Genomic DNA, 65,538 nt, shown 5'->3' on the forward strand with positions numbered 1-65,538 from the left:
TTGAAAATGTCTATACAACTGAATTTATTGTTGCGCAACGTTGGCCACAACCAATTAAATAAAGTGCATAAAATAAATATAAGAGAAGAATACAAGGAAATTTGTTAATGAGGTTCGGCTAATTATGCCCACATACCCGGAAGCATTGAACGACTACTAAGATATTATTAGAAAATAAGGAATAAAAACTCTAACACACTCACGAGCTCAAGTGTCCATAGAGTGTTTCTATTTGGTGTGGTGCATTATAACAAGAGACTTGAGTCCAATATATAACATTGATTACTCTAATTCATTCCAATACTAGGCAATGTAACACTATATAATAACATATTTCAAGCATCCTCAATAATCTTTACATTGATTGAAATAGAGGAATATATCACTCCTTAAGAAATCTGCACAAGAATATCCACCTTTACCGAACTCAATGTCTAATTATCTTAAACAGCTCCTCCATATAAGAGCATACTCCCTTCAGCATCAGCCTTTTTGAATATCTTTGACGATGTTACCAAGAATCTAGTTATCCAAACTTGTAGTGCATCTCTTCGTATCGCCATCCAATGGAGCACGCCTCCTAGCCATCTATTACTAGGAAGTATTTTGACATTATGGAACATCTACGCCAAAGTTCACCAACAACCATCCTCTTCAATACCAGTCAAACTAAGCCTTGGAGCTTTCTTGCAAAGTCTCAATTGTTACCACCATTGTCTACTCGACAATCATAGTTTAATAGAACTATCATACCCCACCATATCCATAGCACACACTTTGCGTCAATGTCAACTGATGCCTGTGTCGAACCTTTGCATCCAAGCCAATGCTCATGTAACACCTTGCATCATTACATGTGCTTTTATTACACCTTGCATCCAAGTCAGTACCCGTATTATATCTTGCATCGAAGTCAATCAACGCCTTCATGTTTTTGTGAATTTGCTAATAATTAATATCATTCACTATGAAGTTGTAGACACACCATAAGGATACTTTACTTCTCATCTTAAATGAGATCACCCTCTCTAATATCTAGAGAGATATTGTTAGCATCTATCTCATAGTTTTACTCAACACCTGAGTTCCTGTCTTCGCCTATGGACTTTTGTCGTTCTGGATCCAGCACAATTATGGTCCCATCATGATCCTGCTATGTTTCTTTCTCCTTCAACTCATCTTGTTTATTCTCGCATAGAGCCTTTGACATATCTTGTCCAACGAACATGTTCTTTACCCTCCTTTGCCATATAATTTGACTTTTGAGCTAAGAGTCATCTGCCAACCTAGCTTTGATACGAATTGTTCGTGCAGTGGAAGCGACTGTTGCGTAGTGTTGATCATAAGCAATCAAATAAAGTGCATGTAATAAATAGAAGAGAAGAATAAAAGAAAATTTGTTAACATGGTTCGACCAATTATGCTTACATCCCCGAGATCATTGAGCGACTACAAGATATTATATAGAATAAGAAATACAAGTTTTAGTACACTCATAAGCCCAAGTGTCTAAGGGTGTTTCTATTTGGTGTGATGCATGCATTATAAGAAGGGATTTAAGGGATACGATAAAAAAAATATAAAATGTTAAAGAAGATGGTCAAGAGTGTCCAATACAGATATTTGTCTCCTACGGACAAGATAACTATTATGAAGTGTTTGTGTTTTCTCCATAAAGATTTACTGGTGTTATTTTATGTTGAAAAGGGATAGTCGGGAATAAAGGAGTAATTGTTGGTAGAAGACACCCAATAGAATGTAAGTGATCAGGTAACTTAGTCGGATTATTGTCCTGACCCACTGGGGAAGGTACCTCAAAAGATTCTCCAACGATCAAGTCAGTGGAATATTCTAGAGAGATAAAGAGAGTAAATAAGAGAGAAGTAATAGTGAGTAGCAATAAGTGCAACAATAAATGCGGGAATGAGAATTACTTGTACTCCTTGTATGATCTCATATTTATAGAGCTTAGAGAATGTTGAGATGACATGTGGTCATTGGTCAGCATCTTATGTGCATAAAGGACGTACTCTGGTCATCCTTCCTTGTCTTGTGAATCCGCTCTTGTTGAATTGTTGGGGACATGCGGAATGTGCAGGTGGTGTGGCAGGCGGTCTACTATCTAACATTGAAGGTGAGTCAACTGCGCATTAAATAGTGGGCCAGAGGTACATTAAATGATGAGCTAGAGGTGCATTAAATAGTGGGTCAGAGGTGTATTAAATGGTGGGCTAGAGGTGTTAATATTTTGTTAGGAGCATTTATAGTTTCTGTTATAAGTGGGTCCATCTGAGGCGGGTATTAGGGGGTATGCAGGGCACTATATGTGATGCTCGGAATGGATGGACGATTGCTCGGTTAGAACTGGGGTTGAACAGTTGCCCCTAGTCTACTAGGTTGGTCAGGGATGATCGAGTTGGTGGACTCAGGATTGGAGATATCCCATTTAGGATCGGGGTAAAACAGTTGCCCCTAGTCTACTAGGTTTGTCAGACATGACCGGGTTGGTGGACTCTGGATTGGAGATATCCTGGTTAGGACCGGGGTAGAACATTTTCCCATAGTCTACTATGTTGGTCAGGGATGACCGGGCTGGTGGATCGGGGATGGCCTAGGTACATGCGGCTGATGTGGTGTGGTCGGGTAGGTGTAGATATAGGGTTAGGTTATGATGGTTATTTGGTTCTAACCTAACATGTGGAGGATTGGGAGCATCCCTTCTAGTGACTTCGGGTATTCAACTGACACGTCTGTTCGTTTCAGTTCTATCATCTGAATTTTTGTGCTACCGTTAGATTGTCCTCGAGTGATTTTGAATGGGTGGATTCGCGTTTCAAGTTGGGCTCTTGGGGAGATTTGGGCTTGTTTCTTTCCTATACATAGGATTCCCTTATCCCCACATTCTCCATTATGTCTTCTTGACAAATTTTCGATTATCCTTGAATCTGGACAAATTTTCTCCATCCAGAAGTCTTCATTTTTTCCAGCTTTTTTCAAACGGTAATTCCTCCTCCCTTTTTGTTTTTTTCTTTTTCTTTTCATCATGACTGACGGGGAATCTAGTTCTGATGATTTTGAGGTCTTGCCTGGTCCCTGCCGATCTTTGCGTCCTCTCGTCTCTGTCATCAAAGGCATTGGTCTACACGGGGCGACCTTGACGGTTATCTCTATCTGCACTATTGTGCGACGTAAGGGTGAGAGATAACAGGGTCAAGGCTAACGTCCTGGACCGCGCAACCTTTTACAATAAGTGGATTTCAGTCTTGGATGGTATACCCAGTTCGGAGTCTGATATTTCTTCTGATGACGGGTTACTTATGGGGAGGAATTATGCTGACCGCGCTGATCATTACACACTTCCGTCGGAGATGATATGCCTAGAATCTCCTTATTGGTGGGTTAATCGGAAAGGTCATCGGTTGCCCTTCTTTCTATTCAGTGGACAAACAACCACGAGTAGATTTGTTAGCCTATCCAACTGAGGGTATATCGTGGCGCAGTTTGGCTAAAAAGAGCGTGTTTGCCAGGATATCTTCTTGGAGAGTAACGATCACCATAGCTTCTACATGTACGAGTATTTCTTCCACCGGATTGGGGTGAGGGTTCCATTTAATGATTGGTCCGCCCAGGTGTTGTAGCATCTTCAAGTGGCTCTTTCCCAACTTCATCCCAACTCATGGGGTTTCATCCGGGCCTTCAAGATTTTCCTATGAGGTCATGGAACGCCCATGTACGCTCCGTCTTTTTTCTGGATGTTTCGGGTGGGGCACAGCTCCAACCAAAGATGAAAGCGATGTAGATCGGCGTGGGTGGACCTTGCTTCAATCTACAAATGGGTGTGCCTTCTTCCAACCCTTCGAGGGATGAATTACGGGATGGAAAACCGGGTTTTTCAGGATAATGGTTGTAGGTGAGTTGCACTCGTGGGCGTATGGGCAGACTCGGTTTCCCTTTTCTTGGAATATGGGAATCCATCAAAAGTCGGCCAAGTCCTACAGTTTCTCGTACGACCAACTGATCCGTCGAAAAGGGAGGTGGCGGATGAGATGTTGTCTTGGGTTAAGGAGAGTTGGGTTGTAGTTTTCTACAAGTTGGTCTAGGGGGGTCATGTTTTTTAGGTTGAAGTTGGAGAGCGTCTGGGTTTATAAATGTAGTATTCCTTTTTTTGTCATATTTTTTGTCTGGTTTTGACATCTTTTTCTCTTTTTTCCAACAGCTGCTATGGGTGATTAGTCTGGCCGATCATGTTTTCTGAGAAGGGCTGCTCTAAAAAGGAAGAGTGTGGAGGTTACTAAGAAGGCAAGGTTTGACTCCCCGGCCTGTAGAGAGCCTTTACGCATGGAATCTTCTATACTGGTCATCGTTATGCATCCTTCTCTTGAGCCAGATACCTTGAGGGTGAGGGAGTCTTTGCTACAAGGGTCGGGGAGGATGCTTTGGCCAAACTCGAAGAGCGGCACTCGGCTGAACTCCATAAGTTAGAAAGGAAGTATGTTGAGGAGCTCAAGGTTCAAGAGGAGCATAACCTGACCGCTAGAGAGCAGCTATTAGAGTTGACACACTAACTTCAAGAAGCTCGGGATGTTCCGTTGCAAGCTCAGGCTGATATGGCATTCGCGCAGCGGGTAACTAGGGCCCTTTGTGACCGCCTGGACCGAGTTGAGGGAGAGAAATGTCACCTGGAGAGAAAGGTGTGTTTGGCCGACGAACGGTATAGAGAAACAAGGGTGACATTGTTCGGTTGACCGAGGAGTTGGCGCAGCTCAAGGCGTCTTACCACGATCTAGAGGAGGATGTCGTTACGGCAGCTAGTGCGGGGTGGGACAATGCATTCGCACAAGTCTGGTTGGTTTATCCAGACGATGACTGGTCTTGGACCTGGATAGACTCCACGGTTGCCCCCAAATAGGACCTAGTCGCCGATGATGGGGAATGTCTAGTGAAACTTCCGGTTCCGGGTAGAGATGGTGGGTTGTAGGTTCTGATGTAACCGGGATATAATTGTAATGAAAGTACTTCTTGTCCTTATTTAACCTGTGTTTATTACTCATATGTTTTTTTCCTACTTTCGCGTCTTCATTATCCGAATATCAACTTAATGACCTCGAACGAATTTATAATCACCAAGTCTTGATTTGTCGGACAATAACTGGATGAGTCAAAATTAATAATCACCAACCCTTGATAGATCAAACAACAACCGGATGACTTGGAATTAATAATCACCAACTCTTGACTGAGCGGATAAGAACTGGTTGAATCAGAACTAATAATCATCAACCCTTGATTGGTCAGATGAGAACTGGAGAATCGAAATTAATAATCCCCAAGTATTGATAGATCAGACAATGACCGTATGAATTGGAACTAATAATCATTGAGTCTTGATAGATCGGATAATAACCGGATCAATTGGAACTAATAATCACCAACCCTTGATTGGTCGAATGAGAACTAGACGAATCGGAATTAATAATCCTTAAGTCTTGATAGATCGGTTAATGATCAGATGAATTGGAACTAATAATCATCAAGTCTTCATAGATTGGATAATAACCAGATGAGTTGAAATTAATAATCACCAACCCTTGATTGGTCAGATGAAAAATGTAAGAATCAGAATTAAAAATCCCCAAGTCTTGATAAATCAGATAATAACCGGATGAATTGTAACTAATAATCCCATGAACAAATATGTTGGACAATCTGCTAGCATCTAATGGCAGTCAAATGGGACTTGGTCATTCCTTAGGTTTGTTAATTGATCCACCGTCAAAGGGGGACTGGCCCATGCCTTTGAGGGGTGTTTTTGATATCGACCGACGAGGCTTGGCCCTGTCTTGGGTTTGTGAACACCATCAGAGGGGGACTGACCCACGCCTTTGAGGGGTGTTTTTTGATGGCGACCGAGGGGGTTTAGCCTTGCCTTGGGTTTATGAATTGAATAGCCGTCAAAGGGGGACTGGCCCATGCCTTTGAGGGGTATTTTTTTATAGTGACCGAGGGGGCTTGGCCCTACCTTTGGTTTGTGAATTGAATCGACGTCAAAGGGTGACTGGCCCACTCCTTTTAGGGGTGTTTTTTTATGGTGACCGAGGGGGTTTGGCCCTCTCTTGGGTTTGTGAATTGAACCATCATCAAAAGAGTACTGGCCCATGCCATTGAGGGATTTTTTTTATGGCGACTGAGGGGTTTGGTCATGCCTTGGGTTTGTGAGTTGAATTGTCGTCAAAGAGGGACTGGCTCCCGCCTTTGAGGGGTGTGTTTTTATGGCGATCGAGGAGGTTTGGCCCATAAAAACATTTGAATAATAACTCGTTAATATATAGTTAATGGTTTGATTATATCATTTTTTCAGCCGTTTATGGGTCTAATGTACAAGATTCATATTTATCTAAGCAAAAAACTGGTGTAGGTTTGTCGTATTCCAGGTGCGAGGAATCTCCTTTCTTGCCATGTCTTCAAGTTTATAGGCTCCTTTGTCAGTTTTGCTGGTTATTCCGTACGGTTCTTCCCAATTCGGTGCTAGCTTTCTCTTGGTTTTGCCGACATCGACTCTCCTGAGCACTAGACTGCTTGTTTCGAAACCTCTTGGTAATACAGTCTTGTAATACTTCTCGATAATCCTCCTTTTGTTGGCGGCTTCTCTAATTCTGGCCATGTCTCTCTTCTTTTCTATCCAATCCAAGTTGTGTCTTAGGATAATGGAGTTGGTGGCTTCATCAAAGTGCACTGTCCACTAGGTGGTCTCAGCAATTTCCACCGGGATCATGGCTTCGGTCCCATAGGTGAGATTGAATGGTGATTCCCCGTTGGTGGAGTGAGGAGTTGTTTAGTAAGCCTAGAGGACATGATGTAGCTGCTCCGACCAAGTGCCCTAAGCTTCTTGCAGACTTCTGCTTGACCGTTTGTCTAAGGTTGTTCAACTGAAGTGAAATGATGCTTGATGTGAAGGCCAGAAAACAGCTCCCTAAACTTTTGGTCGGAAAATTGAGTCTCGTTGTCAGTGACAATTGCGGCGGATATCCCAAACCGTGTGATAATATTCCTCCATGTAAATTTCCATATATTGGTCATCGCGATACTAGATAATGGTTCAACATCGACCAATTTAGCGAAGTAATTGACTATCACTATCAGGAATTTAAGTTGCTCGGTTGCAGGTGGAAATGGTCATAGAATGTGCATACCATATCTACAAAGTGGCCACGTGGTCATTGTGGTTGTTAACTCTTCAGACGGGACTTTGAAGAGGTCGGCAAACAACTAGCAGGGTGTGCATCTTTTGATGCAATTGGAGGCGTCTCTTTCCATGGTCGGCCGATATAATAATATCCGACTCGGGGTACCTTCTTTGTCAGTGACGCTTCACCGAGATGATGACCACAACTTCCTTCATGGATTTCTTGGAGGACATAATGAGCCCTATTGGGACCGAGGTATTTAAGCGTTAGAGTAGAAAAGCCCCAACGATACAATCAGTCTTGCATTATTGTGAACCACGAACTGTGCCTAAGGAACCTTTGCATATCCTTCTGATCTGTCAGTAAGTCGTTGTTGGTTAAGTATATGATGATTGGGTTGGTCCAATCGTCCGGGATCTGTATTTACTCGATGGCCATGACACTGGGTTATAGGATTGTCCCTTGAACCACTGATTTGTTGTTACTCGGGCTCTTTGTGCTTGCTAATTTGGACAAAATGTCTACCCGGATATTATGGTCCCTTGGGACGTGTTGGATGGAAGTCGTTTCTAACTTGGCCATCATTTCTTTAACCTTGGCTAGGTATTTACCGAGTAACACATCTTTTGTCTGGTAGGTACCCGTAATCTGAGAGACTGCGAGTTAGGAGTCACTACATATGGAGACCTCTTCTGCCCCAATTTCTCTGGTCATCTGCAGACCGGCAATGCATGCTTCATACTCTGCTTGATTGTTTGTTGTAGGGAAGGTGAAGGTGAATGAGTGCTCAATTATCATTCCTTGGTCGTTATCTAATAAGACCCCTGCTCCACTACCCTGGGGGTTTGATGAACTGTCAACGTACATAGTCCATATTTGCTCATAATTACCAAGATGTGTGGTTAGCTCGGTGACGAAGTGAAATAATACTTGGCTTTTGATGGCCGTTTTGGGCTCATACCGGATATCAAATTGCGAGAGTTCGATAGACCAAGAGAACATTCGCCCGACTAGTTCCGGTTTGTGCAAAATCTGACGGATTGGTTGATTGGTTCTGACCACCACGGGATGGGATTGAAAGTATTGTTCTAGCCGTCTAGTTGACATTAAGAGGGCATATGTAACCTTTTCCAACTTCTAATACCTAAGTTTCAGGCCTTGTAACACTTTGCTGGTGAAGTATACTGGGTGCTAACTATCTTCACTCTCTCTTATTAGAGCGGTTGTTATGGCCTCGTCTGTTACCGCTAAGTAGAAATACAGTGTCTCGTTAGGTGTAGGCTTAGAAATCACAGGAGGAATAGCCAGGTATTGCTTGAAAGTTTGGAAAGTTGCTTAACAAACTTTCGACCAAGTGAAAGTGTTACTATTTTTCAGGAGCTGGAAAAGTAGGAGGGAGTGTTTGGCGGATGTAGGGAGAAACCTGGCTAAGGCTGCCAGCCGCCCATTAAGTTGCTGGACTTCTTTAACTGATCTCGGGCTACGCATGTCTATAACTGCTTGGCACTTTGTTGGGTTGGCCTCAATACCCCGACTTGTTAACATAAATCTTAAGAACTTGTCGGCTTCGACTCCGAATGTACACTTATCTGGGCTAAGGCGCATATTAAACTTGCACAACCAACCAAAAATGGCATTCAGGATAGTCACATGATCTTCCGTTGGCAGACTCTTGGCGGTCATATCGTCCATATAGACCTTCATGTCCTTCCTAATCTGATCTCCAAAAACGATGTTCATCATTCTCTAGTATGTGGCCCTACATTCAGATATAATGGCATGATTGTGTAACAGTAAGCCGCCTTGGGTGTAATGAAGGCGATCTTCTCTTGATCCAGGGGGTACATGGGGATCTGATTATATCCAGAATAAGCATCCATAAATGACAGAAATTGGTACCCAGAGGAATTGTCCAAAAGATGATCAATGTTTGGAAGGGGGTATGGATCTTTTGGGCATACTTTGTTCAAGTCTGTATAATCTACACACATCCACCACTTCCCATATGGTTTTCTGACCAACACGATGTTTGATATCCAGGTGGTATACGCTATTTCTCGGATAAACCCGGCCTCTAACAGTTCTGAGACTTTCTGAGTAACCTCAGTTGTTCTCTCAGTGCCCATCTTTATTTTCTTTTGGGCCACTGGTTTCGCCCTCGGATTTGTCGTGAGTAGATGGCAGGTAACTGAGGGATTGATTTCGGGCATGTCCGCAGCGAACCATGCAAAAAGATATTTGTTGGTTTTCAGGCACTTGATCAGTTTGGATCTTTGAGCATCGTCGAGAGAGCGGCTGATATATACCAAATTTTCCTTTACGGGTCTGAGCTGAAGGGAGGTTTTTTCTCCTTTTGGTTGAGCGTGTAGTTCTTCTGCATCGGCTTTAGCATCTGGTTCCACTAGGTGCATGCCCCGCTATTTTTTCTTAGGGGTGGTACTTGTACTAAAGCGTGGTTCGGTCGAGGACTCATCTGATAGCAACTCCTTGCACTCTGTTGGTCTCCCCTAACCGTGCATACCCGAAGGCCGGATGAAAGAAATTTCATGCAGAGATGCGGAGTGGAGACTACTACTTCGAGATGGTTTAGTGTAGGTCATCCGAGTATGGCGTTGTAGGCCAAGACACAGTGAATAACCAGGAACTTTGCTTGAATCGTCCAGGTTAGAGGATGTTCTCTGACTGTAAGCCATATATCAACATAGCCTTGGGGGTGAATCCTTGTCCAGTGAAACCGACAAGTTGTCCATCATAAGGCAACAAATCCTTGTCTTTGAGTTCCAACTTTGTGAACAGATCTTCAAACATGATATTCGTCGAACTGCCTTGGTCAACAAACAAATGTCCCACCTTTTTAGTGTTAATTTTGGCGGTGATGACGAGGGGATTCTCATGATCATAGACGACACCTTCATAATCAGGGTCGTCGAAAGAGATCGGGGATGCTGCCCGATGGCCTTAATATTGGCACGGTTTCCGAACAATTGATTGCATAACTTCCTGGACATACCTTTTATGGGTTGCCCTTGATGTACCGCTAGAGGCGAATCCGCCGGAGATGGTGTTGATGTCCACCAAACTCCGTTGTCACCTATTGTTGGAGTGGTATCGGTCTCCCCGACCTCTGTTCGGAGGACGTTCTTGTTGAGTTTTTTGGGGGGAACGTCACTGGGGAGGACTGGATCGATGTAGAAGTGGTGATCGCTCTTGGCAGGTCCAAGCAATAAATTGTCGGAGGTATCCAGCTTGAATCAGGTCTTCAATAGTGTCTCTCAATCAAGTATACTCTTATGTTACATGTCCAAAGAAGGTGTGGAAATTACAATATTTGGAGCAATCTTGGGTCCCTAATTTTCTGCCTGGATTAGGTTTAGGGAGCTAGACTAAATGGGTGGCCATAACTTCTTGCAAGATTCTAGTGCGACTAGTATTGAGGGAGGGTGTAGGAGGTGTACTTAGATTTTTTGGGTTGTCGGGGTAGATCATCTCCAAGATGTTCATGTGTTTTTGGGCGTTTGGCTTCCCGTGATGGGAGTTGGTATTATCTATGCTCGGTGAGTGGGCGGTTAGGATGGGTTTCTTCCATATTGATGAATTGTTGAGCCTTAGATTGAAGTTGTTCCATTATGAAGTCTGAATATTTAGCCAACTCCTGTCTGAAGAGGCCATCCTATAAGCCTGTCACTAAGATATGCACCACCACTTCCGAGCTCAGGGTGCGAACCTTCATGGCCTTCGAGTTGAATCTGTCTAGGTAAGCTAGGATGGGTTCATGTGACTCCTGCCATATACCGAATAGGGTGTAGGAAGAGTGAGGTTTCTCTTTATTGGATGTGAAGCGGATGTTGAATCTATTGGCGAGAGTGGCCCATTGATCAATATTGTTTAGTGCGAGCCGAGTAAACCACTACAAGGCAGCACGTTTCAGAGTGGGGGAAATGCTTGGCACATGATGGGGTCGGTGGCCCCATGGAAAATCATTGAGGCTTCAAAGGCATCTAAATGATCATGTAGGTCACTTGTTCCATTTTATTGGTCGATGTTGTTGGATCGGGTAAGATGTTTAGGGAGTGGTGAAGGCATGATAGTTTCTGTGAAAGGATGTCTTGCTTATGAGGAGTCGTGGTTGGGGGGGTTGAGTTATCTGAGTGGTTTTTGTGTTTGGAGGGGGGCTATTAGCCTAGACGTTTTGGCATACTCAACGGAGTGCTCATCGGCAAATGGCCGTGAGGGTCCGTTATTGGGTTCAGGTCTATGCTGGCGAAGTTCGACTAGTAGTTAGGCCTATTGTTGGATAATTTGGCCTTGAGTTTGGATCATATGGAGGAGTTGTTGGATAGTGGGTGCTTTTGGGATGGGGTTGGGGGATGACTTTGGCTAGCCTGTTGAGATAGTTGTACTAGTGATGGGGGGTCAATGGAAAGGGTATCATGATTTGGGGGAATGTCTGTGTTGAGTGAATCTGCTTGGCTAGGTGGTTGAGCTTGGTTACGGGTGGTCATCATGTTGTAGGTAAGTCATAGACGACGTCAATGTTCTTTTATGCTGAAAGGGGATAGTCAGGAATAGAGGAGTAATGGTCGGTAGAAGACGCCCAATAGAATGTAAGTGACCAAGTAACTTGGTCGGATTGTTGTCTGGACCCGCTGGGGAGGTACGTGTAAAGGTTATCCGACGATCAAGTCAGTGGAATATTCTAGAGAGATAAAGAGAGTAAATAAGAGAGAGAGGTAATAGTGAGTAGCAATAAGTGCAGCAATAAATGAGGGAATGAGAGCTTAGAGAATGTTGAGATGACATCTGGTCATCGGTCAACATCTAACGGGCATAAAGGACGTATTTTGGTCGCCCTTCCTTGTCCTGTGAATCTGCTCTTCTCGAATTGTCGGGGACAGGCGAAATGTGTAGGCAGCGTGGCAGGCAATCTGCTATCTGACATTGAAGGCAAGTCAGCGTCGCATTAAATGGTGGGTCATAAGTGCATTAAATGGTGGGCCATAAGTGTTAATATTGTGTCAGGAGCATTTATAGTTTCTGTTATAAGTGGGTACATCCGATGTGGGTATTTCTGGTATGCAGGGCACTATATGTGATGCTTGGAACGGATGGACGATTGTCCGGTTATGACCGAGGTAGAGCAATTGCCCCTAGTCTACTAGGTTGGTCAGGGATGACCGGGCTGGTGGACTCTGGATTAGAGATATCCCAGTTAGGACTGGAGTAGAACAGTTGCCCCTAGTCTATTAGGTTGGTCAAGGATGATCAAGCTGGTAGACTCTGGATTGGAAATATCCCGATTAGGACCAGGGTAGAACAACTCACAACGAGTTTATAATCAATAGATTTTAATTTAATCATGCTATTGAGAATGACGAAGGAAAGAAAAGAGAATTATGAGAAAATTGGAACATTAATATTATGTTTGAGCATCACATGGTATTATGTTTGCTACTTGAGATGAAGATAATAGAAGGCACCTCATGCCCACAAAAATTATACCATTAGAGAACTACAGCATCTTAGGTCAAGTAGTGTTAACAAACATAGATAAAAGTAGGGATGACAATGGACGCGGACGGGTGCGGGTAGGGTTTTCTCATGTCCAAACCCGTAATGTTTACGGGTACCTATGCGAGTAGTAGGTATTTGCAGGTACCCAACGGGTTTTTAATTTTAATTATATATTTATATAATTTGTAATAATCAATATGTAAAAATATTTTATACATGAATAATATGATAAATTTATGATTATAGTCAAATATGTGTAATTTTATGAAATAATAATAAAGTATATGATATATAATCTTAAAATAATAATAAATATATATAAAAATTTAACTAAAAACTAAATATATAAATTTGTGGGTACCCGCGGGGCGGGTATCATAAAACTCACTCTCGCCTATAAGTTATTATTGCGGGTACCCATTGTGGGTATTTCCATGGGTACACATGCGTCGGGTGTTTTACCATCCCTAGATAAAACAATAACAAGAAAGGTATAGAGATACAACAGGCGCATAGCCGTTATAAAAATATGATAAACTTAATATTTTTGCAATTAGTTATATGAACTATTTTAATTTGTAATTACCTCTTACACTATAATTGTTCATGAAATTTGTATTTACATAGTGATAAATTAAACTAATAGTTGAAAATTCTAATTCGTGTATTTTTTAACATTGATTGTTAGATCATTATTATTTTATTTATATATACTAATGTTATTATATTAACAACTTTTACTCTTAAATTGATTTATCCTCTACTTCTCAATCAATTTTGTATTTTGATAGCAGATTCCTCTAAATATCAATTATGATTAATCTGATCTATTGCATTGTTACTATTATGAATCTGCTTTCTTATTGACATGTTAGTAATTTAATATATATTTATATAACAACCAATTTCAACAAACTGGTAAAATTTAAGAGTTAATCAAAAACAAAGATAGTTTGTGATGATTATTAGCACAAAACATAAAGTTTAAAGGGAATTCATTTAAATAAACTTATTAAGTTCTAGCCTGTAAAAAGAAGTTGAAGTTATCGCCCTTCCAAGTTGAGAATAACAAGCTTCACATCATCATCCATATAAAGTTCATTCCTCACCTTTAACAAGGAAAATTCACGGAACATAGATTAGGAGCTAAATCATCCTAAAATATATAATAGCACCAGATGTTTGTGAGGTAGTACCTACCAAAGGTACATCAATAACATTACACCATAACCAAGTAGTTAAGTGAGTGAAGCTCTTCTAGATTTTAAATTCAAACATAAAATGTCAAATTAACAATAGCTACTTTAAAACTTGAACTTTTACACTAATATTTATATATGATTTCATAATAAAACTTTATTATTTATAAAATTTTCTCTCCACCACCAGACAATAATGAAAGAGAAAATAAAAGTTGTTTCTAAAGAAGAAAAAATATAAATAAATACATTTTTTATTTCCTAGGAGTATTACACTCTGACCATTAAAACCACTTGCAACTTGCAAAATTAGCACTTGATACATATCAAACATTTATTAAGTATAAATTTATTAGAGGTTGTATTTTTTAGGATGGTTGTGAGTTGGGATTTGGAAGAAAAAGTGTTGAAAGAAGAAGACTTCAAAGACATTTCGCAGGTGTATTACTCAAGTCTTTCTCTTCCATCTGTTATCTTTTGGAAACCAACTCGAAAATAGACCTTATTCAAAATAATCATTATCACTTGCATTTTGGAAGTGGAGACCCACACAAACACTTATTATGAAAGTAAGAATAATACCCATCAAAGCTCTGAAGATTGCCACCCTTTGGAATCTCACCACACAACCTATTGTAGCTCACGTTCAACAAACTCAAATTTTCTACTCCCAAAGGGAGGTTCCCATATATATCATTGTGACTCACATCCAAAGTTGTTAGGTTCTTAGGCAACTCCACTTTTCCAAGGTCAAAAGCCAACAAGTTCCTTGAAAGGTATATTAAACCTGTACTTTTGTTGGATCCAAAAAGCATGGATGCATCACCTTGAAACCTGTTCTTAGACAAGTTTATATAATACAAGTCCAACCTTGCCAATGACACTGGTATTCTCCCTGAGAGCTGGTTTCGCGAGACCGTAAAAGTCCTCAAGTTCTTGAAGTACCCATATGAATCTGGAATTGGACCTGTGAGCTTATTATTGTCAAAGTCAAACCTTACAAGTTCATTCAACTGTGAGAGAGATGGAGGGAGTGTCCCAGAGAGTTTGTTGAATGAGAGATCCAAGTCAGCAAGGTTTTTCAGTTTGCTCAAAAAGTTAGGTATAGGACCTGATATGCTGGTTGAACTAATGGTGAGGAACATGAGATTTGTGAGCTTGGAAATGGATTCAGGGATTGGTCCAGTGAGGTGTGGGAATTCATAGAGAAAAACGGATTCTAGATAAGGTAGGTTACCAATGGAAGGTGGAATTTGAAAGGCATGGTCACTGACTAAGAGAGTAATAGATTGAATTCGATTAGTTTTGTATTGGCAACTTATACCTGCCCAAGTCATGTTGCAGCAATCAATGTTTGGGTTCCAAGAAGAGAGAAAGGTTGGGTTGTTGAGCTCTTTCTTGATTTGAAGAAGAGTTTTTTTGTCTTGTGGATTGCACTTCTCTGAGAGAGAAATTAAAGCATGGGAGAACAATATGAATAGGAGAAACAACTTGGTTGTCATTGCCTTTGTTTTTTTTGGTGGGTTTGCTTGCAATTTGGGATGAGAAAATTGCATGGGCAAAAGGTTGGTTTATATAACTAGAGTTTGGAGGTTAAGGTGGTAAGATATAGCATGCTAGCTATACATAGAATAACGGCACACCATGGAATGTATAGTCACAGTAGTCTAAAAACACAGGTTACTGAGCACATTGGTATTGTGAAGAGAAGTATAATACTATGTCCTAAGCAGCATCTTCAATCAATGACAGAAGGTGGCATAATGGAGTCAAATTCCTGGTGAATGGTGAGAAATTCTATTCTATGGGCCAAATCATGTGGGAGTATTATAAATTGCAAAATCACATTTGACTTCCAAAAACATACCTTTTTATAACCATCTAAAAGTAGTTTTAAATTGCAATGGCAGTATTGTTGTGATCATGGTATGAGTTGCAGCCTTATATAGCCCATGCAACTTAATACAGTCAGCTGATCATGTGGCTATCACGACCGAGATATTATGACCATATCATGGGGTAATAGTCCACATTTGCACTATTCAATCTTAATATAGGGACTCTAACATTACTAAATAAAGAACAACCCCCAAGGGGTTTTTAATATTAGAATTGTTTCTAATTTAAGAATGGTTTGTTTCTTACATAGAAATATAAATAAGACTATGAACCCGGAACAAGCTAACAAGTGAATGACTAAATTTAATAATAGTTTTTATCTAAACTCTGCTCGAGTCTAAACCCCTTGCAATTTAATTCTGCATGACACCTCATAATCAGTCACAAAAATGCGGGTACTTCAAGCAAGAAGCTACTCATTTCAAGTAGCTATTCTAAACTGTTGAAGAGGCAAGGAATGCACCAAAAAAGTGAAAAAACCAACGCAAGAAAATTTGCTTTGAATTGGACATAATTCAAGACAAAACATTTGTTCTTGTCTTGTCAAAATAAAAGTGCCCATACAACTCTAACATTGATAACATCACAAGCTCATGCAACTTTAAAAATGAGAATTGTTACAAACCAAAATTGATTTTAAAAGCAAAAACTTTATTCATGTCGAAATTGAAATCATAGATCCTCTATCCTAAAGGGACTTTTGTCTTCTTGTCCCCATCCAATAGGATTACATCAAATAATATAAAATATTTCTTTATAAAATTGATTTTAAAAGCCAAAACTTAATTGATGTCAAAATTGGGAACATGGATCCTCTGTCCCAAAGAGACTTTTGTCTTCTTGTCCCCGTCTAATAAGATTACACCAAATAATATAAAATATTTCTTCATATTTTTATTTTCCAATTAAATGACATCTTTTAATTGGTTTGTAACACCATTGGAGACATCAAAAGAGTCGACCATCTTCATTCCAAAATTCTAGGTGTACATTTCCCCATCATTCATCAACCTCAATACTAGTAATAGGCGGTGGTAGATCTTTGACCACAGTTATAGGGGCAGTTTGGGCCATGATTTATACATAAAAAAATATATGAACTTGTATAAGTTTTAAATGTAAAATTGAAGAAATAAATAGAAAGAGTAAATATTATGTTTTTAAGGTAAACAATAAATGAGGTTTGAGTGAGAGAGTCAAAGAAGCTATATCAGAAGTGGTGGAGGATGTGAAGGAGCCATGTGATAATGGAGAGGGTGAAGCCTTATAGAGTTTGAGGTGAGAGTTTTGAAAAGAATAATGAAATTTTCATACTCAAAGAGATGTAGAAGTGTTGTTCTTGAGTTTTGTTGGCATTTTGAACTATACCAAAAAAATTTATCTCCAAATAACTTTGAAAAAAATCTATGCTGGAGCATGTGCCCCCACCTATCCCTTAGAAAGTCCGCCACCGGTCATAGGAACTACATATTTACCATCGCTCTTTATTATTACTATTACCATCATTTCCATTGGTATCTTCGACATCCATTGTTGAACCCTTTTTAGAAGTAATCAACTTTAAAGTCATAATCACCTTCCATGCGACTGATGAGTCTTTCTCTTTTTCTTTCTTTATTTTTGTATTAAGTATATCATTCAAACGGAAAACAACCTATTTGTTTATGAGGGTAAAATTGCATATATGTATATTTCTCATACCCCATTAAATAAATATGAAAAACACCAAGAGCCAGATGTCAACTACCTTAAAACCATAAGAAAAACACTGAAGAGAAGAAACAAACATTACCTTATCTTGAACAAGTTTAAGACAAAGGTAGCATTTGGTAAAGAAATGTAGGGAAAAGAACATAAGAACGTATGTGTTCTTCGTGTATTTTGTAAGCATAGCAGAACAAAGGACTGAAAAGCAGAACATTCTGATTCAACTGAAACGGGTAGAACCAAAGAAAACAGAAATGTTCTATCTCCTTCGATCTTGTTCTGTCCACATACATTCCAAAGAGGCACACTTTTATATAATATATGTGAGCATTCAGTCCAGCCAAATGCACCAAACAATAGCATAAAGCCAAAAGCAGCCCAATGCCATAAAACTGAAGGGTGTGCTTCTTCCATGTTGCAAGTTCATTGCTATGCAATTTAAATTATGATAAATCCTAAATATTCTAAGAGAATGTGAGTTTGGAACAACGGTAAGATTATTGATTACTGACCTTGTGGTCACGAGTTGAAATCCTGAAAATAATTTATCTACTTGCGAGGCTAAGGTTGTGTCATCCCCAGACCTCACTAAGTGAGAGCCTCGTGTACTGGGCAACCCTTCTTATTCTAAAGAAAACTTCAACTGCTCATTTCAAGCTGCATTTCTCTATTATTAACCTTAATCAGAGTAAAATAATCAGTAAAAGATAAGTCTTCAACTACCATTCTCTTGCAACATTTTAAAGCAATAGAAGCACCATTTTCTTGAGATTTCAGCATAACAACACCAACACCAGGGCAATCTCTTGCATTGATGTTGTTAACCCAGGAGTAGCACCAACATTGACATCATGGCATCTCTTTAAGCTATTAATTACTCTTAACAACATTGGGCAGTCCAATCAAACCCACAGTGATTGATTTCTCCATCTGTCAAGGAAAGGATGCAAAATAAATGAAGATTGGCCCAACAATTAGCATTGAATGATTTAAAATCAAATAGGAAGCTGCATAAATGACAATACAATCAACAAATACGCACCATAAATTATAAGAAAAGAAAAGGAGGCTATATGAATTAGAGGAAAAAGCTAAAAAATGAGTCAAATGCAACCCATGAAGAGTCACACTGCCATAACTTGCTAACTTACAAACTTCTTATTAAGTTTTCCTGCAAGACCAGACCCAGTAGAATATCAAAACTATAATGGAGTACCCAAAAGAAACATAATAATAGAAGACATATTCGACTACAAAGATCTACCTTATAATCAAATAACAGCGGCACTACAATGAACAATGAAATTAGTCTAAGATGAATACTTCTCTTATTCCACAAAAACTACATCACAATAAAACTAAAACAAAGTATACACATCTTGTATATAGCAGAAGATGTGTATAGCAGAATATCTAAATTCTCAAGTCCCAACTAGTAGCACAAGAGATCCTACAGAGAGAGAGAGAGAGAATGCAGCAAGGATACACAATCTCTGTGCATATGTCAGATAATCAACAACTCCGTTGAATCAGCTATGAGCAATAATTAAAGAGAAGTCAACAATGTAACTCTATCCTAAATCAAGTGACAATTATGTGGGAGGTTCCCCTAATATCATATTTGTTTTCTTCCTAATTCCTTTCGTCACCTCCTCCCACGTATCATTAACCCTTCCTTGTGCCTCCCAAAACTCTTCTTCCAAAACCCTTCCACCATTTAATTCTTCCGATTCTATATTGTCATTTTCTCTTCACTTATTCTCAATCGTTACATCCATAACCAAAACATTATGGTGAGTCGTCAAGCTCTCTTCATATATGACTTTGCAATCCAAACAAAACTTTATATTTGATTTCCTTATAAGAAAAAAATCAATTTGAGAATGTGCAACTATACTCTTATATGTTATAAGATATTCTTCCCCCTTCTTAAAAACTTATTGGCTATTGTAGTATCAAAAGTTGAGGCGAAATCTAGAATAGTCCTACTTCCATATTTGCTTCTCCTACACTATATCCACTATGAAAATCTTTAAATCATCTAGTATTTTTTCCTACATTAAGATCGCTTGTAAGGAAAATATTTTCTCCTAAAATATTTTCTCCTAAAGTTATTGCATGGATTATGCCTTCCTGAGACTCCAAAACTTTATCTTTTGATATTCCATTAGAAATGTTCCTACCTGACGAATTCTAAGAGTCCCAAGCCTAGTCATCAAGGTGGGCCCCACTTGTTGGGACCACCAGAGTTGACCCAAGGAACAGCATGTTTTCCGTACTCCACCAACTTACCTGCCAGCGCAACAGACAGGTCACAGAATGGACACCCAACCAACCGCAGGCTAGAAGACAAGAACGGACAGTGTACGACCCTAGCAGGCCGCCTGACACGGGAAAAGCAACTCCCGACAACACCTTTGGTCAGCCACGCGTCGCACCACCAGTCAAGAACTCAATGTCAACTCTCCCTTCTATAAATAGGGATCTCTACCAATAGGAAGTATCTTAATCTCTTCACTCTCATATATTACTCATCCTATTTTGCTATTCTCTCACTAGTCCATACACTGACTTGATCGTCGGAGAACCTTTTCAGGTACCTCCACCGGCGGGTCCAGCTCTCCTACTTCCTCCTGCCGTCCTGACGACTATCTTCTACCCCTTCATCAACACCTGATCACCCTTAGTCCGTATCTTTGTGTTCCAACAAGAACATTGGCGCCGTCTGTGCTTCCTACTCACACCATGGTAACCACTAGAAACCGAGCTTTATCAACCAGCCAAGTCGACCCTGCACCAAGTACTCTTCCCCCACCGAGACAACCATCCCATCAAGCTAGCCGAAGCCATCATACCGCTCCAGAGCAACAGCCAACCACCCAACACCTCCTCCAGATGCTGGAACGCCAAGAGCGGCTCATCCAGCAGCAGGCCGACGTAATACAAGAACTACGTCAATCCAAAATAAACCATGACGATCATTCTGAACGCCCTCTTCACGAAAGTAACCATGAAGAGTCAGCGAACGAATCCCACCCACCATCCCAACCAACCCTACACCACTTTTGTGGTGCTATGCATCCCTTTACACCCACTATCATGGCTTACCCATTACCTTCCCATTTCCACCGCCCAACAAACATGGACCAATACGATGGGACGGCGGACCCACAAGACCACCTCGACGTCTTCGAGGCTTCTATGTTATTCCATGGGGCGACTGACCCCATCATGTGCAGGGCTTTCCCCCTGACTCTTAAAAACACGGCCCTCCAATGGTTCACCCGCCTAGCCTCAAACAACATCAACACTTGGGGAACCCTTGCTTCTGTTTTCAACACAAGGTTCACAACGAACAAGGAACAACCAAGGTCATCATACACACTGTCTGGCATTCGCCAGGGATCCAATGAGTCCATCCGGGCACACCTTGATCAGTTCAATGTCGAGGCTATGAAGGTACGTACCCTAAGCCCCGAAGTAGCAGTGCATGTCCTCGTTATGGGACTCCAGGAAGGTCTTTTCCGTACGGAGTTAGCCAAATACACCGACCTTACTATGGAAGACCTCCGTTCCAAGGCCCAGCAATTCATCAACCTCGAAGAAACCCACCACATGCACACCCATACCGAGCCCCAAACACACCACCCCTCACGGGAAACCAAACGGCCAAGACCACAAGACCTACCCCGCGACCTACCCTCACTCTGAACGCCAACCGTTCCCAAATCCTGCAAGAGGTCCTCTCCACTCACCTCGTCCAACTCCCACGCCCCCGCCCTACAAAGCCCGGCCCGCAAGACCGGTCCAAATATTGTGACTACCACAGTATGTTCGGCCACTTAACCAATGACTGCACCCAACTCCGAGACACCATCGAAGACCTCATACAGGTTGGTCATCTACAACGATTCATCGCAGGTTTAGAACAGCGCCGCCACTTCGGCTACAACCACCCAGGACGATCACCGCCACCCCGTCGCCCAGAACCTCCAAGAAGACGATCCCCCCCACAGTTTCAACAACGGTGCCCTACCCCACGTCCTTAGACGGATAGGCACCGGGCAGACAATCGGAGACCACGAAGCCCAGTTGATATCAACACCATCTCCGGAGGTTTTGCTGCCGGGGGAACCTCGAGGACCGCCCAAAAAAAGTATGTCCGGGAGGTAATGCACGTCGCTGCCAGAAGCTCCCAACAGACGCAGCACTACATGTCCACTCCCCCCATTACTTTCGACGTCCGGGATTATGAAGGCGTCGTCCGAGGCCACGATGACCCTCTTGTCATCACTGCCAAACTCAACAACAAAAAGGTTAGTCGCTTGTTCATTGATCAAGGTAGCTCGGCTGACGTTATTTTTCAGGATCTATTTGAAAAAATGGAGCTCCGGGATCGCGACCTCTTACCTTATGATGGACAGCTGGTCGGATTTTCCGGTCAGGGAATCACTCCCAGGGGATACGTAGAGATTTGGCTTACAGTAGGCGACCACCCCATGAGCAGAACCATCCAAACAAAGTTCTTGGTCGTCTAGTGCGATTCAGCATATAACGCCATAATCGGCCGGCCAACTTTGAACAGGCTTGGAGCCATCGTCTCTACACCCCACCTCTGCATGAAGTTCCTCTCCATTAGTCTCCAAGTTTGCACAGTAAAAGGAGACCAACACTCGGCCCACATTTGCTACCAGATGAGCCTCCGCCCCCACTTCACCAAGCAGCACGTTCCTCCCTCCAAAAGACCTCGGAGCGTGCATATGGTAGAATTGGACGTTCGGGCGGACGAAGAAGATTTCCGACCACAACCAGAGGGGGAAAAAACAACTCTACAATTGGGTCAATCCCCAAGGCAGGTAGTATACCTTGGCAGTTCCCTCCCGCCAAGTCAAAGATCAAGACTGGAGGCATCTCTAGAGGCAAACCAGGACCTCTTCGCCTGGTCGGCGGCAGATATGCCGGGGATAGATCCTTCTTTCGCCTGCCATCGACTGACAACGAAACCAGGGGCTAAACCAGTGGCGCAAAGAATGCGAAAAATGGGGGCGGAGTTGCTTTAAAAGTGGCCGAGTTGCTGGAGGCGGGTTTCATCCGCGAAATCACCTACACCACATGGTTGGCAAATGTTGTGTTGGTGAAGAAACCCTCAGGGAAGTGGCGGATGTGCGTGGACTACACAGACCTCAATAAGGTATGCCCTAAGGACCCTTATCCTCTCCCAAACATTGATCATTTGGTGGATAATTCTTCAGGATATCAGTACCTGTCCTTCATGGACGCATACTCCGGCTACAATCAGATCCCGATGTACCCCCCGACCAAGAAAAGACTGCATTCATCACTGATCAAGCCGCCTATTGCTACACTGTCATGCCCTTCGGCTTGAAAAATGCGGGGGCAACATATCAAAGAATGATGAGCAAGGTGTTTGTCGGCCAATCAGGAGAACACATGGAGGTCTACATGGACGATATGATTGCCAAAAGCCTCCCGGGCGAAGATCATGTATCCATTTTGGAGAGCATTTTTCGACAACTCCGCAAATACAACATGCGGCTAAACCCCGAAAAATGCACTTTCGGAGCAGAGGCAGGCAAGTACCTCGGTTTCCTTCTAAAACAAGTTCCTCGGTTTCCTTCTAACCAGTCGAGGGATCGAAGCAAATCCATCCAAATGCCAGGCAATCATCGGCATGAGAAGCCCCCGCACGGTCAAGGAGGTCCAACAATTAAATGGGCGACTAGCCGCGCTGTCCAAGTTTCTCCCAGCTGTTGCGCAACATTCGCTTCCTTTGTTCCAATTATTGAAGAAGAGCACCAAGTTTGAATGGTCTGAGAGTTGCGAAGCGGCGTTCAACACTTTCAAGCAATATCTGGTCACCCCACCTATTCTCTCCAAGCCACTACCAGAAGAAATCCTGTATGTGTATTTGGCCGTGTCTGACGGAGCGGTGGCAGCCGTACTGATCCGAGAAACGACAGAAGGTCAAAACCCAGTCTATTTCACAAGCAAAGCCCTGCAAGGCCCGGAATTAAGAGACCAAAAGCTGGAAAAAGTGGCATACGCGTTGCTGGTCGCTACACGAACACTACGCCAGTATTTCCAATCTCATACAACAATCGTGAGGACTAATCAGCCAATCAGGCAAATTTTGCATAAGCCAAAATTGGCCGGGCAGATGATCGCATGGTCAATAGAATTTTCCCAATTTGACATCTGTTTCGAACCTAGCACGGCCATCAAGAGTCAAGTCCTGTCTGACTTCGTAGCTGAGCTAGTCGCACCAGAGGGCGATCCGGAGCAGGTATGGACCATCTTCGTCGACGGATCTTCTAACCCGAGAGGCAGCGGGGCTGGCATTCTGTTGGAAGATGGGCAAGGAGTTACCAATGAACATTCCCTTACTTTCACATTCCCAACGTCCAACAACCAGGCGGAGTACGAGGCGTGTATTACCGGGCTACAGCTAGCAAAGGAAGTGGGCGCCCGTAAGGTACTAATCTGCAGCGATTCTCAATTAGCTGTATCTCAAGTTTCAGGTACATATCAAACCAAGGACGCCCTCCTCGGAAAATACCTGCTCAAGGTGAAGGAGCTCATGGCCAACTTCGATGAAGCAACCATTCAGCATGTACCCCGAGAAAGCAACGCCCGAGCCGATATCTTGTCCAAACTCGCCAGCACCAAATGCCTCAGGAACAACCAATCCATCGTCCAAGGAACAGTCTACCACCCAACTGTCTTGGCAGTAGAACGGGTAGAGATCCCAGACGACTGGATGGGACCTTCCATCCGGTACATCCTCCATGGCACCGTACCTCCCGACATGAAGGAAAAGCAACGGTTCCTCAGGTGTTCCTCTTGGTACACCCTACTCCGGGGAACATTATATCGACGAGGATTCACCGCCCCATTACTCAAATGTCTTGGTCCAGAGCGGGCGGATTATGTCCTCAGAGAAGTTCACGAGGGAAGTTGTGGACATCATTTGGGCGCCGCCTCACTCGCTAAGAAGGTGCTACGTGTTGGGTACTACTGGCCGACAATGGAAAAGGACGCGACCAACCTCACTCGAAAATGTACCCGTTGCCAACTTTTCGCCGATCTCCATAAAGCCCCGCCAGAAGAACTAACCACAACGCAAGCACCTTGGCCTTTCTGTAGGTGGGGTATGGACATCCTAGGGCTTTTTCCTCAAGCAACAGGGCAACTGAAGTTTTTGATTGTCGCCATAGATTATTTTACTAAATGGAAAAAGGCGGAAGCATTGGCTACCATCACCTAAGCAAACATCTAGAAATTCACCTGGCGAAACATAATCACTCGGTTCGGCATCCCGTCCGCCATAGTAACGGATAATGGCACCCAGTTTACCGACCGAAGATTCCAAGAATTGTTATCAGGCCTCCATATCAAGCAGCACTTCACTTCAGTAGAACACCCACAGACTAACGGGCAGGCCGAAGCAGCAAACAAGGTCATCCTGAAAGGGCTGAAGAAAAGGCTAGACGAGTCAAAAGCAAACTGGCCAGATCAGCTCCATCACGTGTTGTGGGCGTATCGAACCACTCCCCACTCGACGACCAGCGAGTCGTCGTTTAACTTAACATACGGCGCAGAGGCCATGATCCCGGTCGAGATAGGAGAACCTACTTGGCGGACAATTCAATTCATTGAGGGCGATAATCAGTCCCTCCTCAGAAACAACCTCGATGAAGTAGAAGAAATCCGGGAAAGAGCCCGTCTCAGAGAAGAAAGCATAAAAAAGAAAACCGTGGCGAAATTCAACTCTTCAGTCGTCCCTCGCCAATTTCCCGAAGGAACTCTAGTACTGAGGAGAGCAGACGTAGGACTAGTGAAGGGCAAGTTGGGACCCAATTGGGAAGGGCCTTATCGCGTCATCAACAAGGTCGGAAAAGGAGCTTACAAGCTTCAAGACTTGGCAGGAAAAAACATCCCCAGAACTTGGAACGCCGCCAACCTCCGGATATTTTATGCCTAACCGACAACCCCATGCGCGATTGGTCGTTTTCTTTGTAATCTTTTCCACTTATATATATGGTTTGGACATTATGCTCCGCAAACTATCTTGATGAATCATTTCATGCCGTCTCTAATTATGATTTTTTACCTACACCCGAAGGGCCGATCTTCGCCCCCTTTGCTTGGTGCCAGTTATGATTGTTTACCTACACCCAAAGGGCCGGTCTTCGCCCCCTTTGCTTGGTGCTAGTTATGATTTTTTACCTACACCAAAAGGGCCGGTCTTCGCCCCCTTTGCTTGGTGCCAATTATGATTTTTTACCAACACCCAAAGGGCCGGTCTTCGCCCCCTTTGCTTGGTGTCAATCATGATTTTTTACCTACACCCAAAGGGCCGGTCTTCGCCCCCTTTGCTTGGTGCCAATTATGATTTTTTCACCTATACCCAAAGGGCCGGTCTTCGCCCCCTTTGCTTGGTGCCAATTATGATGTTTTACCTACACCAAGAGGGCCGGTATTCACCCCCTTTGCTTGGTGCCAACTATGATCTTTTTCCTACACCAAGAAGGCCGGTATTCGCCCCCTTTGCTTGGTGCCAACTATGATCTTTTTCCTATATCCAAGGGGCTGGTCTTCACCCCCCTTGCCTGATGCCAACTAGGGTTTTCACTCCCGCCCATGGGGCCGGCCCTCGCGCACTTAAATGGTTTTTCTTTAGTTCTCAAGAAACCATTCCGCATTCGCCTAGCTAAAGGCGGGCCAAAACAGAACCAGATCTATCACATTCAAATCGTCCAGAAACATGTCACCCAATTGATATACAACATCACACAAGAATTTATTAAAGAAGATAAGCGCAAAAATTCTTCATTAAGATGAAAGCGAGTTACAAGGCGATCAAAAAATTACAAGAAACTTAGACACCAAGTTACAAAGACCCCCCATCTTGGCCAGGAAAAGGCATCAACACCGGCTCACCATCATCACCCCCCATTAGCAGGCGCCCGTCTTCAACATAGGCCCCCAGCTGCATCCAAGACCAATCTTTGTCCGGATGCGCCGGGGCTAGTTGGGACTGGGCACTCACCCAAGCATCCGTCGCGGCCTCACCCACAGCCTGCTCCAGCTGCTCTTTCTCCTCCTCCAGTGTCCGCACCCGAGCCTCCCGAGACGCTTTCTCTTCACTTAATGCCTGCACCTACCCAAGAAATGCAGCATTTTCTCGTTCGGTGGCCTCAGCACGGGTTCTCCAGGCTGCAGACTCCCTTTCTCGATGGCGAAGCGCTTCCTCTTTAGCACGAACAACCCATTCTGATTCTACCACTTGGGCGGTCAGTTTTACCTTGTCGATTTCCAAAAACCCCACGCGAGCGGATAGATCTGCCACCTGGGCCTTGGCGACCTCGCCCAATCTGGTCAGCTCCGCCTTCTCAGCAGCATGGGTATCAGCCATTTTCTGCTTCTCAGCCTCATGCGCAGCCTGGAGTTTCAACGTCGTCGCGTCCGCCACCTGCGCCTCCAGAACCCCGTCCACCTCCAAATACTTCTGGATAGAAGCAATGAGAACAGCGGTCGGATAGGGGCAACTTCCGCCTATCCAGAACCCCGTCGTCACGTTCTGCAGAAGGACGGATAGGGGCAACTTGTCGAAAGTCTCCTTGGCATTGGCATTAAGGGGCGCCTGCTCGATAACCCGAGGGACGCTAGCAGGAGAAATGCGGTCCTGACTCCCCCTAGCCCCCTTTCTCCTGGTCGACTCAGAGGTACGACCAACATCCTCTCCAGCCGGCTGCCCAGAAGGAGGTGGCACCGAGGTCCCGGCTTCGTCCCCAGTTGACACGGGTGGAGGAATTCCAGCAGTTTCGGAAGGAAGAGATGCTTCAGTTGGCATAACAGGAGGCGTTTCAGGAGTCGCGTGAACCAGCTCTGTTTCCACCAAATTCCGAGGCGGCCCCCCACTCTCTGAAGAAGGCGGCCTATCTGCCTGATGGGAAGACCCCTCAGTATGACAAGGAATGGGGGATGACGCCCTTTGACGCTTGGAAGAAGCAGCATCCTTTTTAGCCAAGGCAGCGGCAGCGGTCCTTTTCAAAAGAAGACTCTTCCTCAGCTTCTCACTCATCTTGGCTTTTAGTTCGACTGCACAAAGAAGAAGAAAAACGTTAATAACAAGATAAACAAATACAGACAAGCAAAGTAATAAAAGATGAACCCAGTCCACCCACCGACGAGGTCCACTAAGGCACCGCCCCCATCACGGATCGCCGAGCAAGGAAGAATTCCCCCCTCGTCAATCCAGTAGGATATGAGTTCAGCAGCTTTCGCCTCTTCCGGAGATAAGTCCCCGATCTCCACCAAAAAGCCCTTGGAAGGACGTTGATGGATCTCCCCCTTCCAAGAAAAAGGGAACCGCGGCTCGCCCGACTTGCTGAGACACCAGTCATTCCACGTAGTCATTCCACGCCTACCTGACGTTAACCTTAAAATACTCGCCCTTCCATTTCTTCTCGTTTGAAGAAAACGGCGTCAGCAACCCCCGTTTTAGCCGAGAGATCAGGCTCGTCCAACCATGGTGACCTTCCTTTTCCTCATCAGAATTGGTACGATGTCCGACCCGGAATATCCAGAAGAATAGCTTCAAAGTACAAGGAAAGCCCGCCGCCCGGCACATGATCTCAAACGCCCTAATAAACCCCCACGAATTTGGGGTCAGTTGGCTCGGTGCAAGCTGCAGGTGCACCAGAATCTGAATATCTCACTCTTCCAGTAGGAGACGAAGCCCCAAGCGTCGGACGTACGCCTTGTACATGAAGAAGGTGTATTTGTCTTTCCTCTCCGCGGCAAAGTCATAACAGACCCTCTCCACTGACTTAGGAGCAACGGCCTCGTAACCATGGAACGACTCTTTGGCCAAAGGCAGGCTGAGGGAGCTCCCATAAGGAAACGTACTAGGCGTCCCAAGTACTTCTCTGTCCACCCACCAGTAACGGGAATCCGCCCTGGTCAATTCCGCTGGAACAGACAGTTGCGGAGCCTTTGATTTATAAGTCCTCATCGTCATGAACCTGCCATCACAAGAATCATCAGATTCAGACTCAGACTCAGAATCGGAACTGCTACTCAAACTAAGCCCGTACTTGGCACGCAATGAGGCCAAATAGTCATCGACACCCCTCCAACGAAACCTTGCACCTCCACCTCTGAGGGAGGGGGGACAACACCCAACGGTTCAAGAACCTCCACCAAGGCGTAAGATGAAGGTGGCAATTTTTGGAAACACGGTGGAGGTCCAGGAAGGATCTACACGTCGGAATCAGACTCATAATCACAAATAAAAACCATGAAGAACAGAAGGTTACCTGGTTTTTTTTTTGAAGAAGTTGGAAGAATCCAAAAGAAGATCACACGAGAAGCAAGAAATCGCAGAGTGAATTCAAGGGTTTTTGAAAATGCGTAAAAGTGGAAACATCACAAAAACCTCTATTTATGGAAGAACCTGGACCATGGGCCAAATCACCAGGCCCATCCATATCCTCATCAGAAGAAAAACACTCAAGTGCAATTCAATGGAAACCCGAAAAACAAGGGAAATTCGGCAAAATCCAAAGGTCGCGCCACGTGCTAACAGTTAAGTGACCAGCGGTCCATCCCAAGACATAATAAAGTTCGGCGGATGGTAAAGGTCACAGAAGATAATGATGAAACGTCCACTCTGGCCAATACACTGCCCAAGGCCATTAACACCTACCACGTGGCGCAAGGAACTAAGGAAATACGTCACAAGGCCCAGAGAGACACCAAGCTACGCAAAATAAATCCATACGCCCAATAGGACAATCACCAGTTCGGAAGCATCCATAACAAGTCTCGCCCGACGCCCTGACCAACCCAATCAATAACCTTTCAACCTCAGGGCGCCGAACCTCATACGGACAGTCCGTCCTAGAGAAGGTACCGCCCTCCCACAAGCTCGCCCAACAAAGTCACCATCTGGGTCGCCAAAGCATATCCCTCACCCAGATCAAAAAAAAGCTCATATCAAGTCTCCCAGCATACTCGTCCAGCATCCTGGCAGACTGGGGGCAACTGTTCCTACCCGACGAATTCTAAGAGTCCCAAGCCTAGTCATCAAGGTGGGCCCCACTTGTTGGGACCACCAGAGTTGACCCAAGGGACAGCATGCTTTCCGTACTCCACCAACCTACCTGCCAGCACAACAGACAGGCCACAGAACGGACACCCAACCAATCGCAGGCTAGAAGATAAGAATGGCGCAGTGTACGGTCCTAGCAGACCGCCTGACACGGGAAAAGCAACTCCCGACAATACCTTTGGTCGGCCACGCATCGCGCCACCAGTCAAGAACTCAATGTCAACTCTCCCTTCTATAAATAGGGATCTTAATCTCTTCACTCTCATATATTATTCATCCTATTTTGCTATTCTCTCACTAGTCCATACACTGACTTGATCGTCGGAGAACCTTTTCAGGTACCTCCACCGGCGGGTCCAGCTCTCCTACTTCCTCCTGCCGTCCTGACGACTATCTTCTACCCCTTCATCAACACCTGATCACCCGTAGTCCGTATCTTTGTGTTCCAACAAGAACAAGAAATATTTGGAGTGTTTAAGCATAATCACATAAAGTATGTCTTCCTTTATTATAAACAGAACTCTGGGAAAGAGAATCCTACATAATTCACCTAAGAAGTAGAAAAGATAAAAATAAATTCAACATAAAATCTGGAATTGTTTTCTTAGAAATTCATGTTCAAGTCCTCCTTTGGTCTTGCTCACATAATTGATGATAGACCATAACATATTAAAACTACAATGCCTATTTCCTCATTTTTTTTCACTTTTTTTAAATCTTAGCTGGCCCACAAGCTGGTTGTGTCAACATATAAGGTGGGGAAGACATGATCATAGAAGTGGACATATTCATGTACAATCTGATCGTTTTTTCCTTCGGAGGTAATGTAACGGGAAGGAATTAGAATATAATAACACCAATTCACACAGATACAGAAGAATGGATTCTCTATTAATTGTCCCCACCCTGATCTTAGATTGGGAACAGATGGAGTGAACCAAATTGCCAAAGTTACAGCTAAACCTTTGTGTAGTAGCAGTTTTTCTAATCAGTGAGTAATCCCTCCATTCTTTCATTTATATGTTTTTTATTTCAATTTTTTAATGATTTCAAAACTCCATACACATTTATACTTAACTTTTCTATTATACCCTTATTTGTTACTCTCATTAATCAAATTATATTTCTTCTCTTTAAAGTAGCTTCCAATGTAAATTAAATATAATTATTGTAGTAAATTTGTATCAAACTCTTACACCGTTTAACATCAAAATATAAGAGAAATTACTAATACATTTTTTCCATTTCAAAAAGTTTCCTCTCACCCTATAGACTAATATATCAGATTGGTCATCAAAACAAAAGTGAATCCTTAATTTATAAACTTTCTTGAGACTCTTTTTCTCAATATATTGGGACACCATATGCACCTTACTACTATTTTCACACCTTGGCTGCAAACACCGTTCTTGACATTGACAAGAGGAAACAAAAGTTCAAATGGTACTCATAAAGATAAGTAAATATTTCAATTCGTTTACAACTAAAATCAAATAACAACTTCAAAATATAGATTCTTGCAGCCAGTGTCACCAAGAGGAGCATCAAGCAACTAGAAAATTGTAGTAACACATGAGACATAAGTTAATTCATTTTATTTATTAGTTCATTGATGAGATCCTCACGGTTTCCTGTGTCCCCTCCATCCTTGAATAATGTTTTTGAACCTCTCAATCCTTCTGCTGGTTTGTTCAGTTCAAATGGCCACAAAAATTTGACAACTTCCTCAAAGTGTGGACCTAAATTATCAATTTGATGCACCATGTCTTCTATGCAGACAATACCAAACTTACCTAATTCCTGCATGATATAAATGGAAAAATCACAAATGTAAGCATCTGGCGAAGTCACAGGCAAACCAGGAATCCAGTAAAACAATATATTACCTGCTCGATTATGTTATTATCTGTCAGAGGAACGGTTCGCTTTTCAATTCTGGTATTTCCCTTCTTGTAAATCAAATCTTTTATGCTTTTAAGATTTGCATATCTTCAAGAGAAACAGATACAGAGAAGATTAAGATCAATTTTTAATGCAATATACATATGCAATTAAAGATGCAAGAAAATAGCAACAAAAAATATAAACAGTGGTGCTATTCCACTCAATATGGAATATGCACTGAAAGCATCAAACAATGAGAAGTGAGAAGTGAGAAGTGGTATCATAAACTGTTATCTAATGGGATGGCACATTGTCAAGAGCTTTAGACTTTTCCTTTCCATCAGTTATTATAAAAATCCTTTAACCCAATACTAAAACTTCTGCCCATTCACATTCCAGATCAAAGTTCCCACAAGGAATCGTTGATCTTGATATTACCGACTAAAAGTTTCAACTGGAATTGGCTACGAAGCTCCAGAATTTAATATCATATCAGAATTAACGCACAATCAATAATCAATACAAAATTAAAGAGAATAAATCTCTTACCCATAGGTAACAAATGGTTCCACTTTCTGCAGCTTGGCCAATACTCCAGCACTCGGCCTCACAAAGACAGCACCAAAAATTCTTCTCAACCCCAAGCTATGCAAGACCTTTCTGGTGCTTGGATGCATGTCTTTTTTCCTAAGAAAATGAAAAGAAATATGTTATAACTTCACATGGACAAATTGAAAACCCAATGAGAAAGGACAAAAACAGCTACCCCTGTATCCGAATGATTATTAAGGGCTTGGGGTTTGTGGGCAATACTCCTGGTAGTTTCCTCTTGACCCTTCGTTTCATTCTAATAAAGTCCACCTCCTATACAAGAAAGCACATATTGATAATAGCAACATAAGTCAATAATCAAATGCATTAGTTCAGTGATAGCATGTACAAGTGAACAATATATGGCAAATACTCCAACTCGATGCACTCCTCATTTCAGTACATCATAGAGAGAAGAAACATCAATTTGTCCCTAAAAATCTTAGATGTCGGTCAAAATCAAAGTTGTGAAAACTGGACCATACCAGCCAGTTCATTTTATCGGAAAACAGGTGAATCTCCCCCATACCAGTGAGGTATGACAATTATACCGATTATGGAATTAAACCGGTCAAAACATGAAAAGATGTTCAAACCATATCACACTATAACAGTCAAAACCAGTTTGCATATGAAAATTTTAATATTTTCAAAATGACACAATAAGGTTTCAAAATAGTTGTTTGCAACATGATTAGTCATTGAACCATTTTAATAATTAAGTTAGATATTGTAAATAATAATATTTATAACTTAATCAGTATGTGGTTTAATTAGTGAATCATGTCTTGAACCAATGTATCATTGTACGGATACACTAACCGGTATGATAACCAGTGCGCTATTAATAACACCCAGTCAAAATAGTCTCTCATAAACACTAATACATCATAAAATAACCAACAATTGAAATTTACAGCGAGCAAAATAATACTACATGTAATTGAATATTAGACAAAGAAAATAACAGTGATGAAAAATTTAACCTTGTTGCGATATTCTAAAACATAATCCTCAGGTTTTTTGATGTAGTCCTTTGTCTTCTTAGATTGAAAATTTCTCATCTGGAATTGTTCCTTCTTCCTCAAAGCCCATGCTTCACTGTTTTTCCTCTTCTTCAATATAACCTCTGGAATATAGTTAAGAGGTTGTGCATTTTCTTCTGCCATTTCTTCTCTTCGCTACACACACAACATATAACAACACTATGAAAACATGCAAAACATAAATAAATAAATAAATAAAAAGTGATTTTGTTTAAGGGTACGCTTGGCTTAAAAGCCAAAAGCTTTGAAAGATGTAGTTTCGTGTTTTTTTCTAATTGAAAAGTGATTGGGTTGCGAGTTATGTCTGGCGGAGATGATGGCCAAACACGGTGGATCGAGGAAGCAGTGACGGCAACGAAGAGAAGTAGAGAGAGGCGTTAGAAGGGAGAGAAGTCTTACCTCAAAGCTGAATGAACCCTAGCCGCTATCAGAGATTTGCAACAAAGTATGTTGTTAGTGTGTTATTTTAGTGAATAACTTTTTTAAAACTAAAGAAGCGATATTTGTTTATTATAAAAGGAGAAGTCGGTACTACTCCTATAATAGATATTTTTAATAAATAAAATATCCAAGTGAACAATAATTGAAAATGTATGTGTCTAGGTAACTTAAAAATTGAAAAAATGAATCAAATATAAAAAAAAACCATGTGTTACTTTAGTGTAAATTATATAAATAAATAGAATAGATAGATAAATAGATGTGGGTAGGAAATAATTAAATAAATAGATAAGTAAACTTGTTGGAGCCTTGGAGTGAAACTAAAAGTATATAAATATGACACGTGTTCAGTAAAAATAAAGATATGAGTAAATAAAATAAATAAACATATATAAGTGGGTAGAATATTAAAATATAATTGTTATTGATACTCCTCTTATATTTGAAGAAGAGTAGTCTTGGAGCTCAAGCAATACAAGTGAAGGTAGAAAGAGAGAAGGTGAAGAGTGAGTATAAGAGTTTAAGAAATCTTTGCAAATGACACCTCCTACAGAGATTGAGTGGGATGTATTCCAATCTAGGTGTTTTAATTACGATGAGTCGCTATGTCATGTCTTTGCATAGATTGGGCAAGGGTACTTTAATCATAATGGATCGCCTTCTTGTATATATGACATACTACTTTTGTCAGGTCGGGTCATCTTGCTTTGTCTTTTTTAAGACTGTTGTAGATGTAGACTAAGCCTACTCCTCCCACATAACAAGGAGTAGCCCACAATGTTGAAGTGGTGTGTTCAGTCTTGTAAAAGGGCTCTATGTTGTTTGGGTGGTTAAGAGGGTTTTACGACTTTGTAGGTGTTGATTAACTTGTCTTGTATTGTCGTCGTTTCCCATAGCTAAATTGGCTATATGAATATGACCGACGGTTAGGGGTGAGCACGACCTTACCCTACCTACTCACTTGCTTTGGCCCAACCATGACGAGTTCGAATATGATCGGATTTCATCGGGTCAAGGTTCGGGGTTTAAAAATTAGACTCAATCAATATTTAGAGATGAGTAAGAGACATACATGACTCGACCCGACCCATCTCATAGTCACTCATTCATCATATTTGTATGTGTGTCTACTCAATTGAGTAAATGATAATGATATCTCTTTAATCCAAAGTATCATTCATTCTCTAATTTATATATATATATATATATATTAATAATAAGTAATATTAAGAAAACTTTATCTAAAATGGACATTCATTATATTTAATTTGATCTATGTTTGAGTTCAAAAACTGTCTTAGTCGACATTTGAGGTTGAGTTAGGTCTAGGTAAGTTCAAGTTCAAAAAATAATTCAACCAACATTTAATATCGGATAACGAACCTGACTCGATCCAACCCAATTTATACTTACTCCGATCAACAACTACATGAGTCGGATCTTATTTACTTACTAACGTACCTAGATTCTATTGGTCAACCGACATCTACCAGTTTTGAACAATTATTGACGTATTTATGGGTAAAGCTCTCCTAATACATATTTGACCTAGAAATTAAAAATCATGTGACGTGACTACAAGAAGTTTGAGCATTCCACAAATACATATTTGACCTAGAAATTACAATCAAAGCTTTTCAATTATCTGAGCCATGCTTGAAGAACTTAATTATAATTTACGTAGACACATCATTGTTTGAAGAACAAATTAGAGTATAATGAGAAATAAAAGCACATTTTTTATCTTAAAAAGTATACAATTTTATGTGTTACATGTTTGTGATTGATTAAAAAATATATTTAAATTAAATATTAAATATTTTCCTGACCTATCACAAATAGTAACACATAGAGTGACACACAAGAAAAATATCATTAGTATATAGGAAATAAAAGTACAGGGACAGAACAAAAGAAGTTGTTTAAATATCAAACACAATCATGGCATATAGGAAATAAAAGTATAATATACTCTATCAACATAAGTTTTATACTCAAATTAGTATATCAATCATTTTTATAGCCATACATTTTTTCATCAACACAAAGGGATGAAAATAATTGTACGAAGGCGTAGAGAATAAAATGTCACCGTTCCAGTCGAACTTTAACGCCTCCTATATTTTGAAATTGAAGATATATATTTCTTAAATAAAAAAAATATCCCAATAACAATTTCAATTGCTTAATTTAATTTTAATTTAAGTTTTGAGTAATTTAAAAATTGAGTATTGGTTTCAGTCCCCACAAATTTTTAGTATCCAACTCCTTAAAATTTTAACTTAACGCATTTGATGTAATTTTTTAGGAAATGATATATCATTTTATTAAATTTTTCTACTAATCTTCATAAACATAAGAAAGTAACATATGTAAAAATAATACTTTATTTATTAATAATTGGTGTACAAGTGATATATAATATAAGAATTTACTAAAAGGATAAAATATTACTCAAATTTTTTATTTTTAATTAAGTAATATGTACCTAAAAATGTCACCACATATCATATCACAAGATAGTATGACACATAGTGAGCGATTGCATGAATGTATTTTTGTTTCATAAAATTGGGTGAAAATTTTGCTAAAGGTTGAAAAATTACTAAGGTTCATTTGCGAGATTTATTTTAGAGGAGAATGAAAGACTTTATAAAATATTATTCAAAACTCAACTCGCAAATATTAAGGACTAAAGAATCAAAGGTTAAAAGCGAATAAGCTAACATATTTGATAATAAGACATGTGATTTTTAGTAAACTTCTCATATGTGAGTCCCAAGATTTTCTAAAAATATTTTCTATTTTAGGTGAATTAAATATGTTATGTGACTTTTAGTCCACCCAAAAACCTTCTCAAATATATCTATCTTAATAAAAATAAATACTAAATATTTTTAAATTATAAAAAGTCAACACAACAAAGAGGGAACAAAAATATCAAGTCATAAATGAATCATCCATCACTCTAATTTTTGTATAAGCCCTTCCTAAAGAGGAAAATTTTCAAGCTTCAAGAGAAGCTTATGTTGGTGATAGTTTGTAAAACCATGAAATGAGAAGTGTAAACATGTGCAATGATTAGCCCTTAAATAGTTGCATTTTTTTCATAAGAGGACGTATATAGTTTGTCACGCCCCAACTTAGTTGGAACATTTGAACACACGATTTATTGGAGTCGTAACTATTTTTTATAATTAAAATATATAAAACTTTTTTATGCCCATTCTTAGATTGTATCTATTACCTATATAAGAAAAAAATGTTTACCATGACAAGTGTCAATTTCTACTTCACTTTTTCCCTCCAAAACAAGTTCATAATTTTATCATAAATTCTCACATTGTATCATGTGACACTTTGTTTATTTTATGTAACCATTCTTTTTTAATGTACGTCATCATATTGTATTGTAACATTTGTTACTCCCCACTTATCAGCTCCTACGGGAATCCCACCTAAAAACCTCCATCATGTGCAATACACATCATTTCTTATGTGTCATGACCTCGTTAATTTATTCTTAAAATACATATGACTTAAGTCACTTTTCCAGCCCACAAGCATATTAAATCTTTCATTTTCTAGAGTTTCTCATTTTTAAAAGTTTATTAAAAAATCTTTCTAACATTTTAACAACTTATTCAATATCCTAAAAAGTCTTCTTTCAAATTTTATTTTTCACCAAATTTACTTAGTATTTATTATTACTATTTTTGTATTATATCCAATGTTGTGAAACTCGAGCCGTACGTCAAACCAGAAAAGGTCTCGTATTAGGTTTAACTGGTTAAACCATTTGGTCTGACCGAATGATTTTATACATAATTAATACTTTTTATTAATAGATATATATATATATATCCATAGATATCTAGACTCGCTATTCATTCTTAAATATATATATATATATATATATATATATATAAATGTAAAATTTTATATAATTAATAATAATGTATAATTATATTGAAGAGTCTGTCTTTTTATCTTTTTTAGACTGAAGTGAAACAAAAGATTAGAGTAGTGTTCCATTTTTTTTAATTTTTAAGCGACCGTCCAGGTTACTTCCCGAGTTAATCCAGTTTAACCGGATTTAACATGGTCGGACCGGAATTTCTCCGGCTCAAAGCGATCTAACTCTACGGTAAATTAGAGTCGTTTTCAAATCTGGTCTGCGGTCAAAACGATCGGACCGTCCAATACGGTCCAGTTCTCACAACACTTTATATCTAGAAATTAATGCAAATTATTTCTAATACATATTTATTAGTTTTCTAGATAATAACATATTTGTAATACGTCTTTAATTGTAAAATCGTATTTATAAGTTTATTCTTTCACTATGTTTATCATTTATTATCAGTATTGGTATTAAATATATTTATTTCTGAATGAGATTATCATTTATTAGTTTATTTTCTCAACGTCAAACATATTGTTTTTCAATCCATTTATTTATTTTTATTCCCTCAAAACTAGGGATGGCCATGGATACCTGGATCTGTGGATACCCGCCAAAAATACTCGCAACGAGTCGGGTCTGGGTTCATGTTTTTGGACCCATAGGTAATGAGACCTGATATTTTAAGACCCACTATTAGACTTTTTGGGTAGGACAAAATTATATACTTCTTTATTAATGGAGATATTATTTACTTAGTTTCTCCATGATTTAAAGTATTTCTTCATAAATCAAAAAATAAATATCCTTGAAAATTTTGTTATCTTGTTCGTGCTCATTTATGACTTTTATCATATTTTATATACACAAAAAATAGACAGGATAAAATTGAATGTTCTTATAAAAGTTGGACATGCATCTAGTCCATAAATAGTTGACTTCTATTTTCTTTAGGTCGAGAATCTTATAAAATTTCGAAGGTTGATTACTTCAAATAGTTGAAGCCACATGTGACTTCGTAGTTTTTTGGTCATCCCGACCTTCCTCAATTTCTCTTATACAAGATTGAGAGTCACCACCACTTATGCTAAATATTTTTATAGTTTGGAGGATGATGACCTTAATAAAAGGAGTAGGTGGTAGTCCATGAATTATTAGCTTGTTTGGGTCAAGAGCACCCATTTGTTGCTATTTACCGCAACTTAATGGGATGGGGATCTGCTGTCTCAAACCTGTTCCGAAACCTCTTCATAATGAAGCAAAAATTGACAAAGTCATAAATATTTAATTTTTTTTAACTGACATGATATAATATGATTGAGTTGAGATATGTTTTGGGATAGCAGATCCTTGTCCAAGTTAATGATGATGTTTTTAAACAATCAATACGTCACATGTCTTTCTTTAATCTATTATTTATTGCTTTAAGTTACTAATAAGCTCATTTCTCTTTTACTTATAATTAAAATGTCTTCCAAGAATGAACATCGCCGGTCCTATGCCAACTAAACTGTTTCGGGGCCCTTTGTCCTCATGAACAAGGTATTCATTCTACAACCGAGAAATCTAGTGCATGCACATTCGTTTCTATTCGCATGGTGTCACTAGCTTAAAGGCTCATGTGGCGAAAGAGTTTCATGAAAGCTAAAAAATCCATCCATCTCTAAAGATGCTTGGGTTGAGGTTAATTCGAGTGTTAGAAGTCTACATCATGAATAAATATTAAAAATATTAATTGGACGAAAAGTGGCCTTCAAGTCTTCATTTTACTAATGTTAACAATTATTCATAGATTTTCCTTGAAGAGAATTTTTTTATGAGATTAGCCACATTCCCTGTTGAGGGAACCTCCTCTAATTCAAATATACTAAAGGATTCCTCATTCTTGTTTTGGAAGTGAATTTATAAGGTCATTCCCATTTCGTGGCCAATTTTCTTTCCTTTTCCAAAAATTGCCATTCTTAGGATAATTATGATGTTATACTTGTTGGTGGTTCTTTGCTTGGCTTCAGTTTCCAGATCCATACCATCTCTTTCTTTTCTTCGATCTAGTCTAAACTATGGCGAATCAATTATGTGTTTGAATTATCTTCAAAGCGCACCTTTCCCCGAGTTGGCTCTCCTATCTCTATGACAATTATGTCCTTTCATTCAATGGTAAGATTGAATGGGGATTCTAAGGACGTGGAATGGATACCCCCATAGGCCATAGACATGATATAATTAATCAATTCATTCCACATTTGCTTCCTTGACTATTCTTTTTGTCCCTCATAGGATTACCCTATTGGTTGTTGTTGCATGGCCATTTGTATATGGGTATCTTAGTGAAGTGTTATTCAATGTGTAGCCCAACCATATCAAGAATCACCAATTGATAAATTGGATCCTAATATTCATGATTATGACCATCATGATTCGGAATCTAGTGATAACGTTCCTCCAAGTGAACTTATGGATTCATAAAGATGGTCCACTATTCCATTAGGGTGATTTTATCAGTTCTGCAATGAAGACTATTAATACTTGACTTTTAATGGTTGGGCGAAAATCGTACATTATTTCAAACTATGACAGTCAAATGGACTATACGATCATTTTCCCTACCAACAAAGATTGGTAAGGACTTGTTCAATCGATTAGTTCTTACGAATATCGGGTTTGGCCTAGATAGCAAGTGAGCTTAGATGTATTTTGAATACATTGAAGATGTTCTCACAATCTTACCTCCATTCAAACACCTTTACTTTATTTGAATGAATGATAGTTGAGTTGTGGCACTTCTTTCATCGTCTTTTGACTACACATTGAGAGCACTTAACACTTCCGAGTTGTGCTCTATTTCAGTTTGTTAACACGAGTCTAATGAATTTTTATGACTCTACTCCAAATGTGCACTTCTTCTAGTTGAGTCATGCATTTTCTCAACTGGTCAAATATCTTAGTGCTAAAATTAACAAAATTCTAATGAAATTAAAAAGTTAGTGCTAAATTTTCTATTTCACGAAACACATCTTGGTTAAAAGCTCATAAATACAACGAGAATTGCAAGATGAAATTTGAAGCTATGTTCCAAACACCTGAAAACTCATGGGTTTGGTCTAAGGATACCACTATTTTTTGCCTATTCGTATTTTTAATAGGTACAGAATTTAAGGCAGAAAAAACTTGCATGTCACCATTCCATTCTGCCCATTTACATTTACAATGACAATTCAAAACCATCACCTGTATTATATATCATTATCAATATCTTCATCATCATTGTCCTCATCATTACTGATTCCGTCGGCATAATATACATCATCATCAACAACAGCAATTTCCGGATCAGCTGTTTCTGTTCCAGAATTAACATCAACATGATGTGATGTCCAATCCGGTGGAAATGTCTTTTGTAGCGCTTCCGTTAGTTCTCCTCCCGTCCGCTCGATCTTGAGTAAACATCTCGACCAGTGGACTGCAGTTCCCATGTCAACAGTCATCTCAGATTCTATCATCTCTCCACATACAGACAATAGTCCACTATATATGTATGATTGAGCAAAGGTGGCTCTTGATAGCAAAGATGTCATAAGACAATGGTATACTGCTTTGTCTGGTTTCAATCCAGCCACTTTCATCTCTTCAAAGCATCTTAAAGCCTTCTCTGGTAAAGAAGCACGCGCCCAACCGTGTATCAGAGTCGTGTAGGTTTTGAGGTTTGGTTTTATACCAGATGCTTCCATTTCTTTGATAATCTCTGTTGCTTTCTGGCATGGGAAAAAACAAAACTGATTAAAATGTCATATCAGTAAATTACACTGATTTGACAAGAGTCTAAAATTTACCAATCCAACGCCAAGATTCGAGGAGGTTTAACACAACAAGCCCAGAATGATTATCATGAAAAATGTCAAACACAAATGACAAAGACCTTTCATGAAAGTATGCAGAAAAAATTGAAATGAGATGCATAACAAGCAATGTTTTCCCACACAATTCATTCTTATGCTCAATGATGATGATGAATGAAACGACACACTAATAGCTTTACTTTTAGTCCACCACAAGTAGTCATCAACTTAACAAGGAAATGATGATAAATTATATTCTCAACAAATATCATACCTGCATATCCCCAGCTTTACTACAAGCATTAATAAAAGAAGTATATGTATGGATGTCAGGTTGAACTTCTTCATTTTTCATTTGTTGCATCAGGTCTGCAGCCTCCCAAACGTCACCTCTCCGAGCCCACCTAAGAAAGTAAACTAGGTTACTAAAATTAAAAGCAGGTTGAGAAACCATTGAAGGATGAAAATATTGAAAAATGAAGTGTTCATGCGTGAAAAGAAAGTTAATAGAGAGAAATAGATACAGCCTGATTAAAGAATATATAGGAGCCAACAGTTAGGTCTAGTATTGTCATATGTAATTTATTCATACCCATCAATTAGTATATTATAGACGAAAGTGTTTCTAGGAATCTTTCGGGCACTCATTTCTTTTGTGACTGCTAGGGCAGTCTGCATTCTGCCTGACTTGCAACATGCCTTCAACAGTGCCTCATAAGTATATACATCAATCTCCAGGCCGGCGTTCTTCATAATTGTGAAGTACTGAAATGCCTTTTCAGTATCACCAAGTGAAGCATAACCATGCATAAGATTTGTATATGTACGTTCATTTGGGCTTATGCCAGCCAGATTCATTTCATCCAATATTCTTACAGCCTTTTCCATCTACAAGAAATGCATCATAATTTAAAGAAAGTGTTAATCACTGAGAGCAGATATACAAGAAATCAATAACTTTGAAACATCAAAAGGAAAGAGCATTTCAGTTTTCATATAAAATACGAACATTACAACTTTTACATGTCTTTGTCATTAGAAGGAAGGAAAATATACTATACTCCAGACAAAAAAGCCATTTTAATAGAGAAATGCTCAACCGGCAGAAAAAGTACTGCCTTCTAACTAGTTAGCACCTACTGAAACACACTTGAATTTGGTGGATTATTGGTGTGAGACATTTCAGACATCCACAATGGCACAAAAAAGACACAGAAGCGTCTAACACTTGAGAGATTCTTTCTTAGAGTTGGTTCAAAGTTTACACGTGGTGTAACTGTAGACTAAGACAAAAAATGGAGGCCACACGAGGCTCCCACCTAATGGATTCTGGACACAGTAGATGTAGGCAACCTTAAAAATAAAATAGTCACAACATGGAAAAAACAACAATTCAAGCCTTTTTATACTATGTGGTGTTGGCCGCATGAATCAAACGATGCTACAATATCCTATAAAAAAACACGTCTATAAAGAAACCATTTAAATCGTGAATCCTTCTTAATGGTTTGGTCAACAGTATTACAATAGCATTTTACTGGGAAAAAAATGACGATGAGACAGTGCATAACTAGCTAATTTAACACAAGAACTTCTCCTGGCACTAGGTGTGAGTAGAAAAGTATATATTCTTGGATTCGACTTACAGGCTCAAGCACACAGTGCCAAAGCTTAGTTGTTTTCTACCTAGTCTCGGCCTTTTCTCTTCCCTTATTTTTAGTGTTTGTCTGTTTCTACTCTTATCTTTTCAGGAATGTGTATCTGTTATACTCTAATTTATTGAGACCATGTATAATGATTACCTGATGATACAAGGTAATTCAAATCAGAAAAACAATTATTAAATTGCTAGAATATATACTTTTAAATCTTCACAATTATTTCAAAATTCATATGTTTGATCCAAAATTAATTAGGGTTCTCATGGGGTGATATTTTATTCTGTCTATCACGAAAATATATCTGGGTAGTGTAAAACAATCAAAGAAAACAGAATAGTTGCTGAGGAGATGGAATGAAATGTAGGCAACATGTCTATATGGTCCTGTAGGTAGTGGTTTGAAAAATAACTGGTTTAATCATCTGAGTTATAAACTGAATAAAACTAAACTATACAAAAAAAAAAATATATGGTTTGGTTTTTCAAACTAAGCTGGTTCCAAAATCAGTTTTTGTTCAGTTACAGTTCTAATCACAGTTGCAGTTGCAGTTCCAGATACAATTTTAGTTGTAGTTCCAGTTCAGAAAGTCATATACAGTTTCAGTTCCAGATACAAATACAGTTTCAATTGTAGTTTTTTGAACAATAACTATTTTTATAACCTAAAATACTGCTTTTGGAACTGCAACTGTTTTGGAATTGTAATTGAAACTAAATTTGGAAGTGTATTTTTTAAGACTGTAACTATAGCTGAAACTTTTTTTCGACCTAGAACCAAAACTGCTCTCCGAACTAAAACTGAAAATGTATCTGTATCTGAAACTGGAACTGAAATTGTAATTGAAACTGTATCTGGAACTGAAACTGTAATTGGAGCTGTATCTGGAATTGAAACTAAAATTGCAACTGAAACTAATTTTGGAAGCAGTTCAGTTTGAAAAACCAAACCATATATTTTGGTTTCATATGCTTTAGTTTGGTTCAGTTTTCAAACCGAACCATGCCCACCCCTGCTTGTAGGCATACCTGGGCAGTACGGGATTTGAATGACCCTAATACCATAACTGACTGCTAGATAGCGTTAATGTAGATTATTGATTACAGTTAGTTAGCCAGCAAAGAGGGTAAACCTCAGCACAATGATAAGGTTGTTTTCCTTGTAACCAAGAGGTCATGGTTTCAAATCATGGAAATAGTTTCTTCTCTTGTGAGGGTAAGGCTGCATTCATCTACCCTCCCCAGATCCCAATAGGTGAGAGCCTCGTGCACAGGGCCACCTTTTTTAGTTAGTTAGCCGGCATATGGAAGGTAGTTATAAATAGAGGGGAAAGTTGGAATTGGAGGTTTAGCTTGTAGATTGGGAAAATCATAAGTGCAGAGGGTATCCAACTATCAGGTCTCGCAGATACCTGTCTATCTCCAAACTGATACAGCTCAGATATTTCTGTAGTAACGCATTCTAGAATTCAATCATAGATCTGGTCCAGTTCAATTAGCATCACACTAGGGTTGGAATGGACCAAACTAAGAATAAAAAACACCTAACTACGTAAAGGACCAAACTTAGGCATAGTTACTTATCTCTCCACCCTCAGGTTCTCCAATCAGTATTTAGGGTGTATTGTTAAGGTAGTTCATCTAACCTTGTTAATAAAAATGAGAATTCTTTTAGCATTTATCTATTAAAGGTTAGCATTTACTTTAATATTAATGTTTCCACAATTCTTTCAAGAACTTGGTGTTGTTGAAAGCTTATATCAGTAAAAAGCCAGAAATTGAAGCAGGTGGTGGTTGCCATGGCTGCTGTTCCAATTTCAACAGCATAACAATAAATTGAATTAGAAAGCTTCTAAATCTCAAAACTCGCAAAAAGGATTCGAGAAAGATAAAACCCCAACTGGATTTAGTTTTCTACCAAACAGCGACATAACTACTAGATGTTTATTTAATTTATCTTGAGCTTTTCATTTGTCCTTTCTGAAAGTGCAAATAAAGAATCATAAAAAGAGATAGGGCCGAGTAGTTAATAAAAGTCATGTCATTTGCAGATTTCAATAATTGTTTGTCAACTGCAACTTACCTGACGCTTCTCAACAAGACCAAGAAGCAGAGCATTATATGTGTGTACAGTAGGAATACAGCCAGTTCTCCTCATCATATCAAAGATCTCAAGGGCTCTCCTCATCTCCCCAGCCCTTGCAAAGCCATGTATAATGGGCAAAAATGTGCGTGTTGTAGGTCTATGCCTCTCCTTCTGCATTTTCTTGACGATACAAATGGCACGATCCATATTACCCATCCCACAAAAAGCACTTACAATGTTGTTGTAGAGTACTACATCAGGCTTTAAACCATCTTTAGTAATATCTTCAAAGATGGAGAAAGCATTAGCCCAATCTTTTAACTTCAAGAATCCATGAATCAACATAGAGTAAGTCTTCATGTTATGTTTTATGCCAGCCATTTTCATTATTTTGCTAATCTCCAATGCTTTAGAAACTTTTCCTATCTGTCAAAAAAAAGATAAAAGAGATTTGTGCCAGATGGTGAGCCAGTAATCACAATTACTTTGGTGGGCATAAATTAGTTTGCTTTCCTAAAATTAGCATATGTAGTATGTTACTAAAATTGAGGAAGTATCAAATGACAAGAAGTTAGGAGTTCCACATTGGATAGCATAACAAACTCAATGTGGTACTTAAGCTATGAGGCTCTTCCATTTACTAGATTAGTTTTTTAGGTTGGACTCTCCTCATGTGCTTAAGTCCTAACACAAGGGCGCAAGCCTCAACACACACTACCATAACTTCTTTATATAATGTAATGTTTGTCAGTTCAACCATTGAATTACAGCTATCATCATCTAAATCTTTCATGTCCAATGTTGAAAATATTGATCATTAAAAATGTAACCATGTAGTTCAATGATAACACCGGTAAAAGAATGCACAAAAGAAGAAGTTCCGAACAAAATCGATCCGGAATCAATTGAATTCCGGATACTAATACATTTTTATTGATTACAAGATTAGAAGAAGACAATGAAGAACCCTAATTGATTCCCTGAATCAATTACACATTACAAGATTGATTCCCTGAATCAATTCCCCTTCCCACACAATACTTTAAAACTACTCACCCTAACCCCCCTCACTCCTATTTATAGATTTCCCCCTAAACCCCTACGACAGTTACACTGCCCTGGTTTATTCTCTGCTGCCCGAGATTCTGCTCTGCTGCCATGTGGACTGCCACGTGGCCTCCTCCAATACACCTTAGTGATGGGTGGTCTGGTTTATTCTCCAATACACTGCCCTGGTTTATTCTCTTCTTGCATTTGCGCCGCCAACTCCCATGAATTCTCACATTCCGACAAACCCTCCCATTGTACCAACACCTCAACATTTCCACTTTGATCTACACGGTGTTGTAAATGTCCTCTGGTTGCACCTTCAACTCTCACTGCTTGGATAACATCATCGGGAGAGGTTGAGAATGTTGAGCCGGTTTTAAAGCCTTTTTCAACAAAGAAACAACCCATGTATGATCAGGTAATGCCAACCTGTAAGCTACCGGTCCAATGCGCTCCAAAACCTGATAAGGGCCATAGAACTTAGCCGACAACTTGGCCGAAGGTCTTGAAGCTAGAATCTTCAACCTGTACGGTTGCAGTTTCAAGAACACCCAATCTCCAACCTTAAATTCAACCTCCCGTCAATGTTTATCTGCCCGAGCTTTCATCAAATCTTGGGCACGTAACAAATTTTGCTTCAACTCTTGAATAACCTCATCACGGGCCACCAAGAGTTGATTTACTTCCTCTACCTTAGACGTGAATGTACACCCCTTAATCAAAATCGGAGGATCCCTCCCTTATAAAGCTTTGAAAGGAGTCATACCTGCTGAAACATTGTAAGTAGTGTTAAACCAAAACTCGGCCCACGAAAGCCATTCTACCCATTTCTTCGACTTAGGCGCATAAAGAATCGAAGATATGTTTCCAAACTGCGATTCATCACCTCGGTTTGCCCATCCGTTTGAGGATGGTAAGTCGTGCTGTACTTCAAACGAGTACCTGCCAACCAGAACAACTCTTGCCAGAAATGGCTCAAAAAGACCTGATCACAATCAGAAACTATTGATGACGGAAACCCATGTAGCTTCACCACTTCTCTAACAAACACGGAAGCTACCTCCTTAGCCGAATAGGGATGGCCAAGAGGATAAAAGTGGGCATACTTTGTGAGTCGGTCCACTACTACCAAAATGGTATCCTTGCCATTAGACCGCGGCAATCCGGATATGAAATCCATCGAGATGTCCTGCCATACCTGAGTAGGAATAGGTAGTGGCTGCAAATCCCCTCCAGGTGCTAACGTGGAATACTTTTGGCGTTAACACACATCACACGCCTCGACATACTGCTTCACATAACCACGCATGTCGTCCCAATAAAAGAAACTAGAAACCCGTTTGTAAGTGCGGAAGAACCCAGAGTGACCACTGGCTACACTGTCATGGCACTAAGCTAAAATCAGAGGCAACTTGTCAGATGCCTTGGGCAACACCAATCTCCCCTTATACAACAAACGCCCAACCTGAAACTGGAACCCCGGATGAGAATCTGGATTTTATGCCAAATCCTGGATCACCCTCCTCCACTTAGGTTCTTGCTGAACCTCTTGGAACCAACATTCGACATCCCCAACATTAATCACGGAGAGTGCTGAATAATAGGCCTTTCTCGATAACGCATCGGCCATAGAATTCTCCTTTCCTGGTTTGAACTGAATCTCGAAATCCAAACCAATGAGCTTTACTGCCCATTTAAAATGTTCCTCACTATAGAGCCTCTGATCCGTAAGGAATTTCAAGCTCCTTTGGTCTGTTCTAATGACAAATGGGCGGCACATCAGGTAGTGCTTCCACTTCTGCACGGCCTGAACCAACGCCATCAGCTCTCGTTCATATACCGACTTCAACTGGAATCTCACTGATAACCCTTTACTCCAAAAAGCTAAAGGGCGACCTTCTTGCATCAACACCGCCCCAATCCCCTTACTGGAAGCATCGATTTCCAACACAAAGGTCTTCGAGAAGTCAGGTACGGCCAACATTGATAAACTGACCATGGCTGCCTTGAGGGTTTGAAAGGCCATAGTGGCATCTTTGGTCCACACAAAGTTATCTTTTTTTCAATAAATCCGTGAGAGGCTTGACAATTCTCCCATATCCTTGCACAAACCTACGGTAATAACCTGTGAGGCCCAAAAATCACCTTAAACTCTTTAAATCACGGGGCATCGGCCAAAAACTCATAGTGGTCACTTTAGACTCATCCGCCGCCACTCCTGAATGAGAAATAATGTGGCCCAAATATTCTAAACTGGGCTTAGCAAAACTGCATTTCTTCTTGTTGACCCTCAGCGAATTGACTTACAAAGCGGTCAAAACCTCCCTCAACTGCTTCTCATGAGACTCTTCATCCAGACTGTAAACCAGCATATCGTCGAAGAAGACCAATGCAAACCGTCGTAAAACCTCATTCATGAGGGCCTGGAAGGTCAAAGGTGCATTAGTAAGGTCGAAAGGTATCACAACAAACTCATAACGACCTTCATGGGTTCGGAAAGCAGTCTTCTCAACATCTTCACTGCTCATCTGAATCTGATGATACCCCGATTTCAAGTCCAATTTGGTGAAGATGGTGGCCCCCCCAATATCATCCAACAACTCCTCAATAATCGGAATAGGGAATTTGTTCGGTATGGTCACCTTGTTTAGGGCTCTATAATCCACACAAAACCTCCATCCCCCATCTTTTTTCTTCACCAAAATGACAGGACTAGAATAAGGACTGATGTTATGCTGAATAACCCCAGACTCCAACATCTCCCTAACCAGGCCTTCGATCTCTGTTTTCTGATAGTGCGGATATTTGTAAGGTCTAACGTTGAGGATGGTTGCCCCCTCCATCAGATGTATGGCATGATCCTGCCTTCGAACTGGTGGCAGGCCGGTAGGATCCGTGAATAACTCATCAAAGTCCTCGAGCAACTACAACATTCGGATCGAAGTGCTCTCAACCCCCTCCCCCTCCTGACTTGATGATTCACACTGCATGATTAACCCTTCCCCTTCGGCTCGGAGTACCTGCAACAAGGCACCATATGAAAGTTCAGTTTTAGCTAATGTCGGGTTACCAGTGATATGGATCGAATTCTGCCCTTGCTTGACGTGAGCTCCAATTTACCAAAATTAGCTTGGACCTCATCCAATCCAGATAACCAATCTAAACCCAACACCAGATCAACCCCCTTGAGAGTGAAGAGGTAAAAATCTTGGACCACCTCCAAATTTTGTATCTGGAAAGACAATTGGGTGCATTTCCCCCTACACTTCACCTTATGTCCGTTCCTACCTCCACCATTTAAGGATTATCCTGAACCACCAGATTTAACTCTCTCACCACCTCATTGGCTATGAAATTATAAGAAGCCCCACAATCAATGAGCACAACAATAGCCCTTCCCCTCAATACCCCTTCTACCTTCCAAGACCTTGTCGTGGTGAAGCCAGACATGGAACATAAGGATAACCGCAAATCTTGGACCAAGTCCACGGCTTCTTCCCCTACACCTTCTTCCTCATCCTCTGCCTCCATAATAAGCATTCAGAATTGCCTATTTTTGCATCGGTGGTCTCTAGTGTCAGGCTCATCACATCTAAAACATAGCCCTTTGTCACGCCGATCTTTAACCTCAACACTGGTTAAATGTTTGAATTCTCCTCCTCTTGGCCAAACAACCTCACTTCCTGGTTTCGGCCCAAAATTCCCAATCGTGTTACTTCCCCCGAAACTGTCTTGCCTCCCCTCCCCAGTTGTTTTTGATTCCACGGTCACAGTTCTAGAGTAAGGATTGCTTCTCTGACTTCCTCCACTTCGGCTTGCATAACCATACGAGCCCCTCTTACTCAATATCACATTCTTTTGCTCAATCAATAACACCTTTTGTATAATTTCGGATAAAGAATGTAATTCATACAATTTTACCTCGGCTCTAAGCTCCTCTTTCAATCCATTCATGAAGATGCCTCTTGCAAACTCTTGATCAATGGTTCTCAAAGCTCCAACATACTTCTCAAACTCCTCTACAAACTCTTCCACGAAATCGGTTTGCTTGAGGGCTAGTAATTGCTCGAACGGATTCTGAATCATCGATGGTTGGAATCTTCGGACCACCGCTATCTTGAAACCTTCTCAACTCGGCCTAGGGTTGCACTTTTCCCACCAATGGTACCAACTCAAAGCTTTCCCTTCAAGTGCCATTAAGTGTGGCTTGCATTTTCTCCCCTTCCGAAAGCTCTTTCAATTGGAAATATCTTTCCAATCGATGATTCCAACCAAACGCATCGTCACCGGAGAAGTTCGGAATTTCCAATTTTCTCCACTTTTCCCGCCGAAATTGGTTATCTTCTCCTCAGAATACACCTCCACCGTGAACACCTCCTCGGAAGTCATCACCACTGGGAACCCCTCCTCCGCGTCGGAAATCGTCTCCGCGGAAATCCTCTCCTTCGTGATTCGGTTTGCCGCCGTACGCGACACTACCGGCGTCGTCGTCGTGAACAGTGTCGTCGATGACACGGCAGCGTTCCAGCTTCGCCATCATCTCGGCCATTTGCTCTTCGTGCCTCTTTACCACGGCTTCCGCGAATTCCAACCTCATTCGCATTCTTGTTCTCACTCTTCTCCAGATCGTGACATGCTTCACGTCTTCATGAATCAACAGCGAAATCGCAACGATTTTCAAGACACCAGAATCGGTGCTCTGATACCAGTGATAACACCGGTAAAAGAATGTACAAAAGAAAAAGTTCCGAACAAAATCGATTCGTAATCAATTGAATTCCGGATACTAATACCTCTTTATTGATTGCAAGATTAGAAGAAGACAGTGAAGAACCCTAATTGATTCCCTGAATCAATCAAGGTAGTTAAAATCGAGATTTACTAGGATCGGGAAGGGAGTCAAAGATCGTAAGCGTAGGATCGTAGCACGACTCGTAAGATCCTACTTATTAATATACATGTATAAAAAATCATACACATATATATACTACTAGATATCAAAATTTTAACTAGATAAATAGTATCCAATATAGAGAACTTAAAAAGTTTTATTTATTTCAATATTATTTTTCTTCTAGGTAATTACATGTTTTTTAGTATAGTTAAGAGCATAGATGTTTTTATATTTAAAAAAATAAGTTCATAAAAGAAATGGGCCTCCTTAGTTCATAAAAAGTATTAAAGACTTAGATAAATAGGCACAAATAGGCCTCCTTAAACAAATAACTAGAAGTGCGCCTAACCCTGTCCATAGTTTTAACATTTAAACTTGGTAAAACCCTAATTTTAGTTGAGCCATCTCCTTCCCTCCACTCTGCATCGAACATCATAATACACAGAAAAGAAAAAATGGAAAGTGAAGAAGAGAGAGAACATAGAAAGTAAAGAAAGAAGAACACGACAAATGAGAGAACAAAGGCAAAAGTTTCCAAGAAGGTCAAACACGACGATTGCACCCGATTTCACGCTCCAACACGATGATTTCACTTGATTCCAAGTAGGTCGAGCACGAACTGAGATCGAGCACGGGTAAGGTCTTGTAGATCGTAAAAACATGTGATCCCACGAGTGGGATCGCGATTATAACTACCATGGAATCAATTACACATTACAAGATTGATTCCCCGAATCAATTCCCCTTCCCACACAATACTTCAAAACAACTCACCCTAACCCCCCTCACTCCTATTTATAGATTTCCTCCTAAACCCCTACGGTGGTTACACTGCCCTGGTTTATTCTCTGCTGCCCGAGATTCTGCTCTGATGCCACATGGACTAGTGGCTGCCACGTGGCCTCCTCCGATACACCTTAGTGATGGGTGGTCTCTCCCGCACCCTATCATTCATATTTTCAGAAATACACACACAGACACATACATATAAATCTAATGTACATTTATAGTGTTTATAAATGTGAGATTTAATGGTATGATCCAAATGGTAGGAACTTTCAATCAAATGTTAGCAAGAAAACCAAGCAGGTAATGACCACATAAAAAAAGAGATGACCTGAATAACATATACCGCCAAATGAATGTAATTCATGAAATATGGCTTACCTTGGTGTAAAGATTAATAAGACAACCATAGCTGATGACCGAGGGAGAGAAACCGCATTCCTTAATCAAAATAAAAAAAGTGTTACTGTGTCATTCAATGTCTAGTGCACAACGAACAGTTTAGATATGACATCCTAATATACTAAGGTGGCCAGGTGAAAAATTAAATGCTAAATAATGAAAAATAAAACGATACAAATCTCAAACAGAAACTGCTGTCCTAACTGCTAAGAACTGGTAACAATGCACTGCCACATTCTAGAGGAAGAAAACAAGGCTTTATGATACAAATTCAAGAGGAAAGCAAGAGTACAAGCAGAAAAAGGCAAAGAAGAAACTTAACTCTGGTTAAAAGAACCCTAGATAAATCACCTAAGAAACAGAAAAGACAAAAATAAACCCAACATAAAATCTGGAATTCTTCTCTTCGAAATTCATGTTGAAGTCCTCCTTTGGTTTTGCTCTTCTTATTGAGTGAGGCATTCAATTTTGAAAAGATATAATTGATGATAGCACATAGCATATTAAAACTACAAAGCCATTCATCATACCTTAAGTCTGTCAAACACAATCAAGCATTTATCTTCATTGCCAATCATTGTATAACCATCCATCATGGTATGATATATGTCAATGGGAGCATCTATCCCTTGTTCTTCCATCTCCCTCACCAAGGCTTCGGCTCGATCCATATGGCAAGCTTGACTGTAAAACACATCAGACTACCAAAATTAAAAGCAGGGACAGAGGAATAAAACTAAATAGACATGACCGTCATTTGCCCATATACAAAATTGGGAAACTTCAGAAAGCAGAAATCTAGGCAACAATACTTACCATGACGAAAACATTAACCACACAAGTAACTAAATGAATTGTTGAACATGCTAATGGTCTACCAAATATGGATTTAATCAACCACTTGAGTGATAAATGTTTCTGTCTTGGTTAACATTGCTACTTAGATAAGTTTAAAGTAATTTTCCCAATACAGTTAGCACATATAATATAAAAGTATAAGCGAAAGAGAAGGCAAGGACAAAACAAATTTAAACAATAACACTCCATGATGTAATAATTGACATACAACATATGATAATAAAAGGATTTCTATCATACATACAAAATTGAACACAGAAGAAATCCGAATGCTCACCAGTGTGCATATATTATGTTCCCATAAATGATTGCGTTTAAATCAGTAAGCCTCTCTTTGGCCTCGTTAAACCATTGATCTGCAGCACTTCCAAAACAATATCAAATAGTGTTATCTCCATGATACAATCCGGTTCACTGATTTATGAATAAGCCCTTAAATTAATTCCATGGACCAAAACTTTTTCACCAAGAAACAGGATAAAGGACAGAAAACCTGAGAGAAGGGCTAATGAAGTATGAAAAAACAGGAAAAAAAATAAACATGTTCAACACAAGTGAAATACAATCACTTAAAGAGAGAAAGAGACCAAAACCAAAGATTGCTTACACCACGCTGGGATCTTCTGATTTTTATTCTTTTTATATTATTATTAATTCATTTTTTGGGGGGTGGGGGACCTCCTGGTAACTGATGCAACTATATACTTGACCATGTTTTCATGAAGGATAGCAATAAGATATTATATATGCAAGATAGTAACTGATGCCATCTAACCTATATAGTGGATACTATAACTATCAGATACATTTGCATAGTGAAAGTATACAACTCCACTGCTTAACTTCAAGGTAGAAAAAGTACACAACCTCTCTTCTCTATTTCGCAATGAATCTCACTTAAATATAAATCAGACAATTTAAACCATTTATGTACCTTCACTTAAAAGCTTAAGCTTTTAGGAGAGTTGGCCTTTGACTATGGTGTGAGTGTGTTTCAAGCCCAAAAGTGTTCTTGCATAAGGGGGAACAAAAACCATTTCTGTACCTTTACATAATAACTAAACCTTTTCTGAGAGTAGGTCTTCGAAGTTTTTTATTTTTTATTTTAATTTAACTAGAAGAAACAAAAGGGTTACTTTTTTAATAAAAGATACAACAACAAGGGAAACATGTGTGGCTTACTTACTCAGCATTGCCCATTCTAGCAAATCCACCCACAATTATACTGTATGTCACTATAGTCATTTCAATGCCCTCTTCCTTCATCTTTTTAACACAATGTAATGCTTCTTCCATGTCTCTACCAACTGCATAAGCATGAATAAGACTGCAAAGATTTAACATATTAAATTCAGAAAAGGATTAGAAAGATAAGGGGATAAGATATTCTTCTCAAACCAAACAACAAAATAAAAAGATGGATAAACATACAAATACTGAAATAACTCCCAATCTCTCAATATATACCAAATGAATTTACCTTCAAGAATCCTTCAGTTGAACACTAGAGAGGATAACCATGATATATAACATCAACATAAGTTCAAAAGGAGAAGGAAAAAAGAAAAAAATCAAAGTGGAACTATTTCAAAAACTTTACAGAGAACTTCCTTTGAAGGGTAAATTTTTTGAGAAAACAGAAACTCAAAAGTCAAATAAAAGTTCAAATTTAGTTTCTCAATCAATAATAGTTTTTAGGATGTTCAGCATTGCAAATAAAAATCAGTCCACTAACATGTTCATCACTGAAAAGATAATGCAAATCAAAATATGACATCAGCTTAAAAGCTATACCGCAGCTCTAGCACAGAAGATTTTTCATTGAAGAACTTACCTACTGTACACATGTGAAGATGGCTCTATTCCTCTTGCTCGCATACTCTCAAATGCTTGACGTGCATGATGCATGTCCCCTCGTCTCGCATAATATTTAACCATCAAGCCATATTCTTTTCTAGCAGGCTGAAAAATTAAGGACAACAAAATGAAACCAAGAACAATTATGTACTAGTCACATAATAGAAGATGAAAGTGAAACTTAGAGATGCACATTAAATTGTCCATGCAATCATCCATATGTATGGACAAACAATATACATAACTTTGAAGGTATTATGAAGTCGGACACAGAATGTATATCTGGCCTCTGGGGAGAGCACAAAATCATACAAATTAGGTGGTTACGTAAAAACAAATAGTGTTTCTTTTCGATCACCTTGACATATATAAAAAAATGTGTTGAAAAAACTAGGAACTGGGCAAATAACACATATACATGTCTTTTACCCATTAAAAAACCCACGCTTGAACAACAACCTTGCCAAAATGTGACAACAAACATCACTGAATGCTAAAAAATCGCCAAGTCATCATCACTAGACATGTTTAAAGAAGAACAGACAACATATATTACCAATAACAGCTTAACTTCATGAAAATGAGTACAAGAAAAACAAAACGAATAAACATTGCACATTATTTAAGACCAATTTAACTTTCGATAAGTTTATATATTGCTATTTATATTGAAGTTCATATATTCCAATTTAAAATTACACATAGATCAAAAGCTGCAACATCATTGTGCCTATTTCTTAGTTACATGAACCGCATACCGAATTTGGCATACCATGTTCGTTATAAAGAAAGTCTTGTAATAATAACGTAAAAACTAACTAAGCAATATGAATCTTGTACTGCGAACCAGAACCATGTAACTCTATGGTCTATTGTTAACCAACAACAACAACAACAACCTATCACTGCTAAATGGAATCAGCTACATAACAATGATATTGTGTTTTACTAATGGATAAACTATCATAAAAGAAAACGAAAAAAAACAAACTCCAACTACAATTCAAGAGCAAATATAGAGTGAACACTACTCAAGTTAAGATGGTCAACCTTCTTAATTCTCTCGAAAGCGCTTACAACGGCCTGCCAATTCTCGGGCTCAGTCTCAAGAACCTTTTGGAACTCCTTCCTAGACCCATCCCTTTCCTCATGCCACTTAGAACGGTACTCTCCCTTATCACCATTCCCCTTCACCCATCTCTCTCTCTCTAACTCCTTATCCCTCAACCTCTTCCCATCATCCAATTTCACAGTCAAAACCCTCCCATGAAACTCAACCCCGTCAAACTCGACCGCCTTCATCGCCGAATTCTCAGCCCCAGTTTCATCACCATCGTAAATCACAAACCCAAACCCCGCATTCCTCTTGGTCTCATTGTGTCCTTTAATCAAAATCACGTTCTTAATAGGCCCGAATTGGCGGAAAAAATCAAAAACCTCAGGCTTCTTTACCCATAAGGGTAAGTTTGCCACAAAGATTTTCCCCAGCTGCCGAGAAAGCGGCAAGTCCTTATTATCATCAGATACGACGTCATTTTGGTTTTCGTCTTCCTCGTGGCGTTCCAGGGCTTCGACTTGGTTTACCAATTCCTGTAGCGGAGGTGGAGGAGGAGGAGGAGGAGAGAGTTTGCTAGTAAGCCAAAGCTTGCTAGTAAGGGGGTTAGGGGAAGGGGTTTTTTGTTTGAGAGGGTTGTTAGAAGGAGGTTTAGTAGGGTTTGGAGAAGGCGTGACGGTGGTGGTGGTGGTGGTTTTGAGGGGTTTGGTGGGGCGGCGGAAGTTGTTGGAATCAAGTGGTGGTTTTAGGGAGAAAGAAATGAAAGAGTGGTGGTAGTGGTGGTGGTTGGAGGAGGAGGAGGAGGAGAAGAGAGGAGGAGTGGGGAGAGAGAAGTGTGAGGTGGAGAAAGAGAAAGGTTCCATTATCGTTTATTGCATATCACAACCACAGCCTTGTAACAATCTCTACTCTTTCGTTAGTACTACACTGTCCAGGTGAGGACTATATGCGAGCTAGCCTTCAAGTGGCTGTAAAATTTAGTTGTATAGATTAAGTTACGCATAGTAAAAACTATATTAAAAATGTAGTTTAGATCGATCAAAGATCCCTACTTTTCATACTTATATCAATAAATGTATAGAATCAATAACCAAATGTTGGTATATTGATCTAAGGCTTTATCCTTAATTCAACAAAAATGTTAATGATTTAAGATGTGAATGACATTTTTTTAGAATGGATAATCACACATTCCCAATAAGATTAATTTCTCACTCATAAAATAATGAGATACTATTGGTTATACCAAATTTCTTTTTCAAATGTATATAAAAATAATTATTTGGTAAATCTTCATCTAAAATAAGTTTTCTTCAAATAATTAATTAATTTTCATTTGCTAATTATTTACAATTTTTATTTTGTTAATTAAAAAAACTTTTTATGAATATCTAATTTTATTAAATACAAGAATGGGACGAGAGCGAGTTGAAAAGGATAAAGGAATAAAAAAATATACTTTATAATTTTATTTCCCACATGAAAATGAGAGTAATATGTTTAGCAGGATTAATTGTATACAAATATATAATTACATATTAGATTCTTTAATTTACAAACTTGCTCATAAATTAATATTTCAATTTGTCTTTTAAAAATAGTGTGTATACATTTATGCAACCATCAAAAGATAAAAAGACTGATTCTTGTGATTAGTTCCTTACCCAAAAAATACTTATACAAAACTACTCTAAAATAATTTCTATCTCCCCAAATTAGCAAATCCCATATCCTCGTATCCTCAATAGTCAATACATGATTTTATCTTCTCTCTAGCTCATTTTCTTCCATGCACTCCATTTCTCTATACTTTTCCACCCTCACCAAATCTTCCACATTCTTCCATTCAGACCCATTCAACAAATCCAACATATTATCGTTACACCTCTATTCTTTTGTAGTTGATCGGAATGGTCGGATTGGAGGTTCGGGTAAGACTTCTTCGCTGGTATCTGAGTAGAGGTTGACTTGGATTCGTCAATGGAGGTACTTGAAAAGGTTCTTCAACGATCAAGTCAATATGTGACTAGAGAGGTAAAGCTCAAGAGCAATATGCAAAGAGTAAGTAGAGAATAATAATGATAAGTGATGAGTCATAAGTGATACTTCCTGTTGGGGAAACCCCTATTTATAATGTTGAGATAGATGACATGGTTCTGGTGGGTACTGTTGGTATGGTCGACCATTCTGGTCTGCCAAGGATTGCTTTTCCTGTGTCAAGTGAATTTGGAAGGTTTATACTCTATGCATAGTTGACTTATAGCATGTGACATGTCTCATAGTCATATTCTAGGTCTATCTTTGTCGCGTATGCATGAGGTAGGTGAGATTTGCAAGTGGTGTGCAGTGTACGGTTGGCGGCATGTCAAGCGGGAATGGTCCCAACCCCAACCTAGTACGCTCGATCAACAGTGATGAGCATGTTTCAGTCCCTCGACTGGTCATGCCTATGCCTTGGTCGGTTGGGAGAGAGAACCACCTAGGCAAATGGGATCACCCGGATGACCGGGGTGGAATAGTTGCCCCTAATCTAGTAGGATGCTCGGTAGTCAGGCATGCTAGTAGACTCTAGATTATCATTAGGCCCTAAGTCGATTGACACGTGGTTGGTCGACGTCATCTTGGTCATTAAACTGTTTATGGCGGGGGTACTTGAGTGTGGCTTGTGTTTCATTTTTCGTCGCCTTTTACCTTGGTTTTTGGGTCTCCGTGGGATTGTACTCAAGTGTTTTTCGGATGGGCAGAATGCGTTTTGACTTGGGTCGCGAGGGGGCCACTGGCCCATCTCTTCCTATAAATAAGGGGAATTTCTTTACTTTGCTTTATGAAACTCTCTTTTGCCGGAAACGCTCTCATGCCGACCAACTTCGTCTCTTCCTATAAAATTATGACATTTTGTGCCAATCTAGAGTCTAATACTAAGTAGGTGGTGATCTTACCCAAACCTCCACCCAACTTCACTACTCGGTCATCCCGACGTGGTTAGCGAGTGGGATCCGCCTCTGCTCGTGGGAGGGGACAGTTTGCTAGGAGAAGTTCAAACGATTTAACACTCTAAGCCTTGTTGGCTAATTGGAGGAGGATAGTGGCCAGAAGGTGGGTAACGGTGATGGACTGAGCAACTTTTCTCGAGAAGTGGTGTGTCGTCTTGGATATGGAATCCAGTTTGGAGTCTGATGCTTCTTCTAGTGACAGGTTAACGATAACGAGGGCGTACCTTGCAAGAGTGGAACGCTTCACAATCCCAAAGGGTCTAGACGAGTCCGACTCTCGGTATTGGTGGGTTGACTGAGAAGTGTTGGGCACACCTAGCTATTTTCCCGAGGGGAAGAAACCCAAGTTTGCGGTCTTTAAGCGTCCGTCAAACAACACCATATTGTACGCCCCAACCCTAGAAGAACGGGTCTGCCAAGACCACTCAGCTGATAGGGGTATAAGTACAATTTTTATATGTACGAGTACTACACTTGGAAGATCAGGCTGCAACTTCCCTTGGTCGGCTGATATATGACTGTGTTGAACCACCTCCACGTCTCCCCTTCCCAGCTGCATCCAAACGCTTGGGGGTTTATCCGAGTGCTCGACCTCTTCTAAAAGGTCATGAAGTTCCTATGCATCGTTTGGCATTTTTCTGGATATTCTAGGTGACCCATAGCACCAATACGGACGAAGAGAAGATTGGCCGTCGAGGGTGGATTTTCCTCCAATCAAAGAACAAGCATGCCTTGTTCCACCACTTCGACTCATCCATAATGAATTGGAAGGGGGCTTCTATCGGGTTGAAATATGAGGGTTGGGTCATCAATGGGCGTATGACCCCCGAGGGGAGCACGTCTTTTGGTTCTCATGGAACGGGGACCTTCATAAAAAATCCACCAAGAAATTCAGCTATGACTTCGAAAGTCTTGTTGGTCGGGAGCTAGAGGCGGCCAATGTGATGTTGTCGTGGATTGACAACACTATTGTGTTGTTCTACTCCACCTTGGCTGAGGGTGACCAACCTTTTGAGTGCAAAGTCGGTAGGTATTGTGTTGTTGTGCACCAGTGGTTGGTTTGTTTAACATGTAGCTAATATTTTTTTTGTGCAACTATTATGGGTGGTCGCCTGGAAAAAAGCCGGTTGATGGGCAAGATAATCCAACGGGGGTTTGGGTCAAAGCAAACGTGCTCGACAAAGTTCACTAACCCTTTCCTCTGGTCAGTCGGAAGGAACTACTCCTCCTCCTCCTTCAACTCATCGAGGATCGAATCTTCCTCCTCCTACTCCTCTTCCAACCGACCAAAGGTAGTTGGTCTAGATGGCTCCTGTCAACTCTACGGTCGGTCAGACCGACACCATGAAGACCCCTTCACTTACATGTGCAGGAGGTCCCCTCTCATCCCTCCTTGCTCTCCCACATGCTTCTAGAAAGGGGAAAGTCCCAAGTTCTCGTGGCTAGCCTATCTCGGGGTATGTCATCCCTCAAGCGGTCGATCTGAACTTGGTGTCCGCCGAGGTGAAAGAGGTACTAGATGCGATTCCTCTTCATGACATGATGAGGTAGGTTTGGGCATCCTCCACCATGGCGACGTCCATCGCCAAGTACTTGGAAGGTGAAGGGGTGTTGTTCGCTTGGGTGGGAGGGGAGGCCCTAGAGTCTCTCTAAGAGCGTCATTCTGCCGACCTCTAGAAGCTGAAGGAAGCTTAGGAGGCAGGGTGAAGGGGCTGGAGGCCCAAGTGATGGCGGCTAGCTAGGAGCTATTTGGTATGTCCCTCCTCCATGAAGAAGCCCACCAAGCAGTCTTAGCCACCCAACGAGAGTTGGTCGGCTCTCAGGAGGATTTGGTTGGCATGACAACCCGCTTCGAGGAGGCCAAAGGTGAAATCCTTCAACTCAACGATAAGTTCAAGTTATTGGAAGAGAAGGAGCAGGCTGCTCAAGATTCCTGCAACTAAGGTCAAGTCGAAATTGCTCGGCTTAATGAGGAAGTGGTCGCTCTAAGAAGAGAGAGGGACGAGTTGGTGGTCGAGCGAGACACCATCTTCGGCCTCACAGCGGATGCTACCTATCTCACCAGGGACAATGTTTTTGCCCAGGTCGCCTTGGTGCATCCAGATGAGGACTGGTCTTGGACGCGCATCAACGCCAATGTCCAAAAGGGGCATTTGCTGGTAGAGGAGGATGGCACTGTCGTCAAGATGCCAATCCCGGGCATGGGGGGAAGCCTAAGTGCCATGTAATAGAGTAGGACAAATGTAATTTATTTGTATTCCAATGAATTTATTTTCCGTATGCCTACTCATTTTCCTGTTCTTATCGCACATAAGAAACTAATAAATAATCTGAAACTAGGTCCTGATAAGTTTCGGAGATAATATTGATCGAATATAAACCCTTAATATTGAAGATGATCTTGATTGGAACGGAATTATAATAATAATTGAGGATATTCTTGAATAATCTAAAATAATCTGGCACTTACAGACATTCTTAGTCAGAACCTTAAGTAACCCGAGGTAATGTTGGTTGGATTTGAGCTTAACCAATCTGAAACTGACAAGATACACTTGACCGGATGTGAACTTAACTAATCTGAAATAATCTGACACTTAAAGACATTCTTAGTTGGAACCTTAAGTAACATGGTCAATAAATAAGAACCGCTTGCAAGACCAGTTAGACTATCTAGCCTAATTTTTATACCAAAGACATCTATTACATATTTTACATTCAACTCTAGATGAACTTAAGATATTAAATTGTAATTATTTATATTAAATATATTGAGAGAGTGTCATTTTTATTTTATGTAAGTTTGAAGTTGAAAAAGATGAGGGTCATTTCTGTATCAAAAAAAAAAGATGAGAGACCAAAAGAACATTTTATAGTTTTGGGTTTCCTTTAGAAATGACATTTGTATTACCACATTGGACAATAGTGTCATTTAAAAAAACGTCATTAGGGTTTGAATGAAAAGTTAATGGGATGACTATTTCCACATTTATGTAATTTAGAGGATGAAAATAGCACATAAAAAGCAAGGGGGCTAAAGACCAAAAATTCATTTTAACCTTAAAGTAGGAAAATTCCTTAATTTTATATATTATACCCAACCATCGACCTAACTTTATATTTTCCACATTCATTTTAACTTTTTAACTTCATTTTGAATAATCAACTTACTTAACACTATTTTTTATATATTATCGCTTTCTCACTTTTTGTCCACCATCGACCTAACCTTTTCTCTTATAGGCTGAACAGATAAACACCATAACTTATACAAGCTATTATGAGAAATATGTTTTAATGTAAAGAAGCAGATCAGAAACACAACCAATCTTTATACACTTTAAACTAAGGAATATTTATTAAGTTAAAAGAAGGAAAATATCTATACTCTAAGGTATAAATGTTTTGATGTAAAGTCATTTAATGACTAAACTTGTCTTAACTAATTGTAGTGTCCAATTATAGGAACAAATAAAATCAAGTCACATGTGAGAATTATGTGTCAATGTGAGAGTTATGTCCAATAATTTCAATTGTATTATTTTGTATTTTGTAACATGTCTACTCGTTCATTCATTTGAAATTAAATATTCATTATTGTGAACACCTAATTTGTATAGCACGCTTTTATATTTAACACAAAAAGAACAAAGGTATTTCAATAAGTTAAAAAGATAAAAAAAAATTGTTCAACCAAGGGTATTTTAGTAATTTGCATGAGTGTATAACAAATATATAGTTTTTACACAACTGGCGAGTTTTGATCATTTTATAAAGTTGTTGCCGAAACAAGGGCGTTTCATTCATTTAGTAATAAGAGTATTTTAGTAATAAAGATTTTTTTACCCAAATAAGAGTATTTTAGTAATTTTTAAGGGTTTATAAAAGTAGTAGTTTTTAGCCCAACTGGTGCCATTATAGTAATTTCCAATATTTTATAAGGACAATAAAGTGATTTTGCCCAACCATGAGCAATTTAGTAATTTCCTATATTTTAGAAGGCTAATAAAGTGATTTTACCCACCTATGTGTGTCCTAGTAATTTTGCATACAAATATTATTTTGGTAAATTTTAAATTAGGGTATTTTAGTGATTTTGCATTTAAAGGCATTTCCTAGAAAGAACAAGGGTTTTTTGTTGTTGAAATTTTAGTCTAATTGTCGTTTCTAAAAGGGAGGGCATTCTGTAAAAACTATGAGTTTTTTTAGATCCATATATTTTTATAATGACATGTTTGCCATAAAATTCTTCCAAAACAGTAAATTATACCTTAGAAATTTCTTATTTTCCCCATTTTCATGTACATTAAAGAATCTTAAAAGTCCCCATCAAATTACCCAATCTCATAAGCTATGTCGAGTTTCTTGTCATCATCAAGTTTCCCACTATAATCAATTTGAGATTATAGAATAAGTATTGTTTAGACATCCAATCTTTTCGGGCTAAATATAGATGAGTGTTGTTTACACACCTAACATCTATAGGTTCAAACACTGCTCTGAGTATTCTGCTTTTAGAAAAATACAAAACTGAATGGCTTTCAATCACATCCAGTCTTTTCAAGCTAAATATAGATGAGTGTTGTTTACACACCTAACATCTATACGTTCAAATACTACCTCTAAGTATTCTACTTATAGAAAATTACAAAACTAAATGGCTTTCAATCACAATCATAAAATGAAATTAAAATGAATGTTAAAGATTGCAATAAATAAAAAATGATTAATAACAACTATTCAATTTGTGAGCACATTTTTCACTTCAAATGTGTGACACTAAATGTGCCCTTTTGTTATGATTGCTTGAAACAATGTATATAGTAAAAAAAATTATGTATTTCATTATCAATTACAATAAGTAACACATTTGGTGGTACAATATATGTGCTTTTATTCTATTTAGCTTAGTACTATTAAATAAAAGAAGAATGAATGTTCAAAATAAATTCAAATAGCTTTCAATTTGTTTTCAAGAGCTAGTTGTTTCATACAAGACAAACCAAGACTTCAATTATTAGAGATTCTAACCTAGAGATGATAAAATTATCCACAACCTACAATCCATCCAAATTAAATTCATCCAAATCTATCTATTAGAGCTAATGAATTTAAATGAATATAATCCGATAGATGATATTGATAATGGATCTATTACATTCAATGGATACCCATGGATATATTCATTTGGATGGATATTCATTCCATAAAAAAAAAACTAAAACTAAAAAATGATTTTCTTTCCTTTGGAATTTTATTTAACATTTAAGAAAATGAAATTCAAGCAAATTCATCCATGATTCTCGTTATCACTTTTAATATTTTATTAATTTGATATCAATTATATGAAATGTGTACGTAGTTAATATAGAAATTTTATTCTTAAGTACATAACATATAAGTATGAGAAAAAATTTATGCACTCAGAATTTATGAGTTTTAACACTATTACTGCATCATCCATCATTTATATTTAATCATCATTGACTCTTCAAAAAAAATAAAAGTAATCCAAATAAATGGTGGATGATGTAGTGATTATGTATAAATCTTTACACTCACAATGTGTAGATATTAAACTATATAAGTATTTGTTATAAACTTTACACGTAAAACCTTAAATATCGCATGCTCGTAGAATATTGAAAAAATATATTTTTTCTATAAAACTTCAAATAATCACTTTTTTTTAAAAATAATTTTTAAATGTATTTTATAAATGATTTTAGAAGTGTTTTTCTACAAGGTGATTTCAAAAATATTTAGTTGAGATAGTAATTTTTAAAATAATAATTTTCTTCAATAGATTTTTAGTTCCAATAATAAAAATCAAATGGATTGGATATCCATCTATCTCAATCCATGAAAATGGAGTCATGGATGAATTGGATGGATTGGAATTCATTGGATATGAATGAATTTGATAACTTAAAAATATAGTTTAAATGATTTATATGGATCGATGGATAACTTTCTATCCATCGAAACATCCAAATTCATCCATTTGTCACCCTTACTCTTGTCGGGAATCCTTCCTAATTGATGTGGAAGCAAGACCAATGAATATTGGTAGATGAACCATTGAATAATTCAATGATGGCTATTCCAAGGTCTTGGAATTACTCCTTGAGTCTTGAGATTATGACGTCTAACTTAGAAAGTTGGAGTAACACATTTCAAAGTGTCTTGAAAAGTATGACATCAATTAATCCTCCATTATGTCTTTATGATGGAGCCTTCCTCCCCTTCACTATATATAGGGGACTTGTGAGGAAGAGATACAACAAGCAAGTGAGAAAAACAACATAGAGAGAAAGTGAACGAGTTTATATCCACATAGTGTGAGATTTGTATTCCTAGTGAGATACTAGAGAGTTTGTATTTCCATCCTTTTTGGGTGAGATTGAGTGTTATCCTCTTTGTAAGACAGAATCATATATTGTAATCCTACTTTCTATAGTGGAGATATTTTCTGGACTAGGTCCCGTGGTTGTTTCCTTCTCACATTGAGGGGGTTTTTCCATGTTAAAATTCTTGGTGTTATTCTTCTACTCTTCTCTATT

At 39.5% G+C, this 65,538-nt stretch overlaps 3 protein-coding genes across 5 annotated transcripts; all 3 read right to left on the reverse strand.

Moving 5' to 3' along the window:
• LOC109360084 (polygalacturonase inhibitor-like) lies at window positions 14,394-15,451 on the reverse strand. The gene has a single exon (XM_019604822.1). It carries the CDS (start codon window positions 15,448-15,450, stop codon window positions 14,416-14,418), a length of 1,035 nt encoding a protein of 344 aa, XP_019460367.1. The 5' UTR covers window position 15,451; the 3' UTR covers window positions 14,394-14,415.
• LOC109361300 (60S ribosomal protein L7-1) lies at window positions 31,035-33,674 on the reverse strand. 3 transcript variants are annotated; one of them, XM_019606736.1, is made up of 7 exons: window positions 33,557-33,674; window positions 33,098-33,292; window positions 32,287-32,384; window positions 32,070-32,207; window positions 31,523-31,625; window positions 31,175-31,436; window positions 31,035-31,134 (listed from the first exon to the last, which is right to left on the reverse strand). In XM_019606736.1, the coding sequence occupies exons 2-6, from the start codon at window positions 33,278-33,280 to the stop codon at window positions 31,221-31,223; spliced, it is 738 nt and encodes a 245-aa protein (XP_019462281.1). In that variant the 5' UTR covers window positions 33,281-33,292; window positions 33,557-33,674; the 3' UTR covers window positions 31,035-31,134; window positions 31,175-31,220. The 3 variants fall into 3 exon arrangements, with proteins under 3 accessions (XP_019462281.1, XP_019462279.1, XP_019462280.1); XM_019606734.1 differs by having other exon boundaries at window positions 31,035-31,436; XM_019606735.1 differs by lacking the exon at window positions 33,557-33,674 and adding an exon at window positions 33,467-33,554 and having other exon boundaries at window positions 31,035-31,436.
• Window positions 40,480-56,910, reverse strand: LOC109360800 (pentatricopeptide repeat-containing protein At5g04810, chloroplastic). Its single transcript, XM_019605927.1, has 10 exons — window positions 55,979-56,910; window positions 54,906-55,033; window positions 54,258-54,398; window positions 53,349-53,435; window positions 52,744-52,897; window positions 52,193-52,252; window positions 45,079-45,507; window positions 41,931-42,226; window positions 41,613-41,742; window positions 40,480-41,254 (listed from the first exon to the last, which is right to left on the reverse strand). Exons 1-10 carry the CDS (start codon window positions 56,843-56,845, stop codon window positions 40,736-40,738), a joined length of 2,811 nt encoding a protein of 936 aa, XP_019461472.1. The 5' UTR covers window positions 56,846-56,910; the 3' UTR covers window positions 40,480-40,735.

Source organism: Lupinus angustifolius, chromosome LG11, assembly GCF_001865875.1.
Source record: "Lupinus angustifolius cultivar Tanjil chromosome LG11, LupAngTanjil_v1.0, whole genome shotgun sequence".
In the NCBI taxonomy this organism is placed as follows: Eukaryota; Viridiplantae; Streptophyta; class Magnoliopsida; order Fabales; family Fabaceae; genus Lupinus; species Lupinus angustifolius.

Excerpts from the sequence above, each read along its gene's own strand:
- LOC109360084 (XM_019604822.1), bottom strand. The coding sequence starts at position 15,450 with ATGCAATTTTCTCATCCCAAATTGCAAGCAAACCCACCAAAAAAAACA.
- LOC109361300 (XM_019606736.1), bottom strand. The coding sequence starts at position 33,280 with ATGGCAGAAGAAAATGCACAACCTCTTAACTATATTCCAGAGGTTATA. Across the intron at positions 32,385-33,097 it reads TTTTAGAATATCGCAACAAG|GAGGTGGACTTTATTAGAAT; the intron begins GTTAAATTTTTC and ends TTTCTTGTATAG. Across the intron at positions 31,626-32,069 it reads GAACCATTTGTTACCTATGG|ATATGCAAATCTTAAAAGCA; the intron begins GTAAGAGATTTA and ends TTTCTCTTGAAG.
- LOC109360800 (XM_019605927.1), bottom strand. The coding sequence starts at position 56,845 with ATGGAACCTTTCTCTTTCTCCACCTCACACTTCTCTCTCCCCACTCCT. Across the intron at positions 45,508-52,192 it reads TTATTAATCTTTACACCAAG|ATAGGAAAAGTTTCTAAAGC; the intron begins GTAAGCCATATT and ends TTTTTTTGACAG. Across the intron at positions 42,227-45,078 it reads GTCTTGTTGAGAAGCGTCAG|ATGGAAAAGGCTGTAAGAAT; the intron begins GTAAGTTGCAGT and ends CATTTCTTGTAG.